This window comes from Lathamus discolor, chromosome 9 (assembly GCF_037157495.1).
Source record: "Lathamus discolor isolate bLatDis1 chromosome 9, bLatDis1.hap1, whole genome shotgun sequence".
Lineage (NCBI taxonomy): Eukaryota > Metazoa > Chordata > Aves > Psittaciformes > Psittacidae > Lathamus > Lathamus discolor.
The window spans coordinates 9,270,112-9,337,000 of record NC_088892.1 but is presented as its reverse complement, the minus strand read 5'-3'; the positions used below and the strand labels follow the sequence as shown (position 1 = coordinate 9,337,000).

The 66,889-nt window shown below is 49.4% G+C and overlaps 1 protein-coding gene and 2 long non-coding RNA genes across 7 annotated transcripts in view; 1 reads left to right on the top strand and 2 right to left on the bottom strand.

Annotated features, from left to right (window-relative positions):
• The first annotated feature begins 10,732 nt into the window (after positions 1 to 10,732).
• Positions 10,733 to 48,048, top strand: GABRE (gamma-aminobutyric acid type A receptor subunit epsilon). 2 transcript variants are annotated; one of them, XM_065689920.1, is made up of 9 exons: positions 10,733 to 10,881; positions 16,400 to 16,548; positions 16,742 to 16,809; positions 35,493 to 35,713; positions 36,310 to 36,392; positions 37,780 to 37,917; positions 39,401 to 39,553; positions 41,567 to 41,769; positions 42,753 to 48,048. In XM_065689920.1, exons 1-9 carry the CDS (start codon positions 10,826 to 10,828, stop codon positions 43,044 to 43,046), a joined length of 1,365 nt encoding a protein of 454 aa, XP_065545992.1. In that variant the 5' UTR covers positions 10,733 to 10,825; the 3' UTR covers positions 43,047 to 48,048. The 2 variants fall into 2 exon arrangements, with proteins under 2 accessions (XP_065545992.1, XP_065545993.1); XM_065689921.1 differs by lacking the exon at positions 39,401 to 39,553.
• LOC136019589 (uncharacterized) lies at positions 41,515 to 52,182 on the bottom strand. 2 transcript variants are annotated; one of them, XR_010614964.1, is made up of 4 exons: positions 52,024 to 52,182; positions 50,751 to 50,827; positions 50,054 to 50,299; positions 41,515 to 41,718 (listed from the first exon to the last, which is right to left on the bottom strand). It is a non-coding gene; the product is annotated as an uncharacterized LOC136019589 (long non-coding RNA). The 2 variants fall into 2 exon arrangements; XR_010614965.1 differs by lacking the exon at positions 41,515 to 41,718 and adding an exon at positions 46,114 to 46,396.
• Positions 52,183 to 53,641: 1,459 nt separating this feature from the next.
• Positions 53,642 to 66,889, bottom strand: part of LOC136019588 (uncharacterized) — a 15,463-nt gene continuing 2,215 nt past the window's right edge. Inside the window, exons 2-8 of one of the 3 annotated variants that reach the window (XR_010614961.1) lie at positions 61,094 to 61,712; positions 60,703 to 60,963; positions 60,445 to 60,599; positions 60,264 to 60,325; positions 60,090 to 60,175; positions 56,539 to 56,657; positions 53,642 to 53,982 (exon numbers count right to left, since the gene is read on the bottom strand). This is a non-coding gene — a long non-coding RNA (uncharacterized LOC136019588). The remainder of the gene's footprint in view (positions 53,983 to 56,538; positions 56,658 to 60,089; positions 60,176 to 60,263; positions 60,326 to 60,444; positions 60,600 to 60,702; positions 60,964 to 61,093; positions 61,713 to 66,889) is intronic. The other 2 variants (XR_010614963.1, XR_010614962.1) reach the window with 2 other exon arrangements.

The window sequence follows — 66,889 nt, the reverse complement described above, 5'->3', positions numbered from 1 at the left end:
TCTCCCTCCTCCCCCGAGCTTCCCAGGATTCACAAACACTGTTGGAAAGTCAAAGCAAACATTTGCCTTGTTGCTTTTAACATGGGAGATCCTGCCAAGAAAATTAACGGGGCCTATCTCCACAAAGGGAAGAAGCTCATCTCGTTCTGATGATGGCACTGAGACGTGCAGCTAGCTGTAATGACTTGAGGTTTAATTTAATTGTTTTTCCTTTCTAATCCCACGTACATTTTTTGCCACCAAAGCAAGGAAGTTGAATAAAGCATCTGAAGGTTCCTAAATGGCTCATACAGTCCCAGAGCCTGTGAGCTGGAAATTTTATATCCTTAGGGAGCTGTAAGGGCTTGACAACAGCCCTTGATAAAACAATATTATGAGTCTTCGCCTGATCTGCTGGGAATTCTCACCAAACCTGCCTTGCTCACCATGTGGCAACGGGAAGACCTGGAGCTCCAGAAGTCCCTGGCTTTATAGTTCTTGCAGGAAGGATAACAGCAGAGATGTGGCATCCTTGGTTATAGCCCAATAGTCTGGGATGGTGGCAGCTGCTCTTGCTTGGGGACAGCAAAGTGTCCCCATCTCAGCCAGGGATGTGCTGGGCTTCCCATGGGAGTGGGGTTGGGATGTCCACTGCTCCCACCCTGCCCTTGGCCATCTCACTGCTCAGGGATCTAATTTGTGCTGGAGTTTTACCATCAGTGTCATTATTTCTCTCTGGAAGCTCTCTCCATGCTGGATACTTCATCACTGCTGAATTGCTTGAGCAATGGCTTGAAGCAATGGCTTGAGCCCCTTCATGCCAGCTCTGGACATGCTTGGGGCTGGGGTTTCAGCAAGAGCAGCTCTCCAGGGAATACACATTGCAATATGGAAATTGCTGTGGAGCGGAGTGAGGAATGTATTAAGCTTGGTTCAAATTGAATCAAAACATCTTTTTATTATTTATTTATTTTAATATGGCTTTCCAGTGAAAGAGGAAAAATGAGAAAGATTCATCTTGTCATCCCAGTGTGTTGTTCAAACCAAAGCAGTGGCTCTTTTTCTACCCTTTCTATTTAAAGGAAGTCAAGTTTTAAACGAACACTGGTGTGCTGATGTGGAAAAACTTGAAGCATTTAATTTAGAAAATGGATCGATGAAACATTTTGGCATTCTTAAGCAAAACATTTTATTTCAAAACAGGCTGAAAAAAAATAGTGCTTGGGTTGCGGCTGTCCTTCCTTGCAGTGTGGCTTTGGCTTTGGTTTCCTTCTCACTTAAACTAATCGCCAAATTCTGGCCAAATTTGCCAATGGTTTAGATGCCTCAGACTGTTGTGTATCAGATTTGTGGCTCATTTAAAATGAGAATCCTTTGACTCCAAGTCACACATAAACAAGGAGAACCCCGACTTTTGGGTTCTGATGTGCGGTTTCCTGCAGCTTGCACTGGGAATGGCTACCTGGCAGCAGTGCATCCTGTAATTCCCCTATAGGCCATCCCCAGTGGAGTACAGCTTGCTCCTGTTTGTAAATAGGCTGCCTGGAAACCCAGCAGTGCCAGTGCTGTCCCTCTGGGCTCTGTGCTAGCCCCTGTGCTGCTGCCTGGCCCATTCTCCTGGGAGAAGAGCCCAGCAGCCTCTCTGGGTTCCCAATCCCTGCTGGGGCAGGGGGAATCCCTTCTGCAGGAGACTCTGGGACCTATGGAATGCATACAGTGTCTTACACCCAGCTGTTGACCAAAGTCCTGCCCTTGGGTGGCAGAGGGAAGGAATTTAAACGAAGAAGAGTGAAGTTTATATTTAGAGCCGGAGGATGCTCCTTCATCAGATTATGCCAGTTTTAAGTAGGTCACACGGGAGACCCAAGATCCAAGTCTCCTTCAAAGGCATCCGTCCGGCACTTATTATTCCAGGCATTTCCCTTTCACTCTGCCTTCCTTTCACAGCCCTGGCCCTTTGTTGCTGCTTCTGGGCTGCGCCAGCACTTGCCATGCTTCCCAACACTTGCTCCTTTCACTGCCTTTCCTGGCCCTCATCCCCCTCTGGCTCCAGTACAGCAGTGGGGACAGCAGTGGCCTCAGCCCTGTTATTAAGCTGGGGAATGCTTAAGGCCACCCTTTTGGGCTGCAGCCCAGCAGCTGGGGCCCAGAGGGGGGTTGCATGCATGGACCCTTCATGTCTGATTCTTTAACCTGAACACAAATGTTTTTAGGTGAAAGCAAGCAATGAAAACCTCCAAAATGCAAAAGAATTTCCCCAACTTCCCCATTTAATCCTTTTATTCTGAGAAAATAATTGCCTGCCCTGATCAGCCTGCGAACGCCTTGCCTGCTCTGCCCAGCAGCATCAGCACCCAGGCATCCGTTCCAGCCAGTTTCTCCTGTAATCAATCTTAATAATAAAGGCTCTGGGCACATACAGGACCCTTCCTGCATGTTCCAGGCTGCCTCACAAATGCACAACAAGAAAGAGAACAGCTTATGGGGTCTTGTTGCATGGCTCAGATGTGTAACCCTGTTGCCTTCATTACCCAGAAAGACTTAAATCCCCCTCTCCTTCAGCATGGGCAGGTCTGACAGGGGCAAGGGGGTGGGTATGGAGCAGCCCCCAAGGCTGATCCTCCAGCAGAGCACTTCAGTGTGCATTAAGTCGTTTCTTCCCAGCCGACTGGGGCTATTTGAGTGCTCCTGATTACAGGCTTTGTAGGGTCTCCACAGGGATGTTGTACCTGGGAGGAGCCAGGCTTTGCTGCCATGGGAAGGAGCCCGTAGCCAGGATGGGCAGGTCAATGGTGCCTGTGTGGTTCGGAGTGGGACCAGGGACGCTCTGGACCCAGAGTACCAGCCAGAATCACCAGTAAGTAATCCCAGTTTGTTTTTGCTGAGCCATTTTCTTTGCTCCCAGTCTATTCCATTTCCCAGCCCTCGGTGGAATTCCATTTTTTCCACATTCAAGGCCGTCTCGGGGCTGATCACAAGAGAACGCTGAGTGCTTGTTTTTTCATACTCTGACAGGTGCTATTTTGCTATTTGCTTGTGATGATTCAGGACATTTGCATCTCTTTGTCCTTAATTAAAAAGCACTTCACCCTTGCTGCAGGGGTATGGCAGATTTCTCTTGATCTATTCATTTGGGGGGACTTTTAATCAACATATCCACTCTATTGATGCGGGTGCATTTCTGACAGTGGAGTGAAGCTTAGCACAGGGTGGAGAGCTGTGTGGGTGTAATTATGGCTTGCTCTTTGAGGGGGGGGGGGGGCTGAATTTGGCTGCTGTAGAAATGCATTTTCTACCAGCCTCCTAGAAGACAGGAGTCCTCTGACCACCAAACGTATGGACAATGACAAAGGCAGAATTTGCTGCAGAGCCTGGAGCTGAGCCTGCAGACAGGCTGCCCTCACTGTGCAGGACCCCCATTAGATCCCAGCCTGCTTACATGGACACAATCTGGTTCAGTTTATCTACATGTCTGCCTTGTAATCCCTTCTGCAAACAGCCTGGGCTGGGCACATCCCTCTGCAGAGCATGGGGTGAAGGTGTGCATGCTCAGTGGGCCATGTTGGGGTGCATCTGGAGTATCCAGGGATGATCCTTGGTCTCTTACACACACACATCTTTTTGCAGGGTGAAAGAGCAGCACCTTTCATCACTGGGACTTCTTTAATGGCAATATGTGCTGCCTTGGGCCGTCAGCAAGGCTGAAAGTGCCTGTGAGCTGAGGAAGGGATTCAGCAGCAGAGACAAGTACACAATCCGGAAGCAGCTTCCACTGCAGGAACCCCCCAGGCCTCATGAGGATACAAGGGGAAGGGAGATGCCTCCATGCATGTCCCTTGTACAAGGGTGAGAGGATGCTGGCATGGGGCAGGCTGCAGGGATGCTGCAAGGCAATCAGATGCTGAAGAGTGAGGCAGCCCCAGGCTGGGTGGTGGGAGCAAGGTGCTGTGTTGCCCTGGCTCCTTACCCTGACAGCCCAGGATGATGGGCAGCAAACACCCCGCCTGGATGTAGCCCAGTAAGTAAATGGGAATGGGCTTTGCCTTGGGGACCTAAGCCTGCCAAGCATGGGGTCCCAGGGGAAGGGGCCAACCCCTATAACTGCTTTCTGACATTCCAGCTTCAACTCCTCTGTCCTCTCACAAAATACCAGACTAAAAAACAACTCCAGCAAGGCTCCCGCTGCTGTTCTCAGTGTTTGTCTGTTCCTCTTTTCCAGGCTGGGGCGTGAAGGCTCGTGGGAACCTTTGAAGATTATTTCTCTTCAGTTTTCCGAAGAGACTTCATCTGCCTCTTTTTATTTTACCTCCTTTCAACGCACCAGCCTGACTTCTCTGAGATTTAACAGCGACAAACAAGATTAAGGTTGGAGATTAGTGAGTATTAGGAGATCTCTCATTCCTGATGCGCTGGCAATCACCAGATCCTAGTGCCAGCATCTCTCTTCCAGGGGGACGCTGTGTGTGGAGGCGTTTCTGCTCTGATGACTTTGGGAGCACAGAAGCTGGAGGGCACTGAGTGTGAGCCGCAGCTCACAGTGTCGGCTTCTTTGCACTTCAGCTGCCACTGATTGCTTTCGGCAACCGGAGGGGCTGGATGAGGGGGGAGAAAACCGAGGGTGATGGTGGATGTTGGGCACTGTGGCACCGGCTGTGTTCCTGGTCAGGGGCTGGTTTTCCACTCAATGAGGTGTGAGAACTGTTCGGTTGGAAAGTAGAATCCCGAGGGGGGTACCTGAATGGGGCTCACCATGCCTAGCAGCCACAGCAGCACAGCCCGAGCTTGTGTGTATGCAGCACAGGGTTGATCTAGGTCAGTGTTTCATGGGAGATCCTGAAGCTGAAGAAGTGTTGGCATTTCTCCACGCATGCAAACAGAGGCATCATGGGTGCTCACAAGGATGTGGAGGTGGAAAGGGTGCAAATGGCAGTGCCAGCAGCAGAGAGCAGCTGGCTGCTGCATGTAGTATGCACTGGGAGAGCAGCTCTGCTCTGCGATGGACTTGAGGGGAGTCCTGGTGGCATGACCATGGGGTCTCTCAGAGCTGCCATGGGGGCCAACTGCCCTGCTGTGTCCCATCTGGGCCAAGAAGATACGGAAGGAGAGGCAGTGCTGCTGCTTCCCCCCATCTGGGACTGGATAATAGCAGCACAGAGGATGCTCTCTTCCCCCTAAATGATGATGCTTTGGGCCAGAGGTGTAAGAGGGGCTGATGAGCTGCTCCAGGCCCATAAAGATGTGCCAAGCCTGTTCACATCCCCAGTGAGCTTTTGCTAATGCAGCCTTGTTGGGGTGGCACCAGGGACCACAGAGCTGCAGTCCCAAGCCCTGCCTCCCTAAAACACAACAAAAGCCAGCCCCTTGAGTGTCCCTTGAGTTCAGTCACTTGAGGGAGAAGGGCATTTTCCCTCTTGCTGGGGGAACACCAGAGCCTCACAGGGGAGGAAAGAAGAGATCCTGGAAATGCCTTATAGCTTCCAAGAAGGAAGGAGGTGTGAGAATATGGGCTTGCTGCAGGTACCCGTCCTGGGGCTTCAGAGTCAGTCCCGTAACAGACAGCAAAGCAACACAGTTTGTGTAATCCCAGATCATCTGGTACCTGCCACAGGAGGGATGCTGTGGGAGGAAAGCTTCCTTCATGGGTTTCTCCACTTGCCAACTGCTCTATGTTATCCTCAGGCAGACAAATATCAAACCACCAGGCAAACCGCAGAGCTGGGACAAGAAGGGCTCAGATCAGCTGCTGGAAACAGTTGTAATTGCAACAGCTAAATGTGGCCACAGATGGGCAGTTGCCATTATTTACTGGTGTATAAACATTCCCCAGCCAGTGTAGAGAGCAACCCCACACCTCTGGACAAAAATGCCTGTGGGTATAACAGTACAAGGCAACTGTGCCTCCCTCTCTCCGTCTCTTACATCCTGCTAGGGAGGCCAGTGAGTGGTGATCTGCCCTCATCTGTGCATTCAGAGCTGCAGTATGGAAAGGGTCAGGCAGGTCCATCCATGGGGTTTTTGGCTGTGAGCACCATCTTCTGTATGTATAGTCCCTGCTATGAATCCTGGCGGGTCCTCTGGAGAGCCCTGAGACCATTTTTCCAAGCTATTGGTCACCTCTGGGAGGAATCGCTGTTTGAAATACAGTTTGCATCCCAGTGACAGCTTTTGTTGCCTCCATGACCTTCCTGTCTCCTTTTCCTCTCCTATGAACCACCGTGGCGTGGGTTGGCTAGGAGCTAGTGCGTCTCCATCCCGAAGCAGCCACATTTCTACAGTGAAGAGAAGCAGCTGCTCCTGTTCCCGCAGCTGCATGTCCCCAAAGTTTGTGTCAGCAGTTAAATGGTATTTAAAATATGGATGTACTGCCTGGGAGTTATTCTGGGGATGACACACCAAACTGCCAGCTCATGGTCCTGTACTGGATGGGTGACATCAGATGGCATAGCTGTGAATTCCATTTGAAACAGTATTGAAACACCTGGCGCTCAATTTGCTGAGATTTTCCCATTTTTTTTTGTCAAATGCTGCTAATTTTCTTCCCCTCCCCAACCTTTTCATAGAATCATAGAATGGTTTGGGTTGGAAAGGACCTTAAGATCATCCCATTCCAACCCTGTGCCATGGGCAGGGACACCTCACACTAACCCATGTCACCCAAGGCTCTGTCCAACCCAGCCTTGAACACCGCCAGGGATGGAGCATTCACAGATTCCTTGGGCAACCCATTCCAGTGCCTCACCACCCTCACGGTAAAGAACTTCTTCCTTATATCCAATCTAAACTGCCCCTGTTTAAGTTTAACCCATTACCCCTGTCCTGTCATTACAGCCCCTATGTATGTTTTCTTTTTTCACGTATTGATCCCTAGGAGAAATATTACATGTTAAACCCTGACCTGGGGAAAGTGCCAGAAGAGCAGTACCATAAAAACATGGGAAATCGCATCTTTCCCATACCCAGGATGACAGCGAGAACCACCCTGACACGCAGGATCAGCTCACCTATCAGCTTGGCGATCCCTTCCCAACAAGCAACTACTTCTGAAGAGGGACTATCCACAGTGGAAGGGATGTGGAGACTCCTTCAGGCCTGGCCTGATGTAGCAGCAGAGGATGAAAGTAAAACTCTTGCTCCTGTCAACGTTCTTGTCACCCTCTGGGACAGTTTGCACCAGCTCTTGCTGCAGCCCATGCTGTCCTCCCACACCCTTCATTCTCCTTGGGAAATGTTCACATCATGTTTGTTCAGGCTTCAAACACACTTTTTTTATCTGTCAGCACCACAAGTTCACTCCAGCATCTAAAAACTAAACCGTGTCCTGTCTGCTTCACACACCATCACTGTCCTTAAAGGTGGGAAGCCAGAGTCCAGCTGGAGCAGTTATTGATGCAGCATCTGCTGCTGTGCCCAGCCTGCCCAGTGAGCCTGGAAAAGACAAAACCTTGGCTATGCTGAACAAATGCCCTCGTACAGAAAACAAATGTTTCTCCCATGCAGGACATGCCCCAGTTCAGAGGAAAGGATTGAGGCTTACACAGGGTTTTTCCTTCTCCAAGTTTTCCAAAGGGGCCCTGTATCCAGCTGCTCCTTGGATGTCCTTTACCGCTCCCATCCCAGGCATGTCGGCATACTCAGTCCAAGGATGCTGCTGTAGGAGACTCGCAGCCTGACCTTCTGCCAGAGCCCTCAGCTCTTCTGGGCAGGGGGAGGAGATCCATGGGAAACCTCAGCCTGTGAAGCCATGCTGCTCCCGGAGGATGCTCTGGCTGTGTAACAGCACGAGCCCCGCTTCGTTGCCAGGAGGAGAGTGAGCATCAAGGACAGCGGCTCTAAAGGTGCTCTGTCCTCAGACAGATGACGTAGAGCGGTGACGGAAGGAGGGGAAGGTGAATTCACCTCCATGCAGCCCTTCAGAGCTGTCTGCTGCATGGCCCTGCCTGGGGCTGCCTGCAGATGCCCTGGCAGCTCCTTGTCCTGGCGTCCCCAGCTCTGCCAGCAGTGAGCTCAAGCCTGATCTGCTTCTGCAGAGCCCTGTGGGATCTATCTCTGCCCAGGGTCCTCCGGTCCTTGCTCCTCCACCCTTGAAAGACGTGTCTAAGGAAGAGTTTGCAAATGCCAAGAGCCTGACTTTTACTGGGTTAATGCTTTTCTCCATTTGTATCTATTTACCCTCCTATTTACCTATCTATATTACAGCACTCCTCACATTGCCCAGAAAATCAGTCTCCTTAGAGAGGGACATTCCTTGTCTTTGGCATTGCCTGAGGCAAGAAGCCAGCAGCTCCTTGCACAAGAAAGAGGAAGGCAGAGCTTTTCCTCCTGCCTTCATCTCACCAGCCACCAACACAGGAGCCAGCAGCACAGGTTTCATGACTGACAGTGCAAAGGAGCTTTGGAGAGAGCGCAGAGAACCCTCACAGAGAGAGAGAGCCCTTTCAGAAAGGGTTGCAGATGTGCTCAGGCTCACACAGGACTTTCTGGCTATAGGTGGGCTCCCTCTGAAAGCACTGCCAGCTTTGCAAGGTTTGGGATCCTGGGCCAGGGCTGGAATTGTCTCCTCGTGTCCCAGGGCTAAATTCTGCAGTGAGGACTGCACGGTCAAACCCTCATTTACTGTGGCAGCGTGGCCCCCTCAGGCTCTGAGCTCATGAGGACTCTGTAAATAACCGGTTTTATTAGTTTGCTGGTTAAACCGAAATACCAGAAGAGACAAAAAGCACCTCGAATAAAACATTTCATCCCCTGTTTAAGTTAGGAGCATCCTATGACAGCAGATCTCAAAACAGATGTCTCTTCAAAGTGGCAAATAGGGGCTGTTTTCTCCCCAAACACTGGTGTAGGACATCTTCTCCTTCTTGGCATGTGGACTGAGACTGGTTTTTTTCTGGTCAGAATCATTCAACATGGACTTGAAATGGGTTTCTCCCAGACTGTTAATAAGGTTTTTGCTTGAAAAGCAGTGTGTAGATGAAGGAGAAGACCAGGGAGGACAGCTGCTTGGCTGTTCCTAGTGCAAAAGACTGCCTGGAAGGTGTCCCCAGAACAGCATCATAAATGGATGTTGTGATTCCCTAATGCTGCTCAGACCATCTCCAGCTCTCCAAGCAGCAGCCCTCCCCGTACCTCTCAGTTCTCAGGTAGCAGAGGGGGTGATCAAAAGAAATCAGTCCCCACACACCACTTCACATTCTGCGTCTTGAGGGGGAGCTGAGAGCACATGTACGAACCCCTGGATGTTCTGTGATCTGTTCATGACCGGAGTCCTTGACAGCTATGCCCTTCCTATGGCTCCTCTCGCACCTTTCCCAACTTCAGCTTCACCTGGATCCCTGCAGAACTTCTGGGATAATCCGATGGCTTGCTTTGAAGCTTAAAGGGCTCTTTTCACCTTCATTGCTGCTTTGATATTCATTATTTACTCTTTTGACATGTGCTTCCTGTGAACTCAGCCATCCCAGAGCTGCCTTCTCTGCGTGCAGTAAAGAAACCTAATCTGCAGCTGCTTCTTACAGGGAAATGCCGTCTCGGATGCCTGCAGCTGGCTCACACGGCTTTGAGGCTGCTCAGATCTCATGCTTGAGGGCTTAAGGTGATCATTGCAAGAATCAGCAAGGGAGAGCCTGCGGGAGGAAGAGCCTTGAAAAATCACCCAGGTGTGCTGCGATATTTGCTGCTTGGACTCCGCAGCACTCTTAGTCCGCACCGAGGCTGGCCCCGGCTATTAGGCACTGCATGTGCGGAGGGAACAGGTATCTCCCTACCCTGCCGAGCTGAGCAAATGGTACAGTGATTACCAGCGTGCTGCAGATGGAGAGCAGGAAAGTGATTTGTCCATGTTCGCATGAGGAAGGCTGTGACAGGGCCATGAGGAAGAAAGTCAATTGCTCCCAGTCCCACTCCAGTCCAGAGGGATGGCACCAAATCCCCATTTGTCACCAGCATTCCAAAACCCCCTGGAGGCATAGGACCAGGCCCCTTGAACAGGGGCTCCTCCGGCTCACGCTGTAACCAGATGAGGAAGGACAATTATCGGCACCTCATGTACCTGTCACAAAGTTTATTCCAAGCCACTGTCACCCCACACTTGCCGAGATGGACTCTTACTGCTGTTGACAAGTCAGATGCCAGCAGTGCAAAGAAACGCTTGGCACAAACCATGAGAGCAGAGCGCTCCAGGCCGACCCCAGAGCCCCCCCGCGCCCCCAGCTGTCCCGCAGCTCCTGCCCGTGCTCTGTCCCGGCTTTTTCTCGCGGGACAGCATCCCCAACAGGTGGGAAAGGACCCGCTCCCGGCTGCGTCTCCCTGTGCAGCTCAGCCCAGCGGGAGCTGACGCTTTGCATATTTTAACAATAATTACTCACTCTTTCCCTTTTTTTTTTTTTTTTTTTAGGGAAAAACACCCACTGGTGTGCATTAAAAAAAGCCACTATTAAGAGAAACCAAGCGCCTCGTTGCGCAGAGGGGGAGCGGGCGATGCTCGCTGACGGTGCCGGCTCCCCAGCAGCGGCGGATGCGCGGGTCTGACTCCGCCGTGCGGCCCCCGCCGCTGGCGCTCGGCCGTCGGGGGGGCGCGGGGGGAGCCGGCCCCTGCGCGGGGCGGTAGGACCGTGCGCCGGCCCCTCCCCGCCGGTGAAGAGATGCCCAACTTTCCCCTTCCTCCCCGCCGGCGCGGAGCGGGGCGCGGAGCGCGGAGCCGGGCGGGCGGCGGCGGGGCTGGAGCGCGGCGCAGCCGGCAGCGGGGGGGTCCCGCCGCCGCCCCCCGCCCGGCCCCGCGCTGAGCCCCGCCGGGGCGGGAGAAGCGCGGCCGCCGCCGTCTCCCCCCGGGGCCGGTCCTCGCCTCGCCGAGATGCCCGGGACGGTGCTGCTGCTCTGCCTGGCCCTCGGGCCGGTCCTGCGAGCCAGGTGAGACCCCCCCGCCGACCGGGAGGCCCCTTCCCGCCTCAGTTTACCCGTCGGGGCGATGGTAGGGGAGGGGGCGGGAGACACAGCATCGATCCTCACACCCCCCTTATGCCCCCCCCTTCCCACCCCCTACCCCCCCCCCCCCCCACTTCAGCGGGGGTTTGAGCACCTCTGTGCCCTCAGCGGCTCCTTCCAGCCGGCCCCAAGGCAGGATCAGGTCTATTCGCGGCAGCACCTACTGCCTGCGTGTCCTTTGCACCCCAGGTCCCCTTCCCCGCATGCCGGGAATCAAGAGGACATCCCGCTTTCCACCCCGCCATCACCTCGCTGGCTGAATCCTGCCGGGGGCTGAGCCCCTTCTGGCGGTGCCCAGAGCAGGACCAGAGGGAGCTAAGCACCTCCTGAGGGCTCCATCCGTCACCGGGGTATTTCCATGCAGAGTCGGGATGGGTGGAAAGGAGCTTCCATCCCTTTCCCTGCACCCCATCCCCCGGCACGCCTGAAGACCCTGCAGGGTTCGCAGCCTGGCAGGAGGAGGGCAGCGCGGGTTCCTGCCTCACTCTACAGGTTGGCCCCGGGTCCCAGCTCCGGGTGCTGGCGGGATCCCGATGCCAGCCCGATGCCAGCAGCGGAGCGTGGGGCAGGCAGGTGACAGCTCTCTCCCAGGGCCCGTGGTTCCTAGCGCTTCCCTGTAAACAGCAATGAAAGGCCCCACGCACAAGGGGGTTTTCAAGTTTCTTTTTCCCTGTTTTATTTTTACAATTCCTATCCCCACTGGTGAGTTTAAATGGCTAGATGGGGAAAGAACATGTTGTCAGCAGATTGTTCCCCCCAGGGCTTGGGGGGGAGAGGGATTTTACTGGTTGAAGCTAATTGGCAGAATAAGCTGCCTTAAAACCGATCAAATCCCATTACAAATGCAGTCAGGGACAGGGAGCATGAATCCTGCTACTAACAGTCTGCTCTGCCAAGGCTTCCCAACCTGGCAGAATGTCCATCCTTGCATGTCCATCTGGGGCTTGGCCTTCCTGGGGTTGAGACAGCAAGAACTGCCCCACGGCTTGTGCCCTGACACCCAATGTGCTGGTGCTGGGGGGCACCTAGAGGGGGAGGTCTGTGGTGGTCCCCGTTCCTGTGTCCTACCATCCCTGCAGAACACTGAGCCCTGCATTACGAGAGGGTGAGTGGTAAGCTGCAAGATCACATGGAGGAGCTGTTAAGTCATGTATTCACATGCCCTTGAGCAGGAAGATTTACCCCAGGGCTGGCCTGGCTTCCCTTCTGCCCAGTCCCTCGTGTGTAGCTCTTCCCTGAGCCCCACTTTGCCAGAGTCCGTGCATGTTGTGGGGGTGGGGGGGTGATGGAGCAGGAGAACAAGCCTGTGGGAGAAGAAGGAGAAAAGGAGCAAGTTATGTCAGGGTCTTACTCTGCATTCACTGCATTCTTCCTCGCTATAGCTTCAGGGGGTGAATCTTACCTGCCCTGTACTTAATGGTGTGGGTGCTGGAGTGAGGAGCCCGGTTCAGATGCTGCATGGGTGTGTGAGCTCTTCTCCCACTCTGCTGCAAGACCCATCCCCTGGTGCTGGAGTGGGCTGGATGCTTTGTGCCGGGTGACTCAGCATCCCTGGACGGTCCCCCTACCACAGAACCAGGCTACCAGCATTTCCAGGGCACTGCCTTTGCTGGGATCAAGGCACCTACTTGAGCCCTGAAGGCAGGATCCCTGCACAGCATCACACCCCCAGAAAGCTGGGCTTGGTAGATGGTTGAAAACGTGCAGGCTTGACCATTGGGGCTCCATGGAGCATGCTGTGAAAGGAGAGGTACAAGAACATGTGAAATGGGTAGGGTACAGATTAGTGAGCCCCCGTCCTAGAATCCTCTGCCCACTTCTACTTCAGAGTTATTTGCCTGAACATCCCTGTGCCTACAACCCTTGGAGCCATTGGGATGGCTGGCTGGAAGGACACGTTAGTATGTGGTAATTGGGACTGACCAATGCTTTTCAACCATGGGAATGTTGCTCTTGCATTTTGTTGCTGTCTGTTCCTCTGGAGCAGGGCAGGCTTTGAGCTGTGTTTGCAGAGGGGCTGGACAACCACAGCCCAGTGTCTGCATCCATGATATTTACCATTAATTTACTGGTCTCAGACTTCACTAATGTACCAGGTTGCAAGTAGCAGTGGGTATGCATCTTGGTTAGGTATGTCTGAGCGGGCTCACGTCAAATGTTGTTCTTCCCCTCTTCCTGCCAAGGGAAACCAGTGAGACAGCCTGTGCGCTGAGGGGATGGAGCCAGCCACTGGCTCTTCGGGTGGCTTTAACTTTGACCATCAGTGTGCTTGGAAACCTCAGCAAGACCGGTGTTTGCTGGAGCAAAGCAGAATGGGGGGGTGATGCAGGCACTGTCCTGCTGTAATGCCAAGGGTTGCCCAAGGAGGGTTGTCCAACCTCATCCATACATGTGAGCGCATCTGAAAGGACACCTCCCTGCCGTGCAGGCCTCCTGCTCTGGGCACCAGCAGGAGCTGCCACAGTCCTGACCGTGTGTGTCAGAGCAGGGGATTCCTCACCATGTCCCACCTCTGTCCTGCCCACCCAATGCCCATAGCTTCATCCCAGCCCCACGGCTGAGCAGGAGGGGATGCTGAAGGTGTGAGGTGGATGTTCTGACATTTCAGCAGCAGAGGTGAGGAGACGTGGGTCTGCCTTTCCTCCTGGCTGCATGGAGACATATGAGAACTGGCTGTTCCCTGTCACCGAGCCAGTCACTTTGTGACAGGAGACAATGCTGCTGGGCCAGCAAGTGTTCAGAGCACGCTGGGATCACTGCAGGTTTGCACTGTGACATTTCCATTAGCAGCTGTGGGGGGACACACACGTCACCTTAATTCCTCTCCTCTGTAATAGCGCTTGGACTCATCCTTTCTTGAAGTGGGGCCACTGGGAAGAGAGACTGGGGAGGAGGCAGAATCTCACATAGAGTGGCCTAAAAGTCACACTCCTGACCAGCAAGAGCTGGTGTGCAGCTGTGTGAGCACAGACACCCAGCAAAAGCATGTTTTCTCCAGCAAAAGCTGGCTTGCTTATGCTAAGATGGCTTAGTATGGTTTAGTAGCTCAGGATTAGCTGCATTAGCAAAAAGCATATTTTTGGTAGTGTCACAGCATCTGTAACAGGGATGTGACTCCCTGGAAATGCTACCCCAAGCCTTAGGGTGTTAATCAGTGACACTAAACGGGGGAAAGACAGAAGCCCGAGGTCAGAGTAACCAGCCTGGGTTTGTTCATCCCCACAGTGGGGTTTCAGACTCTCCTGTGGTCTTAGGGCTTGGAGGACCTGGGTTTTGTTTGGGCAGGGAAACAGGAGTTGTTCAGGGCCAGCAAGTGACCTGTCTTGGGCTGGCTTCAGGTAGGGTCCAGGGAACACTGAGACAAGGTTTCCATGTAGCCGTTCCTACTCTCATAGAGGCATCCGCATCACCTCAAGCACCGGCAGCAAAGGGAAGCAGTTAGGATTGCTTCCCCTGCCCCGAGCTGTGGGCACAGACACAGGTTTGCACCCCACAGGAGCGGGGCCAGCCCCAGACTGCATCTCTGGGAGGGTGCAGCAATGGTCCCCTGCGCCTCCCGCTGCTGCTGCTGCTGGATGACACGGAGCCATCAGCTCGGCTGCATTCCGGAGACGTGAACACAGCACACAGCACACAGCACACAGCACACAGCACACAGAGCACAGAACACACAGCCAGGCGAGCCCGCGCTGCCACTGCTCGCACAGGGAAGCGCATCCTGACAGTGTTGCTAAGACTCCTTAAGCATCGTTAGAAAGTGCAGCGCAATCAGACAGGAAACAACAAGCTGATGTACCAGTACCTAATGTGCGGCGGCAGGCAGGCAGCTGCACGCAGCACAGCCCTTGTCGGGGGATACAGCCCAGCACCTCAAAGTGGGGGAGATGCAAAGAGTTTTAAAGCAGTTGTGAAAGCAACTTTGAGCAGGGGTTTTCAAACAGAAGCACCTGATAAATTGGCTGCAATGTGTCAATTTAATGCTCTTTTTCCCCCTTCAAGTGCCTTTGCCAGACTCTGCATCCCCAGGCACTGAAGGGAGTTGTGTATCCGTGGTGCCTCATTGCACCTCGGAGCTGCGAGGCTCCAGCTGGGAAGTGTCAACACAATGGCAGCTCCTGCTGTGAGACCCTCTCTGGTGCTGGAGCGGGGGACACACTGACATGGTAGACATGGAGGGGGGTATCCCGGGTGTGGGAATGCTCAGCATTCTCTTCCATGTATGGCTGTGTCATCGTGGGGACAAGCTCATCAATGAGCTGCTCAGAGCAGCAGCAGGTGGTTAGAATTCCCCCTCCTGACCATGTGGACCTAATTTAATTAGAGGGTTTCTTCATCAGGCACTGTAGTGATAGGGCAAGGTGTGATGTGTTTAAACTGAAACAGAGGAAGTTCAGGTTAGATATAAGGAAGAAGTTCTTTACTGTGAGGCTGTTGAGGTGCTGGTACTGGGTGATAAATGCTCCATCCCTGGCAGTGTTCAAGGCCAGGTAGGACAGAGCCTTGGGTGGCATGGTTTAGGGTGAGGTGTCCCTGGCCATGGCAGGGGTTTGGAACTGGATAAGCTTAAGGTCATTTCCAACCCAAACCATTCTGTAATCCTAAAAACTCCTTTAGGAAAAGGGAAGGGTGCAAAAGGTTTAGAGAGGGCAGATGTGAAAGGCAGTGGGAGAAGCTGTTGCTAAGTGGTTCAAAGGAGGATGCAAGCTTTCTTTGCTGGGTTGGAACTAGAAGATCAGGAAGGTGGAGCATATTTAAATGGGAGCTCATGCTAAATTAAAGGCTGGGGAGGAAGGGTTGGTGGGTACAGGGAATGGGTTGTGGCAGGTCTTGGCCTGAGGGCAGAGGAGTTTGCATAAGGCTTTAATTTCCAAGGATATGTGCTGGGCAGATGGCTGGTTTCCTGGCAAACCAGACGGGCATGCTGCATGCTTAGTGGTTTTAGGACCTCTTTTCTCTGAAGTGCTTTCATTGTAAGTGCATTGCACCCCCAAAATGCTGTTTGGTCACCATCGTCTTCATCAGCGGCGCAGGCAGAGCAGCTGACGTATTTGGTGTTAACAGGCAGCTCCTGCAGCAGGAGCTGCCGGCAGCAGAGGGCCAGGCTGGGACAGACAGGAATGCCACCGGGGAGGGCAGGGACTGGCTCCCATGCTTCAGGGATGAGCAGTGTGTCTCCAAACAGAGCTGGGGAGTCTGTGGGGCACCCCATGCCTGCTAGTCCTGACCCTGCATGTCTGGGGACCCTGAAGCGAGCAAAGGTGCCAGGTGAGTTATGTCTTCTTATCAGTATGGCTGAGAGGAGCCCCCTGAGGTCCTTACATTCTGCATTCTAGCAGTGCTGCATCCTCCTCCTTTAGTGTCTCTCAAACCCAGCTGTGCCCCTACTTCCACAGAGCACCAAAGAGCTGCAGTAGTGATGTTCTCCTTTGTCTCTCTGCTTCAGGTGTGAGAGCACAGAGGAATATGATTATGATTACCTCAGCATCAATAAAACCTGGGTCCTCACCCCCAAGGCACAGGAGACTGATGCCACGCAGATCCTCAACTCGCTGCTGAAGAACTATGACAACAAGCTGAGGCCTGACATAGGCAGTAAGTGTCCCCTAAAGGTCCCTCTGGTGACCTGGCCCAGCTGTATCTTGTGTTTTGCATGCCTTTGTGGCTGCTGTAGTTGGGATTTTTGATGGGATGGAGCCACACTGATCCCAGATGCTCCCTTGGTACTCAGCCCTTCACAGATAATCTCAACCACAGCTCACCATTACCTGTTTCATTTTGTTCACAGTCAAGCCCACGTTTATCGATGTGGATATCTACGTGAACAGCATCGGGCCGGTGTCTGTCATCCAGATGGTGAGTGGGGCCGTTGCTGCAGGGTCGCGGTATCACCAAGCTGGGAGAGTGGGATGTAGCTGGCCTGGTGCTGTTGGCAGGTTGTGTTGTACCGGCTGGACGTGGTGTGAAGGTGATGTTGTCATGAGAAGAGGGGATTTGTTTCCCTTCCCTTGGGAAGAGGTGCTCTGACCTGCTGATAGATGGAGCTACAAAAGTTTGACAGCCATCCCTGGTTAGGAGCCCAGGTCTTGAAGTGCCCTTGGAGAGCTCAGCAGTGTTACCATACTCATGAGCTCAGGGAGAAGGATAATGATGCTCTGTGGTCCCCACTGGCAAAGTGTGGACAGAACCTCTCCTGCCTGGGAAGAGCGTGGGCATCAGGATGCCTGAGGCAAGTTGCACTACCCTGGGTGAGCCAGTGTGGTGGTGGCTGGGAAGGGGAGCAGCGTTTCCCAGGAGGACTGAAGTAGGTACCTGCATATGGTTTCCATGGCAATGGTCTGATGGTGTGAAACTTGGATGCCCAGGCCTGGCCTGCAGTGCTGGGGAGGGGCACACAGGGCGCTTCAAGTCCCATGGCTCTTCTGCAGCACACAGCACCTTACATTGAGGGCACCATGACTCTGAAAGTTTCTGCTTATGGCTTGGGACCCCGTGGCATTGGGAGCTGCAGAAACACTTGGTCTGAAGATCCCCCGGGCCATGCACTGAAAAGCAACTGTTGATCATTTTATTCACACAATATTTATGATGTTATTCACAGGAAGCTTACATTATTATTTCCCTGTGAAGTCATTTTCCTCTTTTTTAGAAAGAAACAAACATTACTGCTTTTAGAAGACTTCTTTGGCCCACTGGGCAGTGGGGTGGAGAGGACAGGAGTGGTACAGCCAGGACAATTTAGCTTTTCTTGTCTGTCAGTGCAAAGCAGAGCAGGAACAAAACCAGCCCCCTGGAAAAGGCAGTTCTCAGGATGGGCACGTTATTTTTAGTTTCCCAAGTAGAAAATTTCCACTGAGCAAAGCCCTCTGGGTGTGGAGGTGCTGTAGGTGCAGTACCAATTCTGCTCCAGGGAGCCTTCTGACCAGCCACGTCTGAGCATGTGCCTCTGAGCAGCATGTGCTCATATGCCACCAGATGGGTACCGGGCTGGGTGCACGATGAGGAACCATCAGGAGGCCCAGCAGGGATGGCCTCAACCACAGCCCAAGCCACGTGAAAGTCATCCCTGGCTGCCAGCAGATACCGCAAGTTCCTTCCATCCCATGTGGGTGTGTGGACACAAAGCCACAGCAACATAAGAGCAGCAGTGCAAGGGGAAGGGTGCTGGATGTACCCACATCCCTGGCCATTGCTGTGCCTGAAGGTAGAGCCATGAGAGTTTTATTATAGGTGGCTGTCCTGACTGCTCTGCACTGACCAAGCAAACCATGCAAAACCACAGTGTACATCCTCATTCCTTCTTTTTCCCTCTCATCCACTTACTTTACCCCTTCCTACTGCTGCTGGAAGTTCTGCTCTCCCCCCTGTTTCAGGATCACATCTACTAGCAATAGAGTGGCTTATAAAATCCACTCTTGCATCCAGAGTTCATCTCCTGCTAAAAGGAGATACCAGGCACTGCTGCTAGTCTGGTTTCCTAAGAAACATAGCTTACACCGTGGTGATGGGATACATCCATCCCAATCTCTCAGGTTTTCAGATCCACCAAGCTAATACCAACTATGTGTGGCTGCAGGTATAGGAGCTTCAGGCATACTCAGCTTCTCAGTGTTTTTGTGGAAATGGGATGCAGGGCAGTAACAACAGCCATCCCCACCAAGGACAAGAGCTGTTGTATGAACTCAACCCTTACGAGACACCAGAGAATCCTGGGAGAGTGCTGCTTAAAACAGCCCTGACTGTTCCTAGAGCAGCTCAGCCCACGTGGCTGGCTCTTTCTGAGCATCAGCAGGAGTTTTACACTTCATGCAGTGGGGCTCCACAACTGCACAGGATCCCAAGTGCTCCCAATGCTATTAAAGCAAGCCAGGAGTGTAAAGGCAGGACTGGCAATTGGAATTGCCTATATCTGCTGGGGAAGCTGCTGCCGCAGGGCTAATCTGCACATCTGCAGCTTCCCCACATGAGGAAGGGATTGCCATTTGTTGGGAATGGCATGGTGAGGAGCTGCTCAGGTAGGGGGGGAAACGACTTGATGTAGAGACAGTAGAGACTTTATGGCATCATTCATAACTGGCAGCACTGTCTCTCCGAAGTGCCCAGATGCTACTGGCTGCATCCCAACAGTCACCAGTGCTATGAAGACACCTCCATATGACTCTCCAAGTAGATTTGCTATGGACACTTCTCTTCTTCCTTTCCCTACCTTATCACTCCTTGGGCAACTTCCTAAACTTGAATCTGTGATGCCCTTGAGCTTTAAAACCTTTCTCCCTGAGATACTGGGCTGATACTAAAAGTACTGAGGACAACTACACCCAGGTCTCATAGCCGTGAATGGCAGCTTTCTGCCATCTGTACTCTGAATACCTCCCCCTGCTCATGAAAGGGGCTGCATCTTGCTATAGGGTCTCCTGAAGCAAGAGAAAGGGGCTGTGGCAACACTGTCATCGTGTCACCTCTAGATTTGGCTGCTTCACCCCCTTGTTTTGTGTTTATTTGCTTTTCCATGCTGATACAATGAATTAAGTCATTCTGTGGGTTGTGCCAGCTGCTGGCAGACTGGCATCATACCTAAGGTACAGGTTGTCTGCTGGGGATGTCATTCCCATTTTGCCTCTTTTTATATAGCTTCTTCCAATCTGAGAAGCTCTGCCTTCTCCCAGCTATCAGGCCCATCCCACATGCCTGATCTTTCTTTATTCCCATATGCATCTTGAGGAAATGGACATATCTGAGGGAAGGAACCAGCTAGATCTCTCCTGAGCCCATGGTGAAATTTCTCTCTGCCACAGATAGAGAGGCTCATGTAGGCTGGAAGCTTGCTGGAGGGGAAATGTCCCACTGATCTCTTTTAGGTGCATTATGATGACAGCATCTTATGTAAATATTTCTCTTTCACATAGTCAAGCTATTTAGAAGATAAAAACCTAGTTCTGCTTTTAAATACAGCAGCATTACTGTGGCTATCAGCTTGGACCAGCATGCTCTGTGTAATCTGAAGCGGAAGGCTATAGCATGGCCTGACATGCTGGTGGCTCTAACTTAAGCAATGTAGCTTGAACACTAGTGTCCTGTGATCCTCTGCTCACTCCTCAAATGGTTAACTACTCACCATATCACTGCCTTCAGCCTGCTGATGCTCTGTCAGGGATTGGAAGTTGGCCCTGCGTAGCCACTGCTCAACCTCCAAATGATGAATCACGTCAGGATACAAAACTGATTCCAGTCCTTAAAAATGAATAGGTGATTTGAAAATGTCCTGTGCTGCGTGTGAATTCAGCATCCCCTCATCAATCATTTGTCATGAATAACATGAACATTCAGGAGCTGGCAGAAGGCAGGCAAGTTTGGAGGGGGGAGAAATGTAAAGTGATTTCCTGTATCATTTGTAGACCAGAATGGCAGTCTTGTTCTCCATTAAGGCAGCTGAGCAAATTTACATTCTCCTCCCTGGGGAAAGGACCCTCTGTGCCCTGCCAGTCAAAATGTGGCAGTAACCAGAAATGAAGCTAGGAGACAGTTAAATGATAGGAAGTGGGATGGGGCTTGGTTGAAAGAGGATGGGCTGAGAGGGAAACAGTGCAGAGAAGTGGGACCATCAGGTCTGACAGCCGTTTGCTCCAGATGCTGCATGGGCTGGGACTTCCTCCCTATCACCATGAACCTGTTGTCTTTGGGTGGGATTGGGACACTTGGTGCTTCTCAGGGTGGTGGGAAGCTCTGTTTACACCATCAGGGAAAGGATGTGCTTGGCCACGAGCCCTTCCAGAGCCGCCTGCTGCCTCTGGGTGCCGGCCAGCAGCACCTCAAGCCAAATGAGTTATCACCCACAGCGCCGCAGCTTTCCAAGCTGTGTCACGGATCTGGATGCCCAATTAGATTCCCATTAACGTAGTGTTTAGGTGCCCTTGGTTTACCACTAAGCTGAGCCTGCTGCAATGAACCACCTTGGTTCTCTTGTTGTGTCTGTGGGGAGGGCTGTGGCAGCAGGGACCCACAGAGGAGACTTTGGGTTCACATTTTTTTTTGCTGTCTGGTTCTTTGCTGGAGGAATTTGCTCCTAGTTTTGTGTTGTAATGGCTCTATTGCTCCAGATTATAGTGTTAACGGGTGTCAAGGACACCTAGAGTTCTGGGTCACCTTCATTTAGGGATGCTTAACTCTCAGAAAATGATGAACTAAAGTGGTTGCCAACTACTGGGGCTGAGTGTCTTTCAGTCCTGTGGATGTCCGTGAAGTGACCACTAGAGCCAGCATGGGTGGGAGTGGAAAGAGTGCTCGGGGATGGAGCAAGTCCTGCCCAGAGATTCCTCCTTGAGGTCAGAGCCGAATGTCCTTTTCTTCCTTTCTTGCACCAAGCCAAGCATGAGGCTTGAGGAGTTGAATACTGAGAATGTATCCCAGACACTATGGTAGCCTCCTGACCAAAGTGAATGGAGACCCAGCATTCATCCAGGGACCTGCTGCCTTTCCTGCTTCAGCTGTCTGGGGTCAGAGGCAGCGCAGTCCGGGTTAGTTTAGGTGCTGGAGACTCCTCTCTCTGGTATATGTGAGCTTAAGCCCTTGTGTGCCAAATCCTGTAGCATAACTCGATGACAGCTCTTTTGCTGGGATTGTGCATCACCCCAACCAGATTCCTTACAGGTAATGAAGATAGAAAGAGTAAAATTGGCCTCCATCATTCAGCAGGGGCTCGATTCCACTGCCTCTGAAGTGCAGTGATTTCCAGCAGGCAGGGCTAAGCTCCTACTTCCCTCATTGCAGCAAATTATTTTGTTATCTCTGTCTGTGAACAGGGGACTGCAACCCCACGAGGGTGATAGTCCAAATACGTGTTGAATATTCCTCCCTTCCCTCTTTAGGAAGGAGGTGCTGCACACAATTAAATTCCTAATGCTGTGCCTGGCTGCATTAGTTACCATGCAACACGGTAACAAAATTGAGGATGAAGAACATACTTTGCCACGTCTGTAGTACTGCAGAATACATTGAATAGATTTACATGTGAGGTGCATTTGTGAAAACACCGTGAAAAAGGGGGAGGGAGGGAAAGGGGAAATGTTTATTCGTTATCAGCTGATGAATAATTAATTTACAAACGTTGTCTTGTTAAGTATAAATTAAATCCTCATTTGACACACTTTATAATTTAGAAGTATAAGCCCAGCATGAATGAAAAGAACTCCCCACTGACTGCTTTCATGTAAATCCCGAGGAGCTGGGGAGGGAGGTTTGCCTTTCAGAGTTAAAGCTGACAGGGGTTAGTGGAGAGGAAGGGAGGTACTGTGGCAAAGCCAGCCTGGGGACCTGTGGCACTTTGTCATTGCTTTTGGGTGCTCTTTGTGCAGGGATGGCTTAGTGGGGCAGGGAGGCAGTGGCTGTGGGCACAACCCTCTTCCAAGGATTGCTTCCTCCCCACTCGGAGCTGCTGAACTGCAGCTCTTTAGGTAAAATCCCCGTTGATGTCCCGTTATCAGTGGGCAGCAAGCCGGCAGCTGCTTGTGAATGGCTGAGCTATCCCAGCAGCAGGGGCCAAGATCCCCAGGAGAGCAGCCAGGTTCCGCTGGGCAGGGCTGAGCCACCTTTGTGGAGAGCACAATTTGAGGCATCTCCACATGGAAGTGAAGCTGCATCCCGAGCACTGACAACTGTGCTTTGTCGGAAGGCATTAGTGTGGGAGTCGCAGCGGGAAGCCTTGGGTTACAGCCGTGGTGTCCTGCTGCAAGGCTTGGGTTAATATCTTCGTTTCTTCTTAATAGATGGGGAAACCGAGACCGGTAATAATTGTCTGGCTCTGAGGAATACTTAAGTCCTGATTATACTTAGCTTTGGCTGCTTTGGAATAAGTAGGAAGGAAATGAAAATGGCACACTTTTAAAAATGCTTGAATATGTTTCTCTGGAGCACAAGATAAGCCTATAGGTAAAGGAAATTTGTTACCTTCCCCCTCCCCTTCTTTCCTGATAATAGACTTCAGCAGTTGCACAGCACTTCTCCACTGAAAGGACTTCAAAATGCTTCACAAATCATCTGTCTAGGAGGCAATAGCCCAGATGCACCCACTTCTAGGCTGCACTGCAATGCCTGAAGCACGCCACAAGTCTCTGCCAAGGACTGTGCGCTCTTCTTGGCCTGCCTGGTGTGCAGCAAGAGTTGGTCATCAGCATGAATCTAGTGAGGCTGCACAAGACATGTGCTCTTGTAATGAGCTAGGTCAGGGTTTGGTGCTGGATAAAGATGCGTATCGCACAAACGTAAAGTGTTGGGAAATGGGTATTGCTCACTAAGGGAACCAGTGCTTTTTCTGGCCATTAGTTTCCATGCCTGAGTGATGGCTCAGCACCGCTGGAGCTGACGGTGCATTTGTAATGTCTTCACAAATGCTCATTTGCTTGGGTAGTGCTCCTATCTCCTGATTCCTTGGTGTTCAGGGATCATTCCTGTGTGCCCAAGTGCTAGGAGAAAGCCTGTCCCTCACATAGCTGCTTGTGTTGGCGTGATGGTGAGGTCGGACACACGGCGAAGGGCAGTGCCTGTCCTGTAGCCATCGTTTGTCATTGCCTTCAGAAACAAAATAAATCAGGAGGCCGCTGAGGAATAGCACCAGTCATCTGTGACTTGTGGGACAAAGCACGAACCGCAACAGAAGGTCTAAGGAGATAAATGAGCTGCTCTCATCCTGACTGTATCCCAGGAGCTTCCTCAAGTTTTGGGGTCTGCTCCCAAACTGGGAAAGGGCTCATTTATTCACCATGAATAATTCAACCGGCTCCTTTTATTACCCAGAACTCACACTAATCCCCTCCAGATATTTTCTGTGTGACATCCATGTTGGTATTTTATTTATAGGCTGTTTATTGTGCAGGAAACACGAGGAGCCTGTTATCAGTGCAGATGAGGAAAATGCTGGGGTTTTGCCTTTAAAATTGGGAGCTAAATAAAATATGAAAATCTGGACAGCAGCATCCTGGGGAGAAAAGTGCTTTTCTTCAGAGGTATTTCTGGAGAGCAAAGCCCTAAAGTTAATGAACATCCGTGCTCGGAGCCCAACACTAAATGGGGAATGTGGCTGTATTTGGTCAGGTTTCTTACGCTGCAGCATCAGTCCTGGCATGCAGGTGCTCCACACAGCTTGGGCAGCCTCTGGCCCTCCAGCAATAGGGGACAAATCAACATTCATAATGAAGGAAGCAGCTCTTGTAGTTCCTTCATGGATCCGATTTCCGGCTTTCTGCTGGCGGGAATGGCTCAATCCCGCATTCATTTTGTGCCAGCCTTTGGAGAAAACTCCCATTTCTTCAGCCAGGCTGAACGCAGAGGGGCTGGTTTTTTGCCCTGAGCCCTTGCAGGCATGCTTACTGTCAGTGCTTCCCGAGGAGCTGATGTGCTCACCATGCCCAACTTGAGAACGTTGTAACTCGCATTGCTCGCCCTTGCCCACACAAAACCTTTTCTAATGCAGATCATGACCACAGCAGCTACACTTGGTCTCACCTTCCAGAGGTGTGTGCCAGCAGCTAGGTTTCTGGCTGTAAATGGTCCATGATGACAGTTTTCCAGTGACCAGGAGTCTCTCCTTACTGGACCAGGCTGCAGGGACATTCCCTGCCTGGGCAACCGAGGCAGCGAGCAGCTCTCTCTTGGTTTGGTAGGAGCTTTGCCCTCTGGAAGGGCATTAAAAGAGGTTTTGCTGTGATACACATGAATGGGTGGTGGGAATGCAACCTTGGCACACTGGTAGGGATGTGCCTGGGAGCTGCAGGCTGAGGCTTGGAGCTGCAGTGTTCAGCTGCACCTTGTGGGGAAAAGCATGGGTGCAGCCATCTCCATCACAAGCACGTTAGCTCACGGAGTTGTTTTGTGGTCCTCAATGGTCCCACTCCTCCATACAGAAGTATGTGTGCATGGACAGGCAAGGAAGCATGTGCTTGATTCGGATACTGATCTGTGCTCTGAACCTCATTAAATTGATTCTTCCAAGTCAAAGGGAAAGCGCTATTGTGTCAAATTTGAAAGATATAGGCTCTGAGCTGTACCAATAGTTTTCACTTGACAGGCTGAATTATTCTTAAGGCAAAGTTGATTTATTTGAACCGAAGGCTTTAGATCTCTCCACAGGAGAGGTCTGGATATTTCAGGTGTGTGAGAGCCAAGTGAAAGAGCTGGTCAGAAGCCAGGGTTTCTGGTCTAGTGTGAACAGACAGCATTGTAGAGGAGGGAGCCTCACTGTTCCCTCCCAGCTGAGACAAACCACCAAAATTCTTCCACATTTCTGCAGGAAAACGGGTCCAGAGACAATCAAAATATTTATGTTTAGCATCATCAGATTGTTTTGATTTGCTTTTCATGCGGTGATAAATCCTATCCTATAAGTAAAGCATGAAAATGAGCATTTGAAAATAAAAGTCAAAATGAAGCGAATCAAAGAGATAAGGGTAGAGCAAAATGCTTTGTGAGCTTATAGAAGAAATGTGTCTGAATGAAATGATGAGCTTGAGGAAATTCATTTTAGGTTTGGAGAATTTTAATATATTTTCAACAAAACTTCCTTTTTTCTTTCCAGTAGAAATCAGTTCTCTTTATTTCCTGCAACCAGCATCTCCCGTAAAAGGCTGATGTGAAATCTGCTAGAAATGTGTTGTGAAATGGAGACCATTTCTCAGAATTCAGTGGCACTGGGTAACCAGAAGCAATATGCTTCAAGGACCTCTTCATGTCTTGATGTTAAAGGCTGAACATTCAGACTATTACATCCCATCTCCGTGCACAGGAAGGGTTTAATTGCCCATGATACAAATTGCAAGCGAGCAGCAGCAGAGCAGTGATACTGCCAGCCGGAGCCTCCCCATGCACCAGGGCTGGCCAGGCTGAGGCAGCGCTTTTCCTCTCCTCCCTGCAACCCCTCACATCTCCCCTGTGCCTCCAGGCACTTCCTTCGTGCCTTTGCACCTTCAGCTGGGTGTCTGTTGTGCTGGTAGGAGGTACATGTTAGGGGCAACAAGTGGGTAGGTAGGTAGATCTTCACATCATCTGCCTCACAGTGGTCAGCAGCAACCCATCCTTCCCCGCTGTGGGTTTGCTGATACTGCAGCCGTTTCATACCAGCGCTGCTGAGACTGACCCCACTAATTCCCAATGCAACAGCTCCTCAAAGCTCCAAGGAAATCAGTGCATCGGGCACTGGGTCTGGTCAGGGCTTTGGGTTTGCTGCGCGCTGGTAGCATGGAGGTGGTGGTAGCTGGGGACCTTGATATGTGACTTGCTTGTCCGTCTTCATGTCCAGAAGGCTTTGCTGTGAGGTTTCCTGTGGTTGTGCTATGACCTGCAGTTAGCTGGAAATGGCTCTAACCGTCTGATCAGCTTTGCTCAACAGGAGAACTGCAGGCAGTGATAGTGGCTCACCCACAGGCAGATGCACATGGGATGTGTGAACCACAACACTTGTGTGGGTGGGGAAACACCTTGTCTCCATGTGGTGGGGAACAGGGGAGGTCAGAGTGGGGACTTTGCAAATGCTGTAAGTCTTGTTTCTGATACTTCCCCCCAGTCTGCTTCTGTTTCCCTCCAGCTTTGCCAGGGTACCTGTTACACCTCCCACACCAGACCTGTGCCCCTTGGTCTGCCATTCTCCTCCACAGAAACCCAAAGCCACCCTAGTAGTGTAGTGGGGACACGTGGGGTAGAGAAGTGGGAAAAGCCTGTGGGAGTTAGGTTGGTTATTCTTACAGCCACAAGGAGAGGTAGGAGGATTATGTTGAGGTGTTAACTAGCTGATCTTCTCTTCATTTGCTCCTTGAAAAGACAAGCTGAAAGCAAAGAGAACTGTAATATTCAAGACAACTATTTCCTTTCATGATCTGGCACTGATAGACTGACAGACCTGTCCAGAGCTTGCAGCCTTAGTTTGTACCATGAATCTGTGCCTTGTGAGAAGTCACAATGGACCCTGGTTGTCTCTGCCACAGCAAAGAGCCACAGCGGTGACATGGCTTGGAGCAGTGTGCCAGAGGCATTTGCAGAGTAAATCTCACCAGGAGGCTTGGGGAGAAAGGGTCCCTGCAGAGAAGGCAGGGGATGGAAGCAGTGGGAACGGGGTGTAGGGCACCCAGTTTGCAGTACAAGGGAGGAGTAAGCCATTGTGTGAAGCCAAGCTGCTCATGACTGGATGTTAGCTCTGCATGCAGCTTCCTGCAAGCTTCACTCCAGTTCTGCAGCAGCAAGGCTGGGGCTGTTTATAGACACTGCTCCTCTCCCACTGGAGCAGCAGGAGGGGAGGTGAATATACCTCAGCATTGCTGCTATCACAAAAAGCCAAAGGCAGGTCCAAGTGCTGGGGTTTGGCGAGGAGCAGCAGAGAATGGGCTGTCCAGCTCACGGAAACTTTGGACTAGGCTCAAGAGCCAAAATTGCTTTCTTTCTATGTATGATTTTGGGTTATACAAGCTCTGCCAGTGCATTCCTTATGTCTTATATCCAAACATGTCCTAAAGCCATCTATGAGGGCTGGGGAAGGTAGAGTGGTTGCGTTCTAAAGGAGGCACCTGCAGTAGGCTGGGTCTCCACAAAACCGTTGGGAGCTGGAAACAAAGACTGGGAATACCGGCCCCCGGTTTCTGAGGAGGTTCTTCTCTTGCAGCCACCATGTGCGATGGAAAGCAGGCGGCACAGAGCAGCATAGCTCTGCAGGTCCTGCTTGCCTGGCGGCTGGTGTCCTGGCTTCCAAATGACCATCACACTTGGGATGTGTGGATGTATGCCTGGAAAGGAGAATCAGCTGGCCTGGTGTCCCTTTTGTAACTGCAGTCCAGCTCGCTTTGCCCTTCAAATACCCATCAGGGGAGACAGAAAGAAATTGTTCTTTCTCTGTAACCTGATTCATTCCTCCCAGCTGCTTTCCTCAGCCTGGTACTCCCTTGAAATCTCATTAGGGCTCAGCTGTGATTCTGTGGTGGCTTGAGAAGAACTGCGAAAGGAAAAACAAAATGAAGCGGGGAGAAGGAGCTAAATCAAGGAACTGGCAGGGCAGGGAGGGAAAAGCTGGCAAGCACAGCAAGGGGGCATGACAGACAACACGAAACAAGTTTCCTTGAAAGAGCCAGTGGAGCAGAGTACTCTGTCCCCATCTCCTCCTCATGAAGGAGGGCATGTATTTAGGAGAAGGCTGTAGTGATTTTCCTGCTCCTTATACACTGTGACTGGCCACTGTAGGAGCCTGTTGGGACAGAGTGATACTGCCTGACATTGGTTGCCCATTCTTAACCCCTCTGGTTCTGCATGCTGCTTTGCCCTGCCATGAAATTCCTGCACTGGAAGGAACCTTCTGACTCTGATCCATACAGAAAGCATAGCTCCTATAGTTCCCTGTCTTGGCCACCCTTTCCTTGACCTCAAAGCACAACTTCTATAGCAATTTCTTCATCTCTAAAACTCAAGTGGAAGGGATTTTGTCTTTGTAAGAGAGTTGGCATCCATCTGAGATCACTAGACACCTTTCAGACCATAGAGAGAGGCAGTCCCTGCCCTGGAGAGATGTCCTTACTAGGCAAAGCAAAGTCCCATAGGAAGGTGGGATAGTGATGGGAAATTATATGGGAACAAGCTGCCCATCTCAGACATCTCTTCTTTGGAATGTTTAGGACTGGAAACTGGGATTCAGGGGATCTCCTACCTTCTTCTGACTGGTAGAGGGGAGCTGCAGCAGCTGCTCTCGCAGTCCTGGGCAGTATTAGATCGTCCATGCTGGTTCATTTTAATCACAGTGGGTGCCACGGGAATGGAAAATGCAATTAAATAAATTCCAGCTTCTCATCTGCATCTGCCCAAGCTGTCCTGGAGGAGCAATCCTGGGGGTTAGTGCATGCGGTGAGAAGGTTTGTCTTTTTCTTTTTGTCCTGTCAAATACCCCTTGAGCTTAAAGGACAGATTAACAAGAGCACCTGCCTGAAGTGCTATGTATTCACTCCTAGTTATCCCATGTGCTTCTGTCCTCACCTCTTCTCTTCCCCTGCCTGCTCTCTTCTTCTGGCACAAAGTTGCTTCAAGCCCAACATCACAGGGAGCATTTAAGCATTTAGCAGTAAGGTTTGACGTGAAAACAAGACTTTGGACAAGGGTGGCTTTGCTCTGCAAGCAGCCCAGGCATTTTATAGAGATCATGGTAACTGGGCTGCATCCTTGTTTGCACCAGACTTTCCACCTAGGCCACATCTTGTCCTGAGAGTGGTGAAAAACTAAGCTAAAAGGAGGCTGCTCCTTCCCTGTGGTGCTTTGCATAATACTTCATTGAAGTGCTCAGTACCTTCCCTTTTAATTAATTCTGCCCCATCTGTATACATCCTGCACTTACACCTCTGCCTTCTTAGTAATAACCTTGCTGGGGACAGCACAGACAGATTGTGCTTCTCTAAACAAGAGCCTGGCTGATGCCATGTCTCCATTCAAGGTCTTTCCTTGATCCTTTGGGTAATGACTGTTAATCAGCTGCTGAAACACACACATCCAGGTCAGGTGCTCCTGGGGCTCACAGTAAGAGGCTGCATGTGCCAGGGCACCACAGCAATCAGCCTCCACCTCAGGATGGGATCAGGCATGAGCAGATGTGTGTGGGAATGGGCAGGTAGGGATTTCAGGAGCCAGCACTTGGCTTTGAAAGCCCTGTCCAGCTCCTGTCTGCAGACCCCAAAGGTGAGCAAGCCGTGATTGGAGACTTTGCAGTCGACAGAGCAGTATGTACAGCAAGTCTTGTTTGAAGGCTCCTGGCACAAACACAGGACATGGTGATGGGTTTTAACAGCCAGTTTGTGTTGTAAAAGAACGTTGTTTCAGCTGAGATTCCCCGGGCAGAGGTGAAAAACACTGAGACAAGGACAGCGCTGCCGATGCTGCTGCAGAAGTGAAACAGATGGGAAGTTCAGTGTGTCACCTTGAAAACAGATCATCAGAGCTCTGCTCCTCTTGTCCTTGGGAGCTCCCCTAGCCACCCTGGCACCACGTCCAGAAAGCTGCCTGGGGTCTGATTTGGATAGAGGAGAGCGTTCAAAACATAACGAAACTTAGATCCTCATTCTCTTGCTGTTTGTGTTGGGGAGACAGCCCAGAGCAGGGAACGGAGGCATCCACAAGCGAGGTGTCTCGCTCATAGGAGAAGCTTGATGATGCCCAACTGGTCTCTGAAGTGGTCAGTGTCAGCCGTTAGCATATGCTGTTAGTACACGTCCTCTCTGCTTGCTGCCTTTAGAGAGTGCTTGCACATGTCATGCTAGAAGCACATTCCTGCCCTCAAGCTGTAGGGATGAGAAGCAAAGCATCGGATTTGAAGAGTATTGTAAAACAAGGTTATTTTGTTTGGTTTATGTATTTAGCCTGGAGAGTGTCTCCCGACTTTTGCTGTTACTGAGTGTGTTCCCTGGGACATGGAGCTCCACGGGTTTGCTAGAGATGTTTGCATGCTGGGAGGGATGTGTGGGATGCCATGGAGAGGCAAATGCTCACCTGTGCAGGGATATAGAGTTGTTGCATGCAGTTCTGTCTGAAGCAGGGATGCTTGGGATGACCCCTGTATTGCAGAGGGAGACTGGAGGAGAAGCTTCCTGGCTTGCCTTGGGCTGCATGAAGCCTCCTATCAGCGCTTGAAATACACCCCATTCCTGTGTCTCTTCCAGTAACTCCTGAGGTCTCACTGACCTGCAGCATCCCAAAGAGCTTGCCTGTAATGCTCCTTTTGCTTAGCTCTGTGATTGACAGCATAGATCCGTAAGATTCACATCAGCCCACACGGAATGCTGGCCATGCTTCTGAGAAAAGCAACCTGCTTTACTGTACTGCAGCAAGGGATTTGCTTGGAAGTGCTGAGGAAAGGGACTATATAAATAAAACCAAAATCAGAACAATAAAAGCCAGAATGAGACTGGCTAGGACATAACCTCTCACTGTTATTTAGGATTTTTCCAAACTCTCTCTCCAATGGAGAAAAAGAGAGGAACCTGTTTCCACATTCTGTCTTCCCTATTTGGAGGTTTTCTTATTGCTGTTGAATACAAGTGAAGCTGTAAAAAAACACCTTTAAATCCTTAATTTTTTTCCTATTTTAGGAAAACATTTAAGACATCTTCATCTCACAGCTTTGCCTCTCTCTTGGGCATTTGTCAGAAAGCTGAGCTCTTACAGAACACAGAGGAAGAAGCTCCCAGAAAGAGAGGAGCCATGGGGTACCAATTCCTCTGTATCCCACTAAATGCACGCTTGAGGGGGGTCAGCTGAATTGCACATGCATTGAGCCATTTGAAAAGGTTCTTGTGGTAGTGCACAGCTCCAGTTTTTGGTGTACAAGGTAACCTGAAAATACAAACAGCTAGTATCAAGCTGTGTCATGCTAACGCTGTGTGTTAGTCTGAAACCGGGTAGCCCTTACTCCTCTGAACCCAGGGTAGACATCAGTCTAGAGTTCCTGGGGCCAAATCCAACTGGAAATACTGGTTGATTCCTAATATGTGTGCACATACGCACGGAGGTGAGAGAAGAGGAAGAGGGATGAGTGAACTGGGGCTAGGCTGGATGTTCTGGCTGTATTTGGATGTCAGGAATGGAATGGGTGCTCTGGGGCTGTGAAGGTTGGGGCAGAGTGGCTGAGGTGACCCACAGAGCAGGGCTTAGGGCAGCGAGAACACTGGCCAGCTCCAAACTCTCTTGTGCTGATGACAGGCTGATTTCTGAACCTGTTCATTTTCTTTAGGATGGAAAATTTGGGGTTTTTCTTTGAAATTACTTTTCACATGGAAATTGCATGGCTTTTTACTTAAGCTATGGCTTTAAAAATGAAAGGGTTTGTGAGTGCAGTAAAGTCTTTTTGTTGTTGCTTTATTTTTTTGCTTCCAAGATGAAATATTCTTGTCAACTCCACATCCCTTTATTTCCCACAAATGCTCTTTTGCAGGACAGGTTTTTTCCATTAAGTGTTTTCAGATTTTGCCTTCTTTTTTTTTTTTTTTTTTGGAATTGGGTTTCCACCAGCACCCATGCTGCCCACATGAGTAAAACGAGGCCTGAGCAGTGATGTGTAGCAGTGCTGTGTGATGACAGAAACCAAGGGGACCAGTAGGGACATGCTGAAAGGCTGAGCTGGGCACGAACCCACACAGCCAGCTCCAGAACTGGATGAACTCACACAGAATCATAGAATGGTTAGGGTTGGAAAGGACCTTAAGATCATGATAGTATTTAGGATAGGCAGTGATTGCCTTATGGGTAGCTTGATTCATTATTCTGTGACTGAAATTTGATGTAAAACTGCATGCATGCCAACACGTGTGTGCTACCCCACGTGTGATCCAAATGGCGCGACCTAACTGAAGAGTGATTCCTCTTATTTCGTTAGCTCCTTCTGGTTGAAAACACTAAAAAAGCCCGTGCTTTGACAGAGAAGTTAACAACCTCCATGTGCTGCGCGGCAGATGGTACAGTAATGTTGGAGGCGTATTTTACAATAACCTTTTTCTACACGGGGAAATTGAGGTATTGAGAAGCCGCTTTCTGATGCTTGAGAATGAATCAGGGGCAGACAGAAACTACAGGGGTGCAGAAAGCAAGTTTTAGGGGCTGAGCTCGTCCGGCCAAATTTCAGCTATTCAGCCTTGATCAGCCTGGACTCTTGTAAGGTCAGTAAGAGTGGGAGACACTTCCAGAAGACAACTTCGACGGCATCGTATTGGGATCTCCCTCCAGAAGCATGACCACAGGGAACCCATGGTCAAACACCTCCTATTTTAATCAGATAGCAACAGCTAAGTGGAATCTGATTAGTACTCAGAGAAAGGTCTGAGCACTTTGCTCCCCCTGCAGAGCCACAGTCGTGCAAGGCTCCCCAGCACCAATGCAAACTGTGGGAGCAGTGCTAAAGTCTTCAGGAACTGGTTTAACCCCAGCCAGCAACCAAGCACCACACACAAACAGGGATGGGAGAGAGAACTGGAAGGGTAAAAGTGCTCCCAAAGGCTGGAGCATTCTTATATAAATCTTGCCTCAGATAATGCTGAATGAAAATACATTTGTAAATGCCAACATTTCCCAATGGGTTCCTCACATGCAGGCAAGGGAGCCAGCTCAGCTACTAAGTTCTTCCTCATGAATAGCTGTGCTAATAATAGCCTCTGAAATTAGATCAAACACCAGGACAGTGACAATAACAGCTCAGGTTTTTCAGAAGAGCTGAATGACTTGTGCACTACACCTTTCGCAAAGGCTGGCTATGAATGGCACAAGAGGAGCTCTTTAATGCTCATCCCTTCTGAAAATCTCCACTTGACAGCAAATACTAAACCCCTGGGATAGCTGACCCTCCACTCTCCCAAAACATTAGCACTGGTTATCCCGGTGCTGAATGCTGAACTTCCCAGCAGGACATCTAACCTGAGCAGCCACCCCAGGAGCAAGAGCTCACAAATGACTCCAGTCAGGAGTTAGAAATTGACAGTGGCATGTAACATGGATTTATAATTGCATTTTTGGTTGCTTTCTTCTACACCACAGACACTGCTTAGGAGGAGCGATGTAAGCTCGTACTGGCTCAAACAGTATTTTAGCCCCAACAGCTGGAAGCTGGCAAGGAAAAGAAAACAGCCCCAAACAGAATAAAGTCAGGCCTCCCCATAGATGTCATTTTCTTGGGCTGCCATTGCCCCATCTTGTCCCTGCTGTGCCAATGCTTATTTGCCCGTCTGTGGTATCTATCTCAGTGTTTCACAGCCCCATCCATGCCTTCATCACCACATACCCTACATCCAAGCAATACCTAGTGCGATCCAGAGCGCGCAGATGCTGGAATGGGCTTTTCCCACCTCCTGCCCTGGGGCAGTGGCTATGCTTGTGCGCTTGGCTTTGGGGGCTGCTGCTGTCTTTGCTCAGTCTCCTCATGTCTGTTTTGAATGAACTGCAGGGGCAATGCCATCACTTTGAATGTGCTGCATCTGTCCCCATTTAGAGATATGCGAGGACCTCATGCCTGTCACCTTTGCTCATCCCTGTGTCTAACCAGGGTGAAGGATCAGCCCAGAGAGAGACTCGGCCACCTGATGGCAAATATTCTTTTCTCGTGATCTCATTCCTATGCAAGGGACGTTTTTGGTACCAATCACTCATCGCTGGTTGGCTGACAATGGAACGAGGGGGAGGAAAGTGAAGTGGGGAGTCGTGCACTGCCCTGCTCTGCCTGCCCCAGCAGGACAAGCTGTCCAAGGGAGCACGCTAAGAGCACAGCGTCTATTTTAGCAGCATGGTTTGAGGAGTCGGCTCTGAACCAGCAGCAAGGGCAGCGGAGGGAGGGTGTGCTGCAGTCATAAAAATTCCACCGAGATAAATCAATAGAGGGAGGAGGAGAATGAGAGGGAGAGTTGGCAAAGTCAGACATTGTTCATCAGAGAGGGAGATAATGCCTCTGTGCTCATGGGGGTTTAACAGGAGTGAAAGGGAGCAAGGCCCAGGTTGGAGAAGAGCTGTCAGGAGCAGGTGACTGTTTATGACGGGCTGGTGGAAGTGGACTTGGGGGTCAGGTTCAGCCAGGCACTGAGTGCCACACAGGCTCCTGCATGGTACTAATTAGCACCTTCTCAGGCAGGTTGAGAAAGAGGGTAAGGAGCAAATTGGCTTGCAGCAGGAAGCAGCAGAAAGGTGCGTTAATGAGGTGGACTGCTGCCAGCCCAATCCGGGCAGGAGCTGCCTCCCAGACATGCTAGTTAGGGGTTATGGGTGAGCTTGGGCACCCTCTCCCACTAAAACCAAAGGTCCTCATTTTGTGGAAACTCCGCGTTCTGTCTGCAAAAGAACACGGTGCAAGCTTGTTCAAGCTTTTGAACCAGCTGCACCACGAGCTGGGTCCATAGCAGCCCCTGCCCCAGCTTCCTCTTCTAATCTTCAGCAAGGGATATCTGCCCAGGAGCACATAGTGCCCTGGTTTTCTGTATAAACCATTTACAGTCTAAGTCCTGTAGTAAGGGATGGATTCTCATTAGGTTTATGCACAACACGACTATTGCTATATGTACAAATTAGGTGTACGGAGCACTCCTGGGCTGTATCCTAATGACTAACAGTAAGAGCTGTCTGCTTGCCTTCTCTGGTGAGCTGGTGAGCAGCTTTCCTTGCCTGTGTTTGAAAGGTGTAGCTGAACCTAGGATTGGATTCAGCCAACGTCTGCATTGTCCCTTCATGCCTGTGCTTAAAAGGAGTGTTTGGCTTGAGTTGTCCATCAAGAGGAAGCCTAGGCCCTTGTTTGTATGGTCTTGGCTTTTCCAGGCCAAACGTGCTATGGCTGAGCACACCAGTCAGCACGCAGTCTTTGGCTCTTCCCAAGTGTGCCATGGATGTCCTGACCCTGATCTAAAGATGGGCCTGGAAAGGTGTCAGTGGTCACTAACACCTGCTCTTAGGCTTAAAAAGCAGATGTTCTGACTGTAACTCCAGAATGGTGCCTGCAGAGCAGAGGACAGGGCTATGCTTTGCCTGAATCCCTCTCAGAAGGACACATTCTCCCTTCTCTTTCACAGGAATACACCATTGATATCTTCTTTGCTCAGACATGGTATGACCGACGTCTTCGTTTCAACAGCACCCTGAAGGCCCTCACGCTCAACACCAACATGGTGAGCCGCATCTGGATCCCAGACACCTTTTTTAGGAACTCCAAGCGGGCTGATTCCCACTGGATAACCACTCCTAATCAGCTCCTTCGCATCTGGAACGATGGAAAAGTGCTCTACACGCTCAGGTACATGCAGCAGGCGCTGTAGCTGGCTGCTGAGGTGAGGGAACAAGGAGCTGGTCAAAGCAGAGCAGGTTTCCAGGTGGCCTGGGACACAGTAGTGGGGATGTCTCACAGTGCTGATGGGAGTAGACGTGCAGTACTGGTTGCAGAATGGGCTTCCTCTTCCCAGGATGAAGGCTTCCAAAAAATCAAACTGTTTTTCTATATAATTCCTAAAAAAGAGTTAAAGCTACAAATGGTTTCCTAAACCAAAGTCCTTTAAAAGTTAATGTTGGTGAGTCCATCAATTTTCTTCTGATAATAAACACTTAGCTTTCGTTCCCACAGATTCTCACTCCCATAAATGAATCTCAAAAACTCATCAAATAAAAAAGGCTTTTTGAATGTGAAAATTAGATGTTTTTTCTCACTTTAGAAATACCCAAACATATGTTTTGTTTTGGTGCTGTGTTGAAATGTTCCTGCAAACAGACTGATCTTCAACAAATTAATGTTTCTCTCTCAAGGAAGCGAGAATCCCTCTGTCACAGTGTGGTGTTGGAATCAAACCACCTTCAACACAAAATCTCAGTCTCCTTCTCTCTCGCTTCCTCTCTCAGGCTGACGATCGAGGCTGAATGTCTGCTCCAGCTGCAGAATTTCCCAATGGACACTCACTCCTGCCCTTTGGTTTTTTCCAGTTGTGAGTATACATGTATAGTTTAAATAGCTTTAGAAGGCAAGTAGAAAAACCTCACTGGTGTAAAACTGGTGTAAAACTCTTTCAGGAAGACCATCCTCCCTTTTCCACCTAATCTTTATGACTCTCTTCCCGGACCATTACCCACTCCTGGGCTAACAGAGCCTGTCTGCAGGGACAGATTCACAGCACCTCCGAGTGTCCCTTAATTTGGGTGGAAAGTTAAGGGATGCTGGGGAGGGACTCTTTGTCAGGAACTGCAGTGACAGGACAAGGGATAATGGGTTAAAACTTAAACAGGGGAAGTTTAGATTGGATATAAGGAGGAAGTTCTTTACTGTGAGGGTGGTGAGGCACTGGAATGGGTTGCCCAGGGAGGTTGTGAATGCTCCATCCCCGGCAGTGTTCAAGGCCAGGTTGGATGAAGCCTTGTGTGGGATGGTTTAGTGTGAGGTGTCCTTGCCCATGGCAGGGGGTTGGAACTGGATGATCTTGAGATCCTTTCCAACCCTAACTATTCTGTGATTCTATGATTATTCCACTGATCTTCTGGTCACTCTAGACAAATGGCACCCATCCTGCCTTGCATCTTCTCCCTTTCTCCCACCCTCTGAGGCAACAGCTTGGCTTTCCAGACCTCAGCTCAGAGCCTCAGACCTCCCCTCCTAGTCCCCACTTGTCTATTCACATTAGCAGAAAGGGCTGTTGATGCTGGCACATCCCCACTGATAATTTTGCAGGGAGCCTTTCCGCACCAAGAGTTTCCTGTCCTCACTCGTTGCTTGGAAAACTGGTTTAGTCATCTTAGCTCGGGTTCGCCTCTCCCACTTCCACTGCCACTGAAGAGATGCAGCTCACATGGCTCTGAAGTGCCTCAGAGAGAGGCAGCATGCTGAGGAGATATCATCCCCTCATCTCCCACCATCCTTCGTTCTTTGCTAATTAACAGTACATGCCCCACATGCTTGATAATTAGAAACACACTTTTATTTGGCTGCCAAGCTCTCGCTCCTTCCCTACTCTGAGGAACTCTTTCGTAGGTGTCAAGGTCCCTGCTTCACAGTAGGTTTGTTTCTTTGCCAAGAAAACCAGAGCAAGGAGAAGCCATGAAGCAGCCTGCAGGAGCCAGGTCCCCTTCTCCATGAAGAATGCACCCTTCCTTTTCCATACATAGATCAATTTCCAGGGTGAGAGATACAGAGATAACCAGAGCAGCCATAGCTGTGCTACCTCCCGTGTTGGCAGCTTTGTATTCCTGGTGTACTTACGCTAGAGAAAGGAAGGCAGTCGTGAGGAGCAGTGCAGGTCCAACGAGCACCAGAAATACCTGCCTCAGTAAGCTGGAGGAACACGATGAAGTCTTTCACTGATGTCCTCCCCCTTTTCCCAGATGGATACCCACGCGAGGAGATCGTCTATCGCTGGAGGCGCTACTCCATTGAGGTCTCGGACCAGCGCACTTGGAGGCTCTACCAGTTTGACTTCACTGGCCTGAGGAACACCTCAGAAGTTCTCAGGACTGGCGCAGGTGAGGCAAAGGGAGCCAGCCCACAGAAACACCAGTGTGGTGGAGACCTCATGGGAGGGAGAGGAGTCGTCAGACAGCTCCACAGTGGTGGGAAAGGAAGGTCGCAGTGACACAGGGAAATGTAAGGATGAAGGGATGGACCTTTGCTTGAGGGAGCAGAAGTGCTGGAGATGAAGGGTGAGGGGAAAACGAAGCAGGGGTAGGACAAAACTACTGACATGTGTGAACTGTGACAATGCTGATGTGAATGAAGCTATCTCTAACTGAAGGGTCAGGAGGGAGAGGAGGCGGAGCTCCTTTGCTGCAGTATGTGCATACTGTGTGATCCCTGGGTGATGCTTATAATCAGAACAAGCGTGGAGAAATCAGAACTTTCCCCCTGTGAAATTGTGTGGGGTGAAGAACACCCGAGTTATGCCTGAAGAGGCAGGAAATAGGCTGCATGTGTGAAGAAACCAGGGAACGGAGGCCCTCCGGCTGCACCTCCTCATAATAGCTCACATCCCCACTCCTTTCCACAGACAATGGAGGAAAGCCTCTTTGGATTCCTGCAGTTGGGGTCAGCTCATATGTTTCAAGCCCTCTGAAGCAGCAAGTTGAGGTAGTGCTGCAGAAAGCTGCTGTTGCCAGCACCAGCAGCCAGCCTCTAAGCAGGATAGAAAAGGCAGCACAAACCAGGACAAGAAGTGGTGCAGTCAAAGTGTCTTGAATGCACCAGTGTCTGTCTGATGTTTGTAGTTCTCTTTTGCAGTAATTGCTTGCAAGCTCCATCTTAACCCTGGAGTGTCAGGTGGCTTTTTTCCAGTACTCACTAGGAGCCTCTGAAAAAGAGGGAGAACCTCAGCTGTAAGTTGCCAAATGAGCAATTAGGATGTACAGCACCGCATGCCTTTTCCAGGGACAGAACTAGAGTCTCAATGGAAGTGATTGAAGGACACCTCCTTTGTCACAGCTCAGGTAGACAGTTAGCGAGCCAGGCCGTGTAGCCTGTTACAGCTAAACAGCCTCTATAGAAAAGAAACCTTCACAGCAATCAGCTGAAGGTGAATACTCGCTGTAGTTTCTTCCTTGAAACTTTTCCAGGCTGTTTTTCAGTGTGTTTGGGCACACAGCCAGGACTGTACAGCCTGGTGGCCACATAGCCAGGCAGCCAGTTGGGCAACCACAAAATCAGCTCTTCCACTAGTCACAAAGACGTTAAGTCGGACAGCTACAGAGACAGCCAGGTAGCCACAGGGTCCATTAGCCATAAAAGCAGCCAGCCACAATGCTGGAGAGTCACTAAACCTACTGAGCCAGCCACACAGCTGCCCATGGAGCTTACAGCCTGGGCAGCCACAAAGCTAGCCACAAAACCAGCTGGCCAGGCAGTTAAAACTACTCGAAAACCTTATCTGAAACTCTCCGAATTCTGAAACTTTGCTGATTTTTGTGTTTTAGGAAGGCACGTTGTGATTCCAATGTCTCTGTTACTTTTTCCTAGGGGAGTATATGGTGATGACAGTTTCTTTTGACCTAAGTAGACGTATGGGTTACTTTGCCATTCAGACCTACATTCCTTGCATTCTGACTGTTGTTCTTTCCTGGGTTTCCTTCTGGATCAAGAGAGACTCTACACCAGCCAGGACATCTCTGGGTAAGGGACAGGTTGTTGCATGTCTGATGCTTGTTGAACTCTACAAGGCTTGCAGACAGTGTTGAGGTCAAAAAACTCCTTAAGCACTTTTCTGTGCCATTTTCTGGCATCATTCAGCTTCCTGGAGGATAGTCCATTCTTCCATCTTTGTGTGTGCAACACTATCCTCAGGCTCCGCCAAATCTCCAGCTGTGCTAGCTTGGGCTACTGGAGTATTTTAGGGTAGCACAGCACTCTCATATCTCAACCTGAGACCTGAACACAGCCTTTTCCAAGTTGACAATGTGGTATTGTCATGTACCAAAAAGGAGAGGGAAGGGGTGAGCTGTGGCATTGTGATGCTGGCCAAAGGGCTCCTGTCACATGCATGCGTTCTGCGTTTCCTCAACCCTTTTCAAGGGGTCAGTGTAGGACCAGTGACATGAAGGTTGTAGGGTAATGAACAAAGTTGCTCAGCTGTACCCACAGAGTTGTAGGGTAATGAACAAAGTTGCTCAGCTGTACCCACAGAGTCCCAGGCTCTGGCAGGATGTGGCAGCCCTGTAGGTACAGCCTTTCTCTGTCAGTCACACCACAGTGGGAGTCCAGGATGTGGCAACAGCTCTGCCTGTTGTTTAGATTTTCTCAGCAACCTGCGGTGGCTCTTTGAGGCAGGAAAATGCTTATGTTGATTGAATCCTGCTCTGATAGGCACTAGAGAGGTCTTTACGAATATTAAATGCACTTTGGCTGTCAGGCTCTGCTTCCCAATGCTATCCTTCCCATCAGCCCTGCTGACTTTCCCTTCAGTAGCATTCCCAGCCCTGCCTGCAAGCCTCTGAGGGGAGGGAGGGAAGAGTAGAGGCGAGGGGCCTTCAGCATCAGGCAGGGCTATTCAGAATCCATCCATTCTGACCATCTCTCCCCTCCTCCCTATCAAAATCTATTTCTTTGGTGGCCATGGATAGAGCAGGAAGAGGAATGGAGTGTCATTTCCAATGGAGATGAGGGAACGCTATAGTCTGTGGCTGGAGAAGGAATGAACAGCAAGAGGCAAAATGTTCTGTGCAGCTGACACCACTATGGTGGCTGACTCAAAAAACAAAGGCAAGTTTTCTCAGGGGGGACATCTCTACGAGAAGGGACCTCAGCACATCAAGAGCGATGTATTCCCTACAGAGTCCCTGCTATCCTTAATACAAATGATCCCCAGTACATTTCAAACCAGCCAGTCTATATTAAGGAGATGGAAACTGGACCAGTTCCATTGGCATTTCAAATATATGGGAAGTCACATTACATCTGCTAATGCAAACACAGAAGGAAAATATGTAAATCTCTTGCTATGCTGCCACCCTGAGCCATTGGACTGACCCAGGATAGGGTGGCAGGTTGGTTTAGATGAATGCTAGAGAAGGAGGAACAGGTGGAGTTGCTGCTTCTTCTCCACATCCTAAAAAGCAGTGGATGATGGATCATGGTACCAGCACCGGATATTTTGTTCTGTGAGCTTTACTGCTGCCGCAAAAAACAATTCCAAGCCTCGTTCAAGTCGAAAAAGATTCCTTATCATCCCTCCCCACTTGCCCTCTACATCAAGAAATTAATAGATTGTGAAGAGCTGTCTCTGAAGAATAGTGACAAGTAGGTGGAAGGCTTATGGGTAAGAATTAGAGACCAAGGCGAGAAACGGATCCTTGTGACTGGTGCTTACTACATTACCCTCCCATTATCAAAGCTTCTTTTCCTGTGTACAGCCTTAAGCAGAGTTCGAATTCCCCGCTCCTTTACCAGTCCACATTGGTGGCCTGTGTGACACTTGGGTTTTGAACAGCTCTTCTTCCACAGAGCAATGTTAGAGGGAGCCTCACAACCAGAGTCTTGCTGAGCAGAGCAAAACCGGGACCAAATAACCAGCAGAATTTCTCTCACACAGAAGAGTGTAAATTGAGATGTTTGGCGCGGAGGGTTGGATGCACGTAGAAGACAGAAGTGCTCTTCTTTATTACTAAAACCATCTCTTTTCTCTCTTAGGTATCACAACTGTGTTGACAATGACCACCCTGAGTACCATCTCCCGCAAGCACCTTCCCCGTGTTTCCTACATCACAGCCATGGACCTCTTTGTCTCTGTGTGCTTCATCTTCGTCTTTGCAGCTCTCATGGAATATGCTACACTCAACTACCTGGTGGGAAACAAGAAACCAGTTGAGCACAACAACAGGAAAGCCAGGCTGGTAGGTCAAAGGGGCCAGCAGAGGTGGGTGCTGTTAGAACCCCAAGCTATTTAGAAATATCCCTCCTCAGCCTGCCCGGAAATTGCTGATCTGGTTTAGTGCCTGACCCACACTGTTCATAAGGTCCTCGGACCACTCTGTGTGTTAGGTCTGAGCACCTGAAAGATGAGACACAACCAGAAAGTGCAGCTGATGCTCCCTTAGACAAGAAGGTCCCTGTCAGAGCCAGGCACCTCTTCAGAATTGCTGTAGAGCTTATCAGTATAGTTTATGGTAACTCACATGACCAAATGTAAATGTCCACTTTAAGACAGGGTGATCCACGTTCTTCTTTTTATGCTGGTACACAGAGGTACAGAAACCTACTTTCTTTTATGGTCTGTACCTTGGAAGACCCCCTGAGTATGGGAATAGTGAACACTGTGTTCATCATCCTCTTGAGATCTGCCCAAGCTCATGGCAGGACTTCTGACACATCAGCTGAAACAGGCCTCTGAATTGAGACAGAACTGACACCAAAGACAGCCTCATTGCCCAGCATGGGTAGAGAGAACTCTTCTCTGAGGCTGATTATACACCTCTTCTCCTGGGCCAAGAGGTTATGAGTACATGCAGCCTTTCCCGAGCAGCTTACAGCAACCAGAAGACACACCTGGACTGTGTGCTGTGTCCTCAGAGACAACTGAGCTCAGGGGAATGAGGGAAGAGGCTAGCACAGCTGAAATCAAAGAGGTCCTGTTTCTGCACTGACTATTAGTAGCAGAGATGGGGAATCAGAGCAATTAGATCTTTGCTGACTAAGGCTATGTCCTAAGGTGCCAGGGAGGAAAATCCGTCATGCTAGTCTCCACAGTAGACCAAGGTGTATTGAACAGCACCTATGCTATGAACTGACCTATTGCCAGGTGGAGGGCTTTGGGTGTCTAGAATATGTTTTCTTGCCTTTTCCTTCCCTTTAATTCACCTACTCCTCCCCATTACAGCCACCTGCCTGTGCACAGGTGATGCCATCTTTTACCACCATCAACATCAACAACATCATGCACTGGCCTGCAGAGATGGAAGATGATGAGGATGAAGACCCTGGTTCCCCATGCTTGGAGGGAAAGGAATGTGAGAGGTTCTTCTGCTGCATTGAGGACTGTCAGACAGGAATGTGGCGGGAGGGGAGGGTTCGTATTCACATCTCCCGCCTGGACTCCTACTCTCGTGTATTTTTCCCCACCGCCTTCCTGCTCTTCAACATTGTCTACTGGATTGCCTATCTCTATCTCTAGCTATTCTTTGTCGTCAGCTGGAATGGACTGGAGACCAGCAAGATGGGCTTCTCAAGGAGCATAGAGAACATCTCTTCCATCGTAGCTGATTGTCAGTCTGAACAATCCAACCTGGTGATTCCCTCTTCCTGCTCTCATCTCTTCTGAGAAGAACAGACAGCATTTTTTTAGCCTTCTAACATATGTTTTTAGAGAATCTACCCTTCCCCATGAACCCTTTCTCCAGCACCACCAGCATTTTACTCCTTGTAAAATTGCCCAAAAACATCCTGTTCCCACGTCAAAAATTAGGGATTTTGTCAAAAGCAAAAACCTTAATTTGTTTAATTTTCCCATCCAACCCATGGGAAGTGATGGCAAACGGAGTTTTCTGTATAGTTATTAAGACTGCAAAGGAAATAAAGTAGATCTTACCGCTTCTGCGCCACTTCCTCCAGCACAGACTTTGTGAAGTACTAGAGGCTTGGGAAGGTCAGAAGGAAAGAAGTGTCTAAGAAGGCAGCAGTACAGCTTTTCCACAGTGGCTGAGCTTGGCTAAAATGCTTTGAACCTTCCCAGGAAGCTGACAGTGACACTTACATGGATGGAGCGGCTGCAAGCCTCCCCGTAGAATATCACATTCCTTATGGATCACTCCACTTGTTGTACCAAGTGGCACCCAAGGCATCCACCCACTGAGGCGTTGCTGATTCTCATCAGATGGTGGTAAAAAGCGCTTCACAAGTTTGAAGGGCCCATCTGCCTTACTGGAGCAGACTCTTCAGGGCACACGGTGACATTCTGCTTTGTGATCAGGACTCTGAGCACGCTATGCAGCTTACCTTGGGCATAGCCAAAAGAGGGAGAAAGTCCTTATGCTAAAAAGACCAGAACTAGTCTTGTGAGCCTGTTGTGACGTAGCTTTCTTTGGCCTGTTTCATGTGAACTAGGCCTTATTGCACCATGTGCCACAGAAGGGCAGTGCTCTCCTTCACAACAACACTGGTTGATACCATCAGACCCCTGCTTGGTAGTAGCTGCTAACCTGAGAAAGGGGTAATGGAAAAGAGAATCTGATGTGCTACCAGTGCTACACCTACCAGTGGTGGCGAGAGAGCGTTCCTGCAGCTCCAGTGTGTTTCCTTATGTCTGTTCTGGTTTTTCCATAATTACATAAACAACCAGACCACTAAACCGAATGGCTCTTCCCAGCTGCATCAATACTTGGCCATTTTCTTTCTAAAATCAGGAGCAAGTCGCCCTGTTAGATTTCAGGAAGGTCATAGTGAGGTGGTTCCTTATGGTCCACCATGAAGGGATAGAGAAACGCGTAACACCATCTCAACTGGGAAGAAACTGCATAATGTAAAAGAGGAAACTCAGGCCCAAGTTCCATAATGTCTAAATCGGCTCCCCCTCCCATTTATACCAACTGCTGATGTGGGCCACAGCATGACCGAGAAGCAATGTGCCATTAATAGTTAGTGTGTAAATTACAAACAAAACACTCTTTTTAAAACGATCAGGTTTTAGAAACAACTAGTACTTCAAAGGCTTGCCACAAGAAGAAAGCCAGCACGTCTGCAGAGACAAAGTTAGGAAGGGCTTGCTCACTGGACAGCTAACAGAGGCAGCAGGTTTTGCATGTTCTTAGAGAGCCATTTCATCTGGTTTAAAGATGCATTTTGACACTGTTAAATGTGATCTGGATAATGAAGTGTCATGTTTAATTCATTCATAAATGCAGCCTTACCTTAGTTCCAGAGGAACAGGTAGAGCACCTAATTAAGTATACAGTAGTACAGCACTCAGCTAAGTATAACCTAATGGGGTCAGACCCGCGTAGCTCTGGAAGGGGAAACTGTGCCTGTCTAACCTGTTACAGTTCTTCTTTTAAAATACCAAGTAAGAGACAAAGGTTATCCAGAAGCATAATTTACTTAGCTGCTCCGACAGCTTTTGAAAGGATGGGAAGGAATTATGGCGGGTGGTTCTAACTAAGGAAATTGATTTAGCAAAAGAATTATTAAGGAGGTTCTAATTAGAGGAAATTAACTGAGGAGAGGGGGAAAAAGAATTGTTAAGGCGGCTCTAATTAGAGGAAATTAATGTTTTAGAGAGAAAGACACAGAGAGGGAGAAGTCTAAGAAAAGAATCAAAACCACTTCCAGACAAGGAGAGCTGCTGGGTGACAGCGCCAACTCCCAGCCAAGCGGGTTGATGTTCTGCTCCTGATAGCAAAGCTCTATTAGATGTAGCAACAGAAAAGCCTCCTATGACTCAACCACACACCAACAGGGAGCTGGATTAAACAGGGTCCTGTGATCTCTGCGGGGAGCCAAAAGGAAAGAGCATCCTAGATGAAAACTGGCTCACGTGACAGATGCTGAGTGAAGCGAGTCTTCACATGTCAGAAGGCAGCTGGTAGCATGTGTGTGGGACAGGGCACCCTGGTGGCAAACCAGGGCCTGTGCCAAATACGCTCATTAACAGAACGGTGGTGTAAAGGGTGCGCAGGCAATGCAGGCTGCAGGGCGCACAGGCAGCAAAACGTGGAAGGGAAGCAGCTGAGAAAGGGATGAAGGAAGGGAAAATTTAACATCCATGTGCAAAGGAGTCCAAGCATCTGCAATTCACTGTAGCTCTGAAGCACTTGAGAGCCTTGGAGGACACGGATGATCATCATGGGGACCAGAGGACAGGCTTCAGCAGCTAGTTGAAATTAGGCCTTTTACAGAATCAGCCAGGAGAGAAGCAGGTTGTACAAGAGCCCTAAGAGGATGACAGGGACTTGGGCAAGGTAGACTTGAAAAATCATAAGATTTCACCAAAAAAAAAGATAAAGCCAACAGACACCTAGGTAATTTAACCAATGATGGAGGATTTGACAGAGGAAAATAGTGTAGTGTGGGTGGGAGCACAAGGAAGCTGATTACTAAGGCTGGGGAAGGAGGAGGGAGGGGGCTTTATGGCTTAGGGAAATCTGTGCCCATCATAAATAGCTCAATAAATAAAGGCATGCACAAATCAATCATGTTTTTAAGTTTCTACAGTATCTCAAAAAAAGGAAAGTTAAGAAAAGCCGGAAAGAAAAACCCACCATTTTTTTGGAATTACTTCGCAAAGTCCAGGCTCCTCAAAAAAAGGTTTCCGTGCTTATAGCAGGGAATCCAGGGTACAGAGACATCCAGGAGCTGTGCGTGGGAGCTGAGCCCACTGGTCCCCTCCTAGACCAGCACAGACCGCTTGCCTTTCCCAACATGTTGTCTTTTCTGCCATCACACTGGAGTGGGGTGTGGACCTGTTTCAGACATGACAAGTTTCCTTGCTGGTGGCCAGAGAGTGCTTGATGCTGGCTATCATGGCTGATCCTGTAGCAGAAGAACACACATCCCAAGTAACTTAGTGAACCTTGCTGTGCAGTCAGTTCCACTTCTTGCTGGACAATCATCTCTACAGCTTCCAGGATGAAGTGGATAGTGAACTCATCTGCCACATCTGCCTTTAGGCCCTGCTATGGACACCCCCTTGGACATACACACTGTTTCAAATGCCTTGAAAACTTCATGCAGGAGTATAAATTTTTTCCTGCAGATTGGAAAAAACTCTTTCTGGCTTTCTTGTCTGAAATCTGCTGGCTAAGCTGATTGTCTTCTGTCCTTTCAAGGCAGAGTGTCAGTCAATGAAGAGGTGTGAACTAGAAGCTCAAGTGCAGAAGAATTAGTTGTCTTGGTTTCAAGAAATACAAATCTGAACGACAGTGGAAAAAGAATCCCATTTCCAAAGGGAAGAAACACTCCCTACCAAGGGGGAGACAAACACACCCAAAGATCCAGAGGTACCAAGTGAAGGATCATCACTTGTGGCAGAAAACTCCGCAGAGCCTGGACTGGTTAATCTAGCTTTTGAGGAGACTGAAGAAGACCTTCCCCAGAGAGGATGGATCTGGACAGGCTGGATCAATAGGGAAGGCCAATTGTATGAGATTCAACAAGGCAAAGAGCTGGGTCCTGTGGTTGGATCACAACAACCCCATGCAAGGCTACAGGCTTGGGGCAGTGTGCCTGGAAAGGTGCTCAGTGGAAAAGGACCTGGGGGTGTTTGTCAGCCACCAGCTGAACATGAGCAGCTTGTGGCCAGGAAGCCAGCAGCATCCTGGCCTGTATCAGCACCAGTGTGGCAGCAGGACCAGGGCAGGGATTGTGCCCCTGTACTGGGCACTGGTGAGGCTGCACCTCGAATCCTGTGTTCAGTTCTGGGCCCCTCACTACAAGAGAGACATTGAGGTGCTGGAGAGGGGCCAGAGGAGATCAAGAAGCTGATGAAGTGTCTGGAGCACAAGCCTTATGAGGAGCAGCTGAGGGACCTGGGGGTGTATAGTCTGGAGAAAAGGAGGCTGAGGGGAGACCTTATTGCTCTCTACAATTACCTGAAAGGAGGATGTTGCAACAGGACAAGAGGAAAGGGCCTCAAGTTGCATTAGGGGAGGTTTAAATTAGATATTAGGAAAAATTTCTTCATCAAAAGCGTTATGAAGCCCTGAACAGGCTGCCCAGGGCAGTGGCTGAGTCACCATCCCTGGAGGCATCTAAAAGATGTGCAGATGTGGCACTTGGGATGATGGTTTAGTGGTGGACTTGGCAGTGTTTGGTTTACAGTTGGACTGGATGATCTTAAGGGTCTTTTCCAACCTAAATGATTCAATGATTCTAATATCTAGGTAATGATGGGGACGGGAAATTATGACTTCAGCATTTCTGTTTTATGGTTTTTGTTTGGAAGATGAAGTCAGGAAAAAGGTTGATTTCTCATTTCTTTGTCTCCAATTCCTATCTTCCCCCCACCACCACCTCCAGATTATGCTGTATAAGGGACCATTTTTAGCCTGTATGCTCTTCAGGGCAGGGACTCTCTTATTGTGTGTTTGTACAGGGACTAGCACACTAGGGCTTGACCCTTAAGTGAGATTTCTGGATGCTACTTATTATAGATAATAAACAACAGTATGGACTACCTGTCTTAACCCCATGTCTATCCCCATGTAAGAAGGCTAAAAATTGTCCCCCCCATGCCTGTCGTGATGGGGTTACTGTGGCTGGTTAATATTTTTATTTCCTCTGAAAAAATATCTTGTCAGAAAGTGGGGAAAAATGGTATTTTGGGGGTGCGTGGGGGATTTTTTTTTAGGGAAGGCAGAAGTGGCTTGAAATCCACACTGCTTAGGAGTCCCTATCATTTAAAATCATTGTTTCTAATGCAAGAGGAGCCCTTGCTTGGCCCTCAGTCTGTTGCCATTGTAAAGAAAATACCCAAGTGTTTTGGGGTGGTGGTATTAATATTTGGTGACTTTATTTCAGCCTTTCCTCTCCCCATAGTAATGCTGGTGACTTTTGGGGTGATCATAACCAAAAGGACAACTCCCTCAACTTCAGCCTCATGTCCTCAAACTGCGTGGAAGAGTGAATGGCAGCAGTGCCTGCACAGCTGCTGAATCCAGCCCTAAGCCCACATGGCCACCATGTATGTGACACTTTGCTCCTTTGAGAAGCATTCATTAGTCACACCTGATGTGCTATAGAAATTAACTCAGGAGAGACACAAAATGTCTCTCCTTCAGCTGCCGCTCCCTCAAGCCTTGAAACGCCATTAAAATCTCCCCGAAGCATCCGATATACCAAGGGAAGAAGGAAAGGGAGCATTGATGCTAATAAAGGAGCCTCCTTCCAGCCACTAAAACCCCCACAAGATCACCCTAACGCACACAGCATCGCACCGGTGCCATCCGAGGAGGCCTCACTGACAACGTGGAGTAGGGCTGAGCCACTTCCAAGAGTTACTTCCTCTCATTAATCTTTCTTTCGGGGCTTGTTCTATGTGTTTCGGTCACCCCTGGTTCTCTGGACACGAGCGCCTATGTCACTGGCAGGTGCCCACCCTGGGTCAGTTTCAACCACGCAAGGTAGCAACAGACACCATCACCCCCCACACCCCCCCCCCCCACCGTCACCATGGAAACCATTATGCCAGTATTCAAACTATAAAACCATCATTTTTCTATCATGATTTTTTCCCCCATTTCTTTCCCCACTTTTGAGTGCCCACAGGAGGTGTTATTCCTATGTGAGGCAAAGTGAGGGCGGGTGCTGGTTCCAAAGGAAGCCGTTACTTTTTATATTCCTAAAAATACACTCATTGTAATTTCTCTTCCACTTTAATGCCTCAGATTTATAGCCTTTGGGAAGATGGAATTAAAAGAAAATGAGCATGGCCAAAACTGTTTCAAGCTCTGCACCACAGGGCGAGAGGTGAGACATAACCATTGCGCCCAGTGCGGTGGGGATGGCATCAGACTGGGTGAGGAAACCCCAGCACCCAGGGGAAATGCCCTATTGTCTGCAGAGCTTCAATAAAGAACTGTGTTTGGGGGGAGGAAAAAGTTGTGTTTGGGGTTATTTTTAAGGATTGTGCAAAAGAAAATGGACTCGGTTTTCCACCAGAGGAATCTCAGGTCTTTCTGATTGTGTTCTGTTGTTGCTGATTCTTTATATGGCTGCCTCGCAGGGTTTTACCCCTCCTTGTTTCTTACCCTTCTTCCCACATCTTCCAAAAAAGTAAATAATCGAGTCCAGGCCTCATCTATCCCAGCCACACTTCTGGTAGCATCTGAGCCCACATGACAATAAAAGACTGCAGGATGGAAGAGAGCAACCGAAGCCTTAATAGTTGCTGTAAGCAGGTCGGCATAGCAACATCTCCAGAGAGAACTCTCCATGGGGTCATTTCTATTCACTTTAAAGCCCACTTGGGCTGCTAGAGTGGTATAAAATGGACTCAGAAAGGCTGTTAATTAGGATTAGCAGCTTCAGGAACATCAAGCCACAGTGCTCCAAGCTGAGCCATTTATCTGAGAGAACTCAGGCCTCTTAACTGCCTTCTTGAACCAAGGCACTGGACACCATATGTCAAGGCAGGTAGCTTCGAAATCAGATGGCAGAGCCACCCAGTCATCTATGAGAGAAGGTTCCTACCTCCAGCTGCTGAATGACACTGCAGTACCTCTTCTGCGATCAGATCGCCCTTCGCTGGACTCGAATGGTTGGCAGGTCCAAGGTGCACCAGCCAGCTGTGCAGGAGCAGGGGAGAAGGCACAGACCCATCTTAACAAGTTGCATGTGGTATGAAATCCACAGGGCATATGGTGGGTACCCCGGGTGAGGTTTCTGGGTGATGCATATCCCATAACAGGTCTGTAGGGCTCCAAGAGGAAGCAACCACTGCAGACAAGAGATGACACAAGAGATGGGTGTCAGCATGCTCTTTCAAGGCCAGTCACACAATCCATGGAAAAACAAGGTAGTGACTTGCGTTTCACAGCTGCTGGGATACGGCTTTTATTCTACTGCCACAAGCTTCCTGCCCTTTATCAGTCTGCAGCATGAAAGGCTAAGGAAGGTGATAAGTCTTTCATGTGTAGCGGTAACACAAAAGCCAGCTTCGCATTAGCTTTTGCCACACACATAAGCAAAACAGGCTGTAGGGAAGGGCTGCGCCATTGCCAGGCTGCCATTGGGCTGATTTGAATCTCTAATGCTACTGACCCTGAAAAACCTCCTAAGGCAATATTTTCTGACACCTCCCCTTCCAAATGCCAGGTGAAACACAGATGCATCCCTCACATCATTCTGCTTCTCTTGGCATTTTCATCTCCTCAGGGTGAAACACTACCTGAATCAGAGCTGAGATGAAGGCAAAACTTCCCATCTAGGAGTGGAGTATGAGCTTCCCTTCATACATCACTCTTCCTGAAAAAAATACATCAGGTCTGGTCAAAGAAATACCTGCGGCAGCAATTCAGACATTCATACTACAATCTGCTTCTCAAGACCACTGCAGCTGAGGGCTGTTGGCAGCCATGCTTTTAGCTGTGTCCATCATAAAAGGAAAAGTCTCTTACTATATTGACAGACAGACCAGGTTCAGGCAGATCTGAAATAAATTTTAAGGCAGAACTGTGCCTACACTGTTCTCCCACGTTTGCAATAGAAATTCCCAGTAGCTTCAAAGAATATACATGGCAGCAAAGACTCACCAGGCCAGAAAAACAGAAAACCCTACCCAAGAGTTTACAGCGTCTTGAAAATGGTAGGTGCCTGCTGTTGTCCTAGCCATGATGGAGATCTGTTGCTCCTCTCCAGGAAATGTCCCTCACTAACCAACCCTTCTATCACAGAGCTTCAGCCATCCCCAACAGCATCCAACAGAGATCAATAGCTCAAGTGAAGAAGTCAAGACAATGTGTGAGAAGAAAAGGCTGAAGAAAGAATTTATAAGTTAGATCTATCACACCTCAAAAGAATATATACAGTGCTAGGTGACTAAACCTGTGAATAAGACCATATGTTGGTGCTTTTGCCAAGCAGGTAGGATCATAGAACAGTTGGGGTTGGAAGGGACCTTTAAAGGTCATCTAGTCCAAACCCTCTGCAATGAGCAGGGACACCTTCTACTAGATCAGATTGCTCAGAGCCCCATCCAAACTGACCTTGAATGTTTCAAGGGATGAGACTTCTACAGCCTCCCTGTGCAACCTGTGCCAGTGTTTCACCACCCTCATCAGAAAACATTTCTTCCATGTATCTAGTCTGAATCTACCCTCTTTTCATTTAAAACCATTACCCTTTGTCCTATTTTGATAATAAACCAAAAAGCAAATGGAACCACACGGCTCTTGTGGAACCATCTCAAAGTCCCTGCATTCCCCCTCTGCCCAGCACCACTGGGTTATGAAAGCCTTACAGCCAAGTGGAGAAATATGCCGAGCTCATTTTGGCATTTCCCATTAGTTTTCCAAGATTTCTCAACATTCTGCTTCTCAATATATTCATTTGGCAGCAAATTGCAGCTGAGGGAAAAGCAACTCTCCCTGAGCCATCCAGAGAACACAAAGCGACAAAGCAAAATCATAACAGACAGGGAAACTTCTTGTGAGTCATCTTACCTCTCGCTTTCCAACATTGCTGATAGGCCTGGGATTGTTCCATGCAGTCTGGAACCAGAAGGTACCTACTCCTGCTGCAGGCATAAATCGCTTCACTCCAGAGAAGAGAGGATTTTTAAACACAGCAAGACTTCTGCTTTCATTTTAAATTAAGGAGAAAAACAGCAACCACATCTTTGTAGCTCTCTACTTAAGCACCTTGTACATGCTTTTCTGAGACTGATGGACCAGTTACACCAAATGCATGTAATAAAATAACTATCCTCTTCCTAAAACACTCCCCATCGTGCCCAACATGACATCCTCCCCCCCCAAAAAACCCACAAACAACAAACAAACCAACAAAAAACCCAGCAAACCAAACAAAATAAACCATAGTGGATTCATCAAAGAGAACACAAAACCAGTTGTGATCAGTGCAAAACCAGCCAGGGTGGCTACATAAATATGAAGTCAAAGGAAAGGAAAACAGCCTAGTGTCTGTAGAACAGAAAGCATGTTTTTGTCAGATCTTCAGATCCATATGTCCAAATTGCAAGACAGTGATTTTGCTGTATCCTACCACATATTTCAAATGACAGCTTCGTCACCAACTTCCACTGCTCAAAAAGAAGACGAAAACTTGCTCTAGGCTGATACATTTTAAAGAACCCTTTCTGATTTCTGTAGCCAAGTTTTCAGAACAAATGAATTTGTCCTTGAGATAAGTTTTATGTGATCTGCATTGATATTCACAAAGTAACCCACTTCTCCCTGTCTGAAGAGACTGAAATGTTTGCTACAGAGACTTCACATAAGCCATTAATACATGTTGCTGGGTTTAGGGGTTATAGGGTTACCATTCCATGTGGACTGTAGGTAGCCAACATTTCTACAGTGTTTAGGACCTGAATTTAAATTCAGAACCAGTGCATATGTTTATATTAAGGGGAAACTGGGCAGGTTGAAACATAGGTCAGCATATTTTTAATAGTGGTTTCCTCAATGTGCTCTTCATCTTCCAGGAAACCTTAGAATTTGGTCTAAGGGGATATCCACACAGGGCCAGCATACATCATCTGAGGAAGATTTGCTCCTCCACCTCCTTAGTGCAAAGAGACTTCAGGCTTGTGTAAGGGAGTTACTTGTTGGCTACTACAGCTCCCCCAGTTATTACAGCCCTCAGTCTTCAAGAATTAGAACCAAGCAGATTTGACATTGGGTTAATTTCAGCAATACATCCATGGGTTGTGTGTGAACATCATTATCACACTCCGTAACCTGAGTCTGTACAGCCATAGAAAGCAAGACCCCCAAGAACTGTCACCTCTGAAGCTGAACTAGCAGCATAAAACTGTGTTCCATGCTACACAGTCACATAACGAAGTTTTGATTGATCTTATAGATTGATCTATTGATCAGCTCGCAGCTACCCGCCCTTCACTACCTAAAGCAATAGAAGCGTCTCATTTGGTACTCTTGGGATCCAGAAGTACAGAAAGCTTGAGTCCACATACAACATGCACTGATGAAAATGGATATAAAGCAGTGAGGCCCAGGCATGGCTCTCCAGAAAGGGAACTCCATGAGAATTCCAGCTTGTCCCTGGTGCCTGCCACCTTCTTTCTGTTCTGTGATTTACCAAATTTAAGCTACTTCCCTTGCAAACTGGCAACCTTTATTAAGTGATGTGCAGAAAGCATCCAAAGGTACAGGAAGTTGCTTGCCCTCTTTGTTTCGTAACCCACATCCACACACAAAACCACACTTTTTGCCACCAACTGTATCCTTTAAAACCAACTTTTACCCACTGATTGTCCAGGTTCCTCTCCAGAGAAGAGATTACGTCAGCAGCTCTTGATAACACTGCATCAGGAGAGACCTGTAGTGTTGCACATAATGTTTGTTCAGGCTGGGGCGCTGGACTGTATGGGACATGCTGGTTTTCACCATCTTAGGGCAGCCAAAGAGCCAGGAGTTCTACAGAGGGAAGCAAGAGTGAATCAGCTTAAAAGAGCAGAAATGGCTGATTTTTACATGAAGAAAAAGGAAGCGCAGAATAAGAGTTTCGAAGATGTTTTGCCCCCAAAGGCAGATGATGTATGCAAACAAGGCATCTGCTCTCACATGGAGTTCATGACTTTGGATGGAGAAAAAAAACACAAACTCAATAATATAAAACGTATCAGAATGGAAACAGTTTCTCACTATGATCAGATTTTAGAGCAAAGCCAGAGCTCTCCTCAGAAGATCAGACTCGTTGTAGGCTGCTTAAAACAGACTCTGTGAAGATGAAGCACAGGGACCTGACTTTCAAGCCAGTAAAGAGCCGACTGACCCCAAGCTACCTTTACCAGTTTGCTGTAATATTTCGCAGCCCAGGAGAACAAGTCAGTGGCTCCTGCCCAGTCTTACTGCATGGAGGCAGTTGAGAATTGCTCCAAAGATCTCTGGTACCTGGAAGCAGGTCTTCTTTCCCAGTGATCATAGTACTTGCCTGCACTGTATCCCAGGGGAAATAACTTTATTCCTATGCTGTATTCAGATGGCCTGCTATAGCTTAACCCCAAAGGGTCTAAACTGAAGAGATAGATGATAGTCCAAGAATAGCACTAGCCCCATCCTCCATACAAATAGCATCTAACTTCTCTGGGGCAGCCAGGATATGGCCAAGCCTTCCCTGAGCCCTGAGATGGGACAGGTTCCATAGCTGGACCTGCTCAGAGCCTATTTTCCTCATCTCAGGGACTGCTGCATTGTAAAGGCAGATTATTAAAGTGCTAAATTTATTTTAGCTGTAACTGGGAAAAGTAATCACAGCGAATGCAACAGCTCAAGAGGAATCAGAGTAGGATTAGACATTTATATGAATAAGAATAGCTTCTCCACTTCCACTTGCTGTGATAAAAATAATAAGAATCTCAGATTCCATGCTCCAGGGCAGAAACTTAATCTCTGAACAAGGTGTTAGAAAGAAATTTCCTCTCCCAATAGTAGTCCCCAACTGTCCAGGTCACAGCATAGGGTTTAGTAGTGTCTAGGAGCCACTGCTAGAGACAAAGCTGGCTGGAAGCCCATGGGCTTGTTCAGGAGGCGCTGCACCAGCGAGGGAGCGAGGTGGGTTGCAGTGCATCGGGCATAAGTGAAACAAGCTCATCACTCACTTTTCTTTTTGCATTTCCTTGCTAAGCCTCAGTCCCTGACAATCAGTGAGTTTCTGCACCGGGTCCCAGGGATCTCATTGCTTTTTTGGGCTTGTTTCTGTGTGGAGCCCTTGCCTCCCTTGCCCCCAGGCAATCTGAGCCGTTAAACTATAATGGCCTTAGCCCCATCTGATTACTAAACTGGCTTGGAACTGCTGATCTCTTTGGACCATTAAACCTTTCCCCAGCGACTAGTCATTAATCCCCCAAAGAATCATCCTAGATGAGGTTGTTGTTAGCCACACCAATCCTGTTTAAGGCCTCAATTTGCAGCAGAAGGGAGCGGGGAAAGGGGGGGACAGTCTGCATTTGTCAGGCAGCACCATCTGTTCCCCCAGGTTACAGACAGCTACAGCAGCCTCTGTATGCCACAGCTTAGTGTTTCCACCCAGGTGAGGGCTGTCACTGTGCAGCACAGACACCAAAGAGCAAGACAGTACTGCACCAGACATCTGGGGTATTAAACAGGACCAGGAGATAAAGCCAACATTTGTTTCCTTAATTGATGCCTTTGGCTGGGGCCAGAAGGCATCATAGCATACGGTTAGGGTAGGAGTATCTGCTGTATCAATTTCAGCAGAGATGCTTTCAAACAAGCATGTTTAGGACATGAACTACCCAGAGCATTATTACATATAGGCCTGAGCAAGTGCCCTTGTTTTCTTAGCTTCCGATTGTAATTCCGATGACATTATTATTAAAACAGTTCACATCTTCAGCCAGAAGACTGGATTTGCCTTGATGACAACTCTGGAAATGCAATGACACACATTTTGGCAACCCTGGCCATAGCCACCCCCTCACTCTTTCAGCCTCTTCCCCCATTGTCAGCACACTAATCCTGATTATCTCTCCTTAGCTCCTCTAGGAATTTTTTATATCCTTCAATCTCATTACCATGAGCCATACTTAAGGGCTTGAAGGAGGATGGTGGCAGATGTTGAACTGCGCCCTCCAAACAGAACGCAGCATAGAAATCACATCTGCAAAACCACAGTCAAAAGTTCCTGGATTTTCACCTAAAACCTCACAGCTGGTTTTCCCCTCCCCTGTCTCACCAAAGTTACAGCTTTTGAACTCTGGATTTTCTGTCTATGTGAGGTTTTGAACAAGTGGTGCACATTTAAGATGAGGTTTCATAGAGATGAGGTCATATAAGGCCATTAGCTGGAACCGAGCTACATTTGTAGCTCCACATACAGCAAACTGTGTCCCGTTGTGGTCTGTGTTGCTGCATATTGAACTGTTGTTAATAGTCTGCTGGAGCAATCACAGAAGGGACGGGAGTGAGGGATGAGGCAAGTACACAACTTATGCTATGGACAGCAGTTACCTTCCGCAGCTAGCTGTGTTGAGGACAGCTGCTGTTGAAGCCCCTTCTTCAGACAACGTTAGAGAAAATAGCTTCAAAGTTTAAACTGGTGGCTTGACTTCACTGTGATGCTGCTGCTCCTGCAGAGTGTCCAAAAGAGGCAATGAGAGGGCAAACCCCTGGCAACTAGGACAGCTTGGAAGAGGACACCTCTATCCTCTGCCAAAGAGCTGGTCAGTGCTATGCGCATTAGACTACGCATGTGTCGGTGTCACTGCTGCTTTGTGTCTCTGTGCTTCTGCTGGCAGCTGTAATTTAGAAATGACCATACCAGTTCTGTGTAAGACTTCTTGTACCATTAAATATGTCTTACAAGCAAAACTTTCACACGTTCTCATCAGAGGTCCTGCTTCTTTACTACCAGCACAGTGCATGGCTTGCATGAGTCCATCACCAGATTAATGTGAACACGAGTCCAGAAATCATTTGGGCTTTATCAATGGCTTGGCTGGTGTTGAACACACCAAGTTACAGCCAACAACATGTGGACTCCATGGGGAGTGGGGGAAAAAGAAACCAGCGACACACATGAAAAACCCATCGCTCAGGCTCCTTTTAAATGATTAATGCAGTGCACAGGGAAAGGCTTTTCAGCTTTCAAATCTTCACATGATTATATAAACCTTAACTCATCCCAGCTACTGAGGACTTGTGTTTGTTTGTGGGCACTAATAGCTGCTGCAGCGCTATAGTTAAAGCAGAGAATGAGGAGTCCCATGGGGAAATGGAGGAAAGCCCACATTGCTCAAGTCATTTAAACATTCAGGGAGATAAAACACTGCAGAGAAGTTCTGGAGGGAGCAGTGCTTGGGGGACAGAGGGGTTACAGCCACAAGTTTCTGCCTCTCTAGGGTCCATACAATTGGTAACGGTTATTAATTATTTAGGATGCTACAGTAATAATTAGTGCAATAATCATCTCAGCCATTGGAATAGCCCCTTCCAAACCCTGGAGATCTCACAGGACCTCACACATTCCCATGCACACATTGCCTCACTGCCTGTGGTCTTAGACTCCCTATTGCACCTTTGAGAAAGCCAAGCCTGGTGGCATCAGCACAGAGAAAGGACCACACCAGCCAGGGTCCCACTACCCTCCGGGTAAATGAACAAGGGCCTGGGGTGGAGGGTGATGGGAGCTGCCCCCACACTGGAGGGTAGCAGAGAGAACATGGTTTGGATGCTGTGGCTTTCCTGGGAAGACCCACTGGGTGCCAGCATAGAGTGGGGAAGAACCCTGAGGGCCTGCTAAATCAAAGCTTCCCTGGGCACGATGGGGAGCTGTGGAGTGATCCTGCTGGCCCTGTTCCTCAGACCCCTCTTGGGCACCTGTCAAAGAACTTGCATGTGACCCCGAATTCATCCCCAGAGATTAATCGTCCCCATTTTTGTGCTGGTGACTCTCACAGCGTGCCTCAGGAGTGCTCAAATTTGCAGTGATTTCTCACTCTGTCCTCCCTGGCTGTGGGCATCATGAGCCAAAAGACACCTGAGCACTGAGGATGCTGCACTGATGCCAGAGGTTTTGCTTCATCTCAGGGCCCTGTAAGCAACTACGTTACTCAGCAGTGTAGTTACTGGTCACTTCCCATCCACAGCCTTCCACCTCCATCCACCCATCAGGTGAGCCCAGAGGACAGGTATTTCCCCACTCCCTCCCAGCCCCTTTCCTTCCCGTCATATCAAGTGGCACCTCACATATAAGGACTCAACTCAGCCAAAAATTAGCTAACATGCATTACAAAATCCTGACGAAAACCCATCCGACCCACAGCATCAAACAAGTAACTCTGAAAACCGAGAATTATCTCTCCTTCATATCCAGCCTCTCCTTCCTCCCCCAGGCAAGTCCCAACTGCTGCTCACAGCATCCACGGTGTGACCCATGCTGCCGCATCACCCAGCCTCCCGGGGGCTGGCGTAATGGGGAAGTGTCAGAGATTAGAGACAAGAGAGCAGCGACTGCAATATAAAAGCAAACTGAATAATTAAAGAGAGAAGCTGCTCCTCGCAGAGAACAAAATGAAAGAGTTGTGTGATTTGAGCAGAAGTGACCTTTACACTTCATTACAAGGAGGTGGCGTCCTCATAGGGTTATTAATATTTCCAGCTGAATTAGCTTGGGTTAAAAATGGCTCAAAGGAATGAAGAGGGAGAGGGAGCGTGTGCACAGAAATATATCATCCTGTCTTTTCTCCTCCTCTTTGCATTTAACCTTCTTTGTAACTTGTTGACTTGAAAGCAGAAGGACTGAGTGGCCAAGAGGAACAAGGCTTCACTAGAAAGGGTGAGAGCTGCAGGATGACCTGGCCGAGAGATCTTCCCTCCTCACTGGCTGTGCTTCAGCAAGAAGCCTGCATGATGCCTTTGTGGCTCTTTCTCTGTGTTCTCATCTAGGGCACAGAGCACGTCTTCATTCACCAAGCTGCAAACACATCACGGGACTGACGTTCAGGTGGTTTTAAGACAGCAGTGGAGCTCAGTGCTGCTGCTGTTCAGACCATATGGAGTCCTTAGGATCTCTTAGGGCACTGCAGGTCTCTCATGTGGTCTCATGATTATTGTTCATCCCCCCTGGGCTGACTGATTCCGCTTCCCACTCCCCACAAAATATCTTCCCTCTCCTATCAGGGGGGAAATGGACAACTCTGCTCAGCAAGCGTTACCCCAACAAACTGTGAGAGCATTTACACCCTGAAACAGGGGACACACCTTCATCTTCCTTCCCAAATGCAGACAAAGCCAAGGTCTTCACTAAGATTATTTTAGCAGAGGACAGATGATAAACATGCCACAGACAGCAGAGCTGCTTTGATGCTGTAGCTGACAGAACTTTATACACACACTGTTTTCCCCCAAAGTGCACACAGAAAAGGACCTTTACTTCAGCGTGTCCCAGCATACACAAGCCCACACAGCCTTACAAAAGCATGGCTGTCAATAACGTGCCAAAGCACTGAGTGAACTAAACAAGCAAAGCTGAACTTGGGGATCTGAACCTGAATCCAAGCTGCAATTTTGCTGCTAAGAGCCTCGAGGTGTACACGGTTGTACTTTTTGCTCAGATCACTCAGTCTCATAGGAGTCCCATCAGTGAGTTTGCAGATGCAAAAGGGCTTCTACCCTGATAACGCATCCAGGTACCTGGTTGCGTCTCCACAAGTCTGACCTGAACACTTTCTTTCAGTGCTTCTGACCAGCAGTTACAGACACCATGAAAACCCACCCTAACAAAGATGAAGAAGGAAACATGAGGGCAGGTACACATCCATAAGGAATGAGGGTGCTGAGGTGGAGCCTGCAGTCAGTCTCATGGGCTGCATCATCATGGGCTGCATCCCTGGAAGCACAGCAGATCACCTCCCCCTGCTCCACTTGTGAAGGGGTTCTTGCAAATTTAATGCAAACCCCCAAATTAAAAAGAGAGTTTAAGCTTTTGAAACAATCATGAAATGGACACAGGGGCAGTTGCTGCTTCTCTAGTGGCTGCTGAATCACAGCCCCTCACTTACAGGCCTCCCCAGAGTGCTTGCAGCTGAGTTGATGACAAATGCCAACGAACATCTACTCTCACTCCCACGAGGTGTTGTTATCCTGGCTGTAATGAAGATGCAGAGCAACGAAACACATCATCAGCTGTGCTAGACAGTTGTAGTGGAGGCAGAAAGAGGACCTGAGACACTGACCAGCTCCTCCAGCATCATCTGAACATTGCTCCCAGCAAATGCACAGGTTCCAGTCTCTCACCCTACAAGATGAAGTTAATGTCTAAGTTCACAGTTTTTGATGCTGTCTTCACTCTGATAAAAGGCTATGCTCTTATGACCACAGAAAACAAGACACTGACACACAAAGCCGAGGACCTACCTGAGTCTGAACCGAGCAGGGAAACATCCCAGGGATGGAGGCCAAGATGCTGATGTTCCAGATGGAGGAGCAGGAGATACAGAGACCCAAAGAATAACCAAAGTTTTTCCTGTTTTGCTGGAGACTATTGTACACAGGCCAGGCTGTGAACAGTTCTGAGGACAAGAAGGAGAAAATTCAGTCTTAATCTGGCCTCTGTGCTGGGAGAACTCATGAGTGTGAAGGATGGGGAAGGCTGGGTTGGGGAGGTACAAATACCTTTCAGGGGCAGTGAAGGTAACCTGTACTACCCTTCTGTCCGTAAGAGCATTCCTCACAGGTAATCTCTGTCTGGGCTGTGCTCCAGAAGGAAGAGACAATTTCCCTCACTGTAGTGCCAGGGAGCTCTCTCTGGGTGCATCCTCAAACTCTGGTGCTGTACAGCCGGCAAAGGCAGGAGTCAGCCCACAGGATCACCGTTATCAGCGATGATTCACAGGCCATGGAGATCACAGCTTGCCTGGTAGATGTCATTGCGACCTGGCAGTCAAGGGAAAACATCTTATTTATAAACCGGGAGCGGCTGAGGTATAGCCCACATGGGAGCTGCTGCCTGCTCTGCAGAACAGAATGACTCTTTAAATGATAGATGAGGCTACAGGATCCTTACATAGGGCTCATTAGGTGGGAAAGGGCTACCAGGTCAGGGTACGCAGAGCCCTTCCTCTTACTGGCAGACCAGGGCTGGGCCTCTCTTCCAAAGGCTTCCTGGTGCTGGCTGACACTGTGCTGCTGTGGCTGGGTTCTTATTCAAGTCATCACTCACACATTCAATCTGAAGTGGCTGTTTGGTCTAGACATGTTTTTCACACTGAGAAAGCAAAGGGTTTTACAGGAAACACCCATGGACAAATCCAGATGGACCCAGGAAGGCAGTGAGGGGCTCTGCGAGGGAAGCTTGGATCCTGTGGCGTTGTCTCCAGGATGAAAATCCTTGAGGTCTGGTTTAGGGCTGAGCTTGCAGTGAGGCCAACAAGACTCCTGATAAAGTCTCTCCCCTGACTCTTCAGTTCCATGACGTCTTTAAGTACACGGTTCCAAATTTAGGTGGAATTAGTTGATGGCACAACGTGTTATTGAAGCAGGAGCGGGAGTCAGGTAGGCAGAAAGGTCATCTACATTTTGTTTGCTTTGTTTCAACTTGCTTTAGCCAGACCCGTGACCCATCTGAAAGGGCTCGAGGTAGCAGCAGTCCCCCGCAGCTGGCTGAGAGCCACTGGGAAATGCAGCTGTGGAGCAGTGGAGAGAAAAATGGAGGGACGGGTTAGGAAGAGGAGACAGGAGGTGCAGAAGACCCCTTGTTCATCTCAACAAACAAGTCCCACTTTAACTCTGCTAACACAGAAAACAGGAACAGCAGTAGCTCATCATCTGAAGACTGTGACATGAAATTTATCTTTTTCCCTTGCTTTCACAGCAATTTTGCACTATGTTTGATAGCTGATGTGCATATCCAAATTCATGCAGCCCTACCATCCCTCTCTCTCCCTGCCTACTCGCTCTCACCCACGCTCCTTCCGCATGTGACTCAGGATGAAAAGGGATTTAGAAAGATGCAGGGAACGTTTACAAGCCTCCCACCATCTCGCCCTCAGCCTGGATGGCTACACTAGAAACTCCAGTCTGCATGTAGAGGCCAGGCTGGTCAGCATTTGGGATGAATCCCTGAGACAGGCATTCCTTCTGTCTCCAGCACAGACAGGCACAGAGCAAAGCCGCCGTGGTGATTACTGTTGGCTGGAAGTTGCAAGGCTGGATTTGCTTTAGGACAAAGCAAGTTTCATGACTTTTTGATGTCTTGTCCATAGGCTGTGTTGCAATATCCAAGCGTGGTCACTGCAGGAGACCTCCTGAATATGGTCCCCCAATACAGAGGTACCCTGGGCACATCCGGCAGTGTAGGAGGGTAAGAGACATATGAGCTGCCACATTTAAGAGAGCCATAGCCTGTCCCATTCAGGAGCACCAGTAAAATCGTAACTGTGTAAATGTCTGTGGCTGTTCTGGGCTGGCTGAGTGAGGTGTGAATACTTGAGCCTGTGAACTCTCCAGCAAGACATCCAGTGCATGGGGGCACTGGTGCAGGTTCCACCAGCACAAAACTAGCAGCAAAATTTCCCCCATCAGCAACTGTCAGGGACTGACAGGGGACAAGCAAACCAGGTTTGGGTGACAAACTAAAGCTATTCTCCCCCTTTAACACGGCTGCTGGGCAGCCATTTAGGGTAGAGCGTCACCACTAACATCATCCTGTTTCTATGGAGACCAGATTAACAGAGTGGCTGGGAGAAACTGCACTCCTAATCTCCCCCAGAGAAAAGAGCTTGCTGATACAAGAGACTTTTAAACATCTTTAATCCAAACTCGAGGTTCTCTTTTCCATACTCTCTAATCCTGCTAGAGGTTACCAGCCCCCTTTTAACCCTAGGGTTACTAGCCCCTTTTAATCCCTTTACGAGTGCAGCACAATAGCATCAAGCAGTGCAGTTACCCACAGCCTCTGCAGTCCTTCGCTAAAATTAAATCTTCCCCCTCTCTCTGCACAAGTTTGGCTGTCTAAAAAAGAACACTTAAATACCCCCACCCAGCACATGCAACTGGCCTGCAACATGGTGTCTGCATTGGTGCACTCAGCCTGGTTTCTGGTAAGGGACCTGGACACCGTGGATAGAGATGGAGGCACTGCCTCCATCAACAAGAAGATCCAGCCACTGCTTTGTGTATTGTATTGTATTGCATTGTATTGATTTTCTTGCCCTGAGTTTTGCACCGAAGGTAAGAGCAAGGGAGCACCTGACAGTTTGCCCAGTGGAACAGGCACGCTGCAGTTGCAGTTTTACCTAAGGACTTGCTGATAGTGAGTTCCACAAAACCATGCGTGACTACCATCACTACAAAGAAGTTCCCTGCTATACCTGTACTCTCACCTGCACTCACCTGTAGTCTCTCCACCACGCAATGGGTGTCCCATTCCATGTGGACAGTACTGCAGCCTGGTGGGAACACCGCAGCAGGCAATCACCTACAGTCACCCTGCCTGGACCTCCATGCTCTGTCTTGTCTGTGGGAGGCTTTTTGGGCCTCAGACCAAGGGAAGGTCTGGGGGACTGGAGTCCAAAGCAGTCTCCAGCTTGAGAAGTCTAAACCTCTAACGAGAGGTCAGTGTTGGAATAGCAAGGGCTCCTGGATTTGGACTGTGGATCTCAGCATACATGGGCCAGGGAATCCTGCTTCCCAAGCCATAACCCTCCCCAGAGGAACATCCAGACCCCAAATACTATTCTGCTTCGGGAGGTAGGGACACAGTTACCATGTTTTCTACTTCTAGCAGCTCTGCCAATTTAAGTACAGCAGAATGAGGTCTGCTTCCCCTCCACATCCTGTTGGCTTTGTCGGTCCTTTTCCTGGTGGACAATTCATAACACCAGATACTTCAAGAGCTCTCCTCACCCTCCCTGCTCCAAGGCACTGCAGCTGTGGCTCATATACTGCTCCAGCTGTGCTGAGCCATGTGCAACTGCTCTGGCTGCTGAGCTGAACAAGACACTGAAGGCTCTGCCTCCTTCCTGTTGCCTCTAGAGGTTAAAAGGCATTTAACTACTTGATTTTTCTTGCCTTTACCCCAAAACCTTGTCAGGAGGCTCCTGACATGGTCTGACAGTGCCAGAATGAGGCATAAGGAGGGAGTGTGACCAGGAAAGTTTAATTCAGTCTCAGTTTCATTCTTGCTCCCCTTGCCAGAGGAGTCAATGATGTTCTGCACATCTGGAGGCATAGTTACAGGTTTGCACAGCCTTGTCCCAGAGGGTTGAAGCTTGTAAATCACGTGTACTACAAGGTCTCATACAAGATCTCACCTAACTCAGCCCCGTGCACGTCCCCTGAGATCCTGCATATGCTGAGGTTTCTCTTTGCAGACAATACACATCCAAGCCCAAAGCCTCCCAAAAGCACAGCTCTCACAGGCACAACATGCCGCTGGAAAGGGCCAGGCCTCGGCACATCTGTGTCCTACAGCTGTGGCAATGAAGGGCTGTTTTCCTCTCCAGGCCCTGAAAGCACATCTCTGAAGCAGCAGGCTGCTCCTGATGAGCATCTCTGATTTCAGATGAGAGCTCTGCTGTGGGTTAGAGCTGGCGTGTGGGATAAGTGGGAGTAAAATTAAACACGGGATATTTTGGGACAGGGCTCACTGCATCTATTGCCATGGTCCTCCTTTAACTGAAGGGTCCGTGCAGTTTAGTTCATGGCTGTGCATGGTGACTGGAGTTCAGCAGAAGTAAAGCAAGGAGCAACTGAAAGCAGGGTGCTGCAGAGGCTGTATTTATAGCACCTGCACCTACAGATTAGTATTATTCTTTATGGTTGGCCAGATAATGGGTCCTTGGGCTCTGCCTCACATCCACAGCCACCCTGTGTCACACAACCAAGGCTCTTTCCTCTCAGCATGGCCCCAAACTCCTCAGTCTCACCCCTGTAGCTGATGTCTCTGAACACACGATGTCCAGGACAGAAGAACGTTATTATTATTGTCGCTTCTGTGCAAAGCAGGTTGTCCTGTCATCACCAAGGCCATGTCTAGAAGCATGAAAGACCATAATCAAGGACTTCCAGGAAGAATGATTTGCACAAGAGTGTCTGCTGGAGCCAGCATCGCCTTGGATCTGCCCCTCAAGCTGTCAGCCTGGGGCTGCAGAGGGAGCATGGCAGAGAAGGAGCTGGCCTGAGCACACCGCACAGGCAGAGGGGATGGAAACTGCCTTCCTGTCCACGGCTTTCAGGCACAGGCAGGGTTGCGGATGTGCTCAAGGTGCTCACAAAGGGCACTTTGGAAGCTCCCTCCCAGCTGGATGCTGGGGGACAGCAAGCAGGGACCAGCTTTGCTGACTCTGCCTCTGCTGTCGGGCCCGATGTGCCTTCAGCAGGGTCTGTCATGTTCCACCACTGTGGCTTGTTTTTGCTGGCGGGCAAGAGCTCAGCAATGGACAGGGGACCGGGAGGAAGGAAGCGGGAAGAAGAGGGGGCAGATGAGATAGAGAGGTAGCGTGAGGATAATGAAGGAGGACAGCTGGCCTAGAAAGTCACGGCAAGACAAAAACTGGAACTAATGCCAAAGTGAGAGGTTCCTGCTGAGCCCAAGGAGAGTGGCACCAGCTCCTGCTGTGGCTCCATGTACCGGTGGCCAGCACCCTCCATGCCAGCATGGTTTATAGCCAAGGAAAAGCAGGTGGCTGCATGGCTTTTCCTATGAGCAGGACAGGGGATGGCTGTTCAATCTGCATTGCACTATGCTTGCAGCAGAGTCAACCAACATGGGCCGTACCAAGCCTCTGCGTGCCCATAGGATGCAAACAGGGCTGCAGTGGGCCAGCAGGGATTTGTCTTGGCCTCTGTACTCCAGTCTTTTCCTTCCATTGTCATTATCTTAGGTCCTCAACCCCACCAAAGTAGCTGGGCAAGAGTCTTAATACAGCACTAAACCCCACAGAGCTCTGGGGAGGCCAGAGATGAGGGATGGCCACACTCTCAGCAGGTCTACATGAAGCACTGAAGCAATACACCAGTCACTGAAGCAACTGAGGCTAAAGGATTATTTATCATTCAGGTCCTCTGATGCACCACAGCACAAGAGGCAGGAACATCATAAACCTCTTTGGTAGCAAAGAAACCATGAAGTGCACCCTACTGACCTGAACAGGATCTCGCAGGAGGTCTGAGCCCGAGCAGAGAGGTGAACCTGTGTCTCTCAGCTCAGTGTTTCTCCTGTGCAAATGCGAACAGCACATAAATACCCAGCACTGGTGTTTTCACAGATGGCATCAGCAAGTTAAGTCATTTCCTGAGATCTCAAACAAACATGGAGGGAAAGTTAGAATAGGAGGAGACATGGGAGCAGGGAGCAGCCTGTGCCCTCCAGGTTGACAGAAGAAGCAAGGAGTGGGATAGGGGTGACAACCAGCGCAGAAACCAGAGCATCGCTTTTATTCCCTTCCAGCCACCCTGTCCACAGGCTTCTCCCCCAGAACAGGAAAAGCAGCTCACACTTAATCCTTCCCCACAGCTATTCACACCCTCCCTTCAGTACCTGGAGCCTGACTCGGAGAAGTGAAAACAGCCGCTACAAAGTCAAAGCTAAGTGGCAGCTTCCCATTTAACCAGCTCTAATTGCCAGCTGAGCAGACGGCTAATCTCCGAGTGCGTGCTGCGATCCGGGTGTTGCTGAGTCCCTGTAATTGCTTAAGAGCTGCCATCGAGGATGCTGGGAATCAGGCAATTATTCTCCCTAGTTTCTTCCCCCCCACCTCAGTTTTGTGAATTAGCAGAGAGCTTTTTTTTTGCCCAAAAGCAGCCAGCACAGGATTTCTCAGCAGTTCAGTAGGGATGAAGAGATTAGGTCTGGGCTGGC

Coding starts and splice junctions, on each gene's coding strand:
- GABRE (XM_065689920.1), top strand. CDS start 10,826: ATGCCCGGGACGGTGCTGCTGCTCTGCCTGGCCCTCGGGCCGGTCCTG. Junction 16,549..16,741: donor GCTGAGGCCTGACATAGGCA/GTAAGTGTCCCC, acceptor TTTTGTTCACAG/TCAAGCCCACGTTTATCGAT. Junction 16,810..35,492: donor CGGTGTCTGTCATCCAGATG/GTGAGTGGGGCC, acceptor TCTCTTTCACAG/GAATACACCATTGATATCTT.